General features: G+C 39.1%; 1 protein-coding gene, 2 long non-coding RNA genes and 1 pseudogene across 3 annotated transcripts; 1 reads left to right on the forward strand and 3 right to left on the reverse strand.

Annotated features, from left to right (window-relative positions):
- The first annotated feature begins 14,173 nt into the window (after positions 1 to 14,173).
- LOC137387893 (uncharacterized) lies at positions 14,174 to 18,242 on the forward strand (annotated as a pseudogene).
- Positions 18,243 to 22,891: 4,649 nt separating this feature from the next.
- Positions 22,892 to 25,382, reverse strand: LOC137388595 (uncharacterized). Its single transcript, XR_010977967.1, has 3 exons — positions 25,102 to 25,382; positions 24,473 to 24,581; positions 22,892 to 23,719 (listed from the first exon to the last, which is right to left on the reverse strand). It is a non-coding gene; the product is annotated as an uncharacterized lncRNA (long non-coding RNA).
- A 15,241-nt stretch (positions 25,383 to 40,623) lies between these two features.
- Positions 40,624 to 41,356, reverse strand: LOC137388856 (uncharacterized). Its single transcript, XR_010978039.1, has 3 exons — positions 41,247 to 41,356; positions 40,930 to 41,004; positions 40,624 to 40,802 (listed from the first exon to the last, which is right to left on the reverse strand). It is a non-coding gene; the product is annotated as an uncharacterized lncRNA (long non-coding RNA).
- A 13,254-nt stretch (positions 41,357 to 54,610) lies between these two features.
- On the reverse strand, positions 54,611 to 56,066 carry LOC137387894 (uncharacterized). The gene is made up of 3 exons (XM_068074405.1): positions 55,946 to 56,066; positions 55,310 to 55,597; positions 54,611 to 54,981 (listed from the first exon to the last, which is right to left on the reverse strand). The coding sequence occupies exons 1-3, from the start codon at positions 56,064 to 56,066 to the stop codon at positions 54,611 to 54,613; spliced, it is 780 nt and encodes a 259-aa protein (XP_067930506.1).
- Between the last annotated feature and the right edge of the window lie 16,023 nt (positions 56,067 to 72,089).

A 72,089-nucleotide genomic window follows, 5' to 3' on the forward strand; every position in this document is an offset into this window, starting at 1 on the left:
ACCTTCAAAAAGTTAAACAGATTCAAATGAACTTTTAAGCAATGGAATTTTTATAGAGCCTGCATCCCCTCAAAAGATTCGCTGTTCTTATGACTATTTTACAAATGAAGCCTCCGTGAAATGGAGTGTTCTAGAAGATGCGTATCAAGAGCAATTCAGAGTTATCCTTCAAACAAAGGATGAAAATGATGAGCTGACTACAATACGATCCAACGACTATCAATTTCAACTAAACAGGCACCAGTATTCCATGTATGTGAATTGGAAAATAGATCCACCACTGATTATAGGAAAGACATATTACTGGTCCATAACCTCTGGAGTACACAATTTTCGGAGAAGTTCCCAACCTAGCGTTCTCTCTTGTACCCTGAGTAAGTATAAGTTTGCTTATTTGTTTGAACTTTGAACTGCTGCACTTGAGATTTTTTGTGTGCAGCCGACACTCATTGCTGATATTTTTTTTCCTCTTGAACTTCTTGCTACCGTTGAGTGCCTCTGAATTAGGTAAACTTACAACTAATTAAGTTATAAGTCAATAAAACATTAGCGCTCTTAAAAATCATTTCTTCCAGTGAAACGTGTGCAAGTACCGCTCACCTTTGTCTACTTTCAACAAAAAGGCATTGACTTAGAGATCTCTTAACGCCCAACATGCTGGTTAGTTAATTGGTGCTAATCTAGTAAACGAGGTCATAAATACAGGTCAATTTATGTTGAAGGATTACTAAAATAGTAAAATAATGACTTGCTCTGTATAGTTTAGCAAATTGTGAATTTTGAAATACTTTCATAAAAATTTAACTAGCAGACAACGTTTGTTCAATATATTTGCTAAAGAAGTCAATTATTGCAGTTTTCTGTACAACAATACTTAAAAACTGCTAAAACCTCAGAAAAAAATATATCAATTTTTCATATAGATTCATAACTTGATGCTGATTTTTAAAACATATTGTGGACCCAGGCCTGCATTTCTTGGTTGCAAGTTGGAGTTCCTAACGTTAGGCGACTAGTTATAAAAACCTGGGGGTTTGGAGAACTAGTGTAAGCCTGCACCCTAGGCCAATACCGATCAACAATTATTTTTGTAGCTGTCTTTTTTATTCATAAGGTCATTTGAAAAAGTTGTTAGTTTTCCTCAAATATTGATATTTGTCTCCTTAGTGGACTACACAGTTAGACACCCTAGCAGGTTAGTGAGACTAAATAAAGTATTTTTGTTAGACAGACTAGTAATTTGTCCCTTCTGGTATCAACGAGAAGTTGTACTGTGGTGACATCATTTTCCCTCAGTTGAAGGTGTTTTATCATCTTCACAACTTTCTTAGTTTCCCAAAAGGCTTCTCTAATGTCAGGTGATTCTTTTATCTGGTGTCTCCTCTGCAACTATGTGTAGATAGTGTTAAGGTCCCCAGCCTCCTGCTGAGCTGCTACTAATATCTGCTGTGCTTCAATGGTTCTGATATCTGTTGAGTCCATTTGGTGATCTCCATTGCATGCATCACCCAGTTTCCTCAGTAGTTACTCTACTAGCTCTTTGTTTCACATATGTACACTTTCTGAAAATTAATCTATTTATGGGTTCAAGTCTTTGCTGTCTATTACCTCGGCCTTTTCGGCAGTAATCTTTTTATTCTCTTCATCATTAGTTCTAAATCCTCAACTACTATGCTTCTTTTTTAGCGTTTCTATAAATCTGTTGAGGTTCCGTGTCGACTCTGAATGGGTCTTACTATAAGAAGGGCCTGCATGTTCTGTACTCTTCTTTCTAATAGTGTTCATGATTCCTTTATCAGCATTCAACATTTCTATTCAGTCAACAAGTGCATACCTTCTGATCACTATTTCTCCTGTTAGTTTTAATTTTGTTGCTGCAGGATTCATCATTCCTAATGCCAATTATTTCTCTTTGTGTTCATGTAGCATTGCTGCTACCTTGAACTCTTGTCTTCTCTTTTTTATTTTTAGTAAATCTTCCTTGTGAATAGGTTCTACTATTAACTCTGCTTAGAGGATCGAATATAAATATACGTATCTATAACATAAAAAAAATTGAAATTATTGCCATTAGAAATAAACAACACTTTCCTTTAAAAGCTAGAATCATACATGTTGTGTATCTAGATTAAAAATAAACATTTTGTGCAAAAACTGTTTTTTACTACATGCGCAACATCGGGTAGATGGTTAAGGGTGTACATTTGCTGAGTTAAACATTCTTTACTGGAGATGAAGAAGCATTGGTGAGGCAAAGCTCACCTTGCCATATGTAATAAGGTAGAAGCATTCTATATAAGTTAACAGTCATAAAGTATACCTTGATTTGTTAATGCTTTTTAATTCATGGCATTGGATACAAATATCTGTTAACTTGCCACCTGTCCATAGTTTAATTACAAAGGCTGGCTTCAAAATAGAAGAATTTTACAACTTACTTTATCGATGTGCCGATCAAGGAATGGAGTTGCCAGTTTACTTACAAACCTGTTTGTAAATTGAGCAAAAAATAAATGGTCCAAATTTGTACTTTACTCTGGAGGGAAGGTTAAAATGAACCTCAAGGCATAGGTTTTTATCGTAAAACCAAAATTGCCTGTGTGAGACCTAGAATTCGTTGATGAATACAATTTCGCTGCTTTGTTGGCAGAGTTGTCCAATCATTGACATTCCGAGTACACTCGAATATTTGCATGATGGTTGTTTAGACTGATATGTCAGCATAAGGGACATATCTGAATTAAGGTATTTTGTGCCAATCAGTTATTAATACAATTAGACTAAATATATACTGTCTTTTTGTTTTAGCTCTGCTGAGTTGTTAATGCATTGGTTTATTTTTTTGCATTTTCAGAGGGACCTCAAGCAAAAGAACTTGAGTTTACCTCAATTGATGGCGTCAATACCAACAAGTTGATTATTCTGTTCACTTTGCCAGATGGTTATACTCCAGTATCTGGTCGGTTAAAACTTTGTCCATGGAACCTTGTGTTTTCTCAATGTACAAATTGGATTGATGTAGTAGATATTATTAAAGGTCCACCATTCAGAATTACAGAAATCCTCTCACCCCCATTGATGGAAGGAGATTACAGCCTTGCACTACGTCTGTCATACGACTCCGTAACTAATAGTCGGGATGCATTTCTGAATGTGACCATAAGTAAGTTGATTTTTTTTTATTAATGAATACAATTGAAACATGGGTGCTTTTTAAATTTGCATTTAAAATTTTTTTAATTTGGCCATAGGTAAGTTTATTTTATTCAATAACTGATCAAGAATGGTTGAGACAATAGTATATTTCAAATTTACCTAACATATGATTTTAGAAGTTTGATTATGTTAAAACATTAACAAAAACATTAGCAGGCCTTTGAAGGGATAAATTTGAAAATGAAAACTAAAAGCATTTTCATTTAAAGCTATATACTATAACTTAAGTAGTTTTGCTGCTATTGTCTTTGAAATCGTCAAACTTAATTTTGAAAAGCGCCATTAGCTGGGAGAAAAAATGAAACATCATACAAAACCTCATGCAATGCAAAAAGTTAAATATTGTATGCACGAGTGAAGAACTCAAAATATATTGATAAGCCCAACATAATAATGCTTTTATGCAATACTCCCACTCAACTTAATGCCTAACAAAACAAAGAGCAAGCAAAAAATCAAGAATTAGAAAAATGGATTCATAGATCTAGTCTGTATTGTTCAGATTGCGCCAGCATATTTCTATAAAAAAAAAATAAATTGCTCTCCGCACAGGAGTTTTTATGAGAATGAATTTAATGTTCTTTCCAGTAACATTTTTAAGAGTGTCATCTTTCTTGATTGCCTTTTGCGCATAGTGGAAGATTTTATCTACTTGTTTTGTACTTTTAGTAGACAAGCTTTTATTAGTTTTTTAGGCAACTTTTAGTAGTTGCTTGTAATTGTGAAGGCAGATTGTTGTTGTGAATGAGAGTGGCAGTCAATAATGGAGATCCAGTATTAGAGCAAGGTAACTGATATAACCATGCACACTCCACTATACCATAGGAAAGAATTATGTACTTAGAGTCAGCAGTTGATAAGGCTACGATCATTTAACTTTCCCACCAGCGAGCATGAACACAGTACTAAATTTGTTGAGCTGGCAGCTACCATTGCCTGGGAGGTCTGGCTCTAAATTTGTTGGGTGTAATATCATCAGGCGGTGTCCCATCTACTTTTTTTGTGCACATGCCTGGCAAGCTGAATCATTGTTGGTACTTGAAGTGCTTGAGTAAATGGGTCGCAACTGAATCTCAGATTATTTCTGAGCCTTGTTTAGCTACCCGGTTACTTATTGCCCAAAGGAAAGCCCAAACTACTCTCGATAGGAAAAAAATACTACCGATAAAATTGCCTGAATCTTCATTACCTACACATACATTCTCCACCCCTCTATATACCAGCAACTGATCCATATGCCACTTGCAATTGACAAGATCACCCAGAATATTTACATGCACATGAGAAGTCACTGATAAGCAATCTGCCACTACCCGATCACACAATGTGGTGTGCTGGCATCTTTGTGAACCTAAACAAGTAAACAGTCTTCAGCTAAATATGCGCAGTGACTTGAGTTATTGCGCATATTATCTTGAGTTTTTTGTTCATAGTCTCTTCCAATCCTAGTCTCACAAAGTCAAATCTTCTTTGCATGTACTGATTAATTATGAGATCAGATGAAATTAACCCAGTGACATTATGCGAGCTGTTCCTGTACACTAGTAAGAACTGCTGGAAAACCAGGGATAATGAAAAATATTTTGCTTCCATGCCTGCTTGAATGTTTGTTCAAACCTTTCTACCTCTTTGTTAAATGGTTGGCGATACCCCGAGTGCGACATTAGTTTTATGTCATTAGTTTTATGGAAACAAGTGAACTCCTGGCTCCAGAGGCAACCTATTACTAGCAATGGTTTTGTGATGAAGACCTTTCTACCAAAAACTCTTCTCATGGTCTGACCTGTTTACCATGATGTGGAAAAGTGGTTCATGGAACCCACTACGGGTCATTGGGTATGAATGTTTATCATGATTAAGTATGAGTCACCTTTAACTAAGTGAAATCTGCCAGCAGCATGTTCTATGGCTTGCTTGGTCGGGTTCAATCATTGAGGAATAGTTTGGTTGATAATTCTTGTTATTTTGGTTGCTATTATAAGAGTTCACTCTTTCTTTATGACCTCACCGATCCCTAGCCACCATTCAATGATGTCATTTTCATCTTGCAATTAAATACCACTTTACCATCACTTTAGATAATGTGACGTCCTTACCAGTCTGCAGGTCAATCTTAAGACTAATGGCAGGAAGAGAATTTATTGTCTTTATATTGCTTTTATGAGCATTTTTAGTATATTTTACTATAATCTCTAACTTCTCACCTGTCTCAATCAGCAAAGCAAAAATGAATTTCACATTGACCATATTGTTGGCCAAATTAGCCACTTATTTTTACATTGTGGCTACTGCTATGTCTGAAGGCCTTGATAAAATGACAATATATAACGCAAAAGCTATTTAGTCAGATTTCAAATAAAACTCATCATACAAGTAGATGTGAAATATCTTTATTCCACAAATAATAGCAAAAGAATGTTGATACAACTAAGAATAGTTCCTTGCTGCTCTGCCTAAAAAAAAGATTAAGAAATTCTTACTTGCTGAGACCTCCCTGCCTCATATAATATGACAGCCCTCAGCCCTCCCAATGATGGGTTCACCACCAAGTAGATAAGCACAATGTTTGCCAGCAGACTAAGCTTGATCTTCTGGCAAGCTTCAGCCCACTCAAATGTACAGTACCATCATTTCCCTTTCAGCAACAATTCATTCAACAGTACAGAAAATGCAGAAACCTTCCTTACAAACTTAACATAAAAGCTATACGATCCTCAAACAAACCATAGTTCACCTTGGTATCTACGAAATAATATCTTCCATGTAGCTTCGACCGTGCTGGATTCTGTTTTGTTTCCATTAATAGCCTCTAAAAATTCAAATTGTCGATATTGGAATCGAAAAACTTGCTTTTGAGTTTCAGCAGCATGAAACCATACTTGGTTAAGTTGACCAGCATTTTTTCAGATTTCCGGCCCCTTATTTATTTTGTCAGTAACTACAGCTTCCTCAAAGTTACAGTCATACTAAAAACGCTCTATTCATCGTGCTTTGGACTTTTGCAGGCACTGCGAAAAACCGCAAAGGTGCACATCTTCCTACGGGTATTGATTGCCACAAACAGATCGAATCCTCTTACAACGCTATTTGCTGGTATGCGGACAACAGAGCAAATTTACAGAAGGTCTTTCCATCATTAGGTTATCTCAGTAGTGTGGTATAGTTTTCTATCAGTGGCATGGTGTCTTCAAGAATAGTCAAGTATTAATTCATTGTCATGGAGCAGTCTTTGCAGAAACAAATTTCAATATTGTTTTTTAGCAAGAACTATGGGATCAGCCAAAACCACCGTTGGCCATATTTTTCAGCATGTTTTCAGCCACTACGTACGTGATCCAATTCCGACACAATCAGTCCCTTGTTGACCTAGAGGCTATATTTCACTTCTAGCCACACTTTGTTTTTTAATTTTCCGAGAACTCTATTAAGCAGTGAGGAGTTTTTCCAATAAAGTATTTTTATTTTTCTCTAAGCCTCAAGACATGAAAGAAATGCCATGTTTTGTTTTATCTTGGAGAGAAACTCAGTACCGAATGCTGCTAGCACTAAACACTGGCACAACACTTTCTCACTGCTGTGATTGAGTTTCTGGCAACTGTATTGAAGCTATGTATGTATGTTGCTGCTAACCACTGTTTATGATCCAAACGCTTTGAATTTCTTTTTATAGCGGATACAGAGTCCCCTGTATCACCAGTCACCACCCATAATGACATCAATTATGAAGTGAGGCACGCTTTTGATCTTGAACACTTTATTCACAATTGTTACTGGTCTAGTAGAACCTTTATATTTTGCTTCTGTAGTATTTTTGCTCCTAAGATTTCTTTCGTCATTATGAAGTTTTATCTCTTTTAATTTCTAGAACTTAGTCCTTTTATACTAGCACTGAATGTTTTGGCACGGTTGAGTCCCGGTTGAGCATTAAGCGTAAAATGACCCAGACTACCCAAAACCCACTCATTAACTTCTTTATCTAGGCTTAGGGTTTTAAGACTATTCAGGCATACCATCCTCCAAAATCATTTTGCAAATGCCTCTTGTCACATCTTATACATGCCGCCTGACATTTTCTGCAACTTGTGCTTTGTTGAAATCTGTAGAAAAATCAAAAGTTTTTTGCTAACAACTTTCGATTTTTCTCGCATCACGCAAAAAAAATCTCGTAAAATTTTTAAAAATCACATGTTTCAGCCAGCTTATGAAATGAATTTCAAAATTGGGCCAATGTTTCAGAAAAAATTTGATGATGACTGTAAAATACATTGCTTAGCTATAATAATAAAAGCAAGTGATTGATGATTGTTGACAAGTAATTTTAACTGATCTAATTGTTTTGATTTCATTTTTTCTGGATGTCATAACAATTCGATAAAAGTATAAAACTTATTGTCATGCAAGTGCCAAGTATTATTGGTACTTTGCAAACAAACATTATGCTTATTAGCTAAAGCTTTATACAAGCTAAGATTATATAGTACTGTCTCATTATAGCTATTAATAATGCTTGTAGCTTTTTACAAAGCTTTTCTATGACCAAACATATAAATACTTGGGTTTTCTGTTATCAAATCAGTTGTCTCTGGAGAGTGCAATAAACCACATTTCTCTAATTTAATACTCTATTTGATTGCTTCTGTGCAGAAACATAACAGAAGCTAATTGGCAACAAGGATTTCTCTTTTGAACAGTTACAAAGAGTTTTGTTCAGATTTGCATTGCAAAATTGCACCACTACAATGGCAGAAGTAGCAGACCTGATCAAGCTAATGCAGAAGCAGCAGGAGGACCAGAGACAGCAGCAAGAGGAATACAGACGTCAGCAAGAAGAGCATAGACAACAGCAGCATGAGGAGTTCAAGCAGCAACAAGAGGAATACAGACGTCAGCAAGATGAAAGAATGGAGGAGAATAAGAAACTGATGGAGCTACTACTACAAAACCTACAACGGAAACAAGAAACAGCTGCAACCGCTGTTCCAGCCTTCCCAGGTTTTGACCCAACAGCAGAGCTACTAACAGATTACATAGACAGATTCAACACCTTCATTGCAGCAAATTCTATTCATCAAGACAAGATTGCTGGCACTTTTCTCACCAACCAACAGCCTACACTCTACAAGCAGCTTAGTAATATGGCAGCTCAGCTTTCAACACCCAAGCAGATCAACGACCTCAACATGGATGAAATACTGGAATTTCTCAAAGACCAGTATGACCCTAAGCGCTTCACTGTTAGAGAGCGTTACAAGTATTGGAGTGACATGCAGAGGAAACCTGGAGAAACTATTCAAGAGTTAGCTGCCAGAATTCGTCAAGATGCAACTACATGTGCCTTCATAGACATTACAGATCCATTAGATGAGGCTCTCAGAACAAGATTTATATGCTCTGTAAACAATGAAGCAGTTCTCAAATCTCTCTTCAAGGTCAAGGACAATGAACTCAACTTCAACAAAGCTATACAGGTAGCACAGGAAACAGAAGAAGCAGCTAAAGTTGCCAAAGAGACAGTTTATGGAAACTCGTCTAAAGTCAACAAGGTTGCTCAACAGAAATCAAGATACAAACCACTCCAGAAAAACAACTCTACACCTGACAAGCAGAAGGAAGGAAAGCTATGCTACAGATGTGACCGAACTAACCATACAGCGGATGACTGCAGATTCAAAGCAGCCACCTGCAACTTTTGTTCTAAACAAGGTCACATAGAAAGAGCATGCAAGAAAAAGAAATCATCTGCAGCAGGAAAACGAGTAAAGATGATAGAATGCACATCAACCAAGATGGTGAAACTTGCTGAAAACATCAAACTGGAGGGAGACAACTTCACACTTGAACTGGACACTGGAGCTTGTGACAACTTCATCTGTAAATCAATATGGGAGAAGCTAGGAAAGCCAAACCTAAAACCTACTACAGTTAACTACAAATCAGCCTCAGGACATCTCATAGAGACGCTTGGCAGATGTGAGCTAACTGCCCAATTGGATGCACAGAAAGAAGTCAGACTACCATTTGTGATTAGTGCTGTACAAGATCTCAACCTACTAGGAAGAACTGCTATACAGCAACTAGGCATCTCTATTGATGACAAGCTACAACAGAACCTTGTATCAACAATCACAGAGAACCAGCCAGATGGGAGGTTACAAATCAAGAGTAAGGAGATGTGCAAAGAATTTCCAGAAATATTCAAAGACGAGCTAGGATGTCTCAAGAACTTTGAACTAGAGATAAACTTCAAACCTTCAACAAAGCCAGTCTTCTGCCGACCCAGACCAGTTCCTATTGCCTTGACAGAAGAGCTCAACCAAGCATACGAAGCAGGGGTAGCTAAAGGCATATGGGAACCAACTCAATTCAACCAGTATGGAACACCAGTTGTACCTGTACGCAAATCTACAACAGGTCAAGCTGCAGGGAAGATCAGAGTATGTGGAGACTACTCCAAGACTATCAATAATCAGCTAGAAACACATAGGAAACCTATCCCGCTACCAGAAGATCTAATCAGAAAACTAGGTGGAGGCTATTGCTACACAAAGATTGATTTAGCAGATGCCTACAATCAAATATTGTTGGCACCAGAAAGTCAACGACGACTAGCACTATCAACACACCGAGGAGTACTACTACAGAAGAGGTTGCCCTTTGGCATAAGCTCAGCACCAGGGTATTTTCAAGAAATCATGGAGCAACTGACACAAGACCTCCCAGGAGTAGCAGTATACCTAGATGATATACTAGTGAGTGGAGCCAATGCAGAGAGCCATCTACAAAACTTACGTCGACTTCTTCAAAGATTAGAAGAAAGAGGGCTCAGATGTAGAAAAGACAAGTGCTGTTTTGCTCAACCGACAGTAGAGTATCTGGGACACAAACTCACTTCAAAGGGAATCACTAAAGGAAAGAAGGCAGATGCAGTACAACAGATGCCAGTCCCAACAGACTTAACTCAGCTAAGATCTTTCTTAGGAGCTACACAATTCTACAGCAAGTTCATACCCAATCTGTCACAACTCACAGGACCATTGCATAAACTGACACGCAAAGGAGAGACCTGGAAGTGGGGCACTGAACAAGAAAAGAGCTTCAACAAACTGAAAGATATGCTATCAACTGATAGTGTCTTAGCACACTTCAACGCAGATCTTGACATTGGAATCTCATGTGATGCTTCAGAAACTGGACTGGGAGCTGTACTATTTCATCGTTATCCTGATGGAAGTGAGAGACCAATAGCCAATGTTTCAAAAACACTGACCAGCACACAGAGGAAATATGGACAAATACAAAAAGAAGCTCTCTCAATCATGGTTGCTCTAAAGAAGTATCACCAGTACCTGTATGGTCGACGGTTTATCTTGGTAACTGACCACAGACCTCTTCTCACACTTCTAGGACCTACCAAAGGAGTTCCAGCTCTAGCAGCCAACAGACTAGCAAGATGGGCACTGGTACTAAATCAGTATGACTACACCATAGAATACAGATCTACCCAGCATCATCAAAATGCAGATGTCCTCTCAAGACTGCCAGTTGGACCTGATAAAGAGTTTGATGCAAGAGAAGATGAGGATGATGTTGATACTGTATGCACTATTCACACTATTGGACAACAGCTCAACTCTACAGACTACAATGTTCTAGCAAAGGAGACAAAGAAAGACCCAACACTAGCCACAGTAATGCGCTACACAGCAGAAGGATGGCCTGGTAACAAAGAGATGAAGGAGACTCAGCTGTCACTCTTCCACAAGATCTCTGATTCACTTTCTATCACTGAAGGTTGTCTTCTATATGGCAACAGAGTAGTCATTCCTGTCAAGTTACAACAGGAAGTATTAAAGATCCTTCACCTTGGACACTTTGGAATGGAAAGAATGAAGAAGCTAGCTCGAACTGCTGTCTATTGGCCTCGCATTGACTCTGATATAGAGGAGACAAGCCGACAGTGCACTGCCTGTGCGGAACACCAGAAGCTTCCACAGAAGTATCCTATACATCCCTGGATGCTACCTGAGAAGCCATGGAGTCGTCTTCACGTAGATCATGCAGTAAACTTCATGGGCAGCCAATGGCTAGTGATGATAGATGCCTACTCAAAGTATCCATGCATACACAGGACTTCATCTACTTCTACCAGAGCTACCACAGACATCTTAGAGGAGATATTCGCACACTTTGGATACCCTCACGCCATAGTCACTGACAATGCTACCAGCTTCACCTCAGGAGAGTTTCAGCAGTGGTGTCAAGAGAGAAGCATTGTTCACCTCACTGGAGCACCCTACCATCCAGCTACAAATGGCGCAGCTGAAAGACTAGTACAATCCTTCAAACAAGCCATGAAGAAATCGTCACTCCCACCTAAATCTGCACTACAACAGTTCCTGATGCACTATAGAAGGACACCACTTCCTACAGGATACTCTCCCAGTCAGCTGCTGAATGGAAGACAGATGAGATGCAAGATTGACACCCTATTGCCATCACCCGCACACATAGCACAGTTTCATCAATCCTCAACTCTCGTCTACCAGAGAAGTCAACCGATCTGCAGAAAAGACAGTTAGCAAGATACACAGCTACAATCTTGGAGCACCATGCTATGCCTTGTATCATGGACCTAGACGCAACAGACAACCTAGATGGGTTCCAGCCATTGTTACTAAGATATATGGAACTCGTAGTCTCAATGTCAAAGTGGTACCAAAGGGACCTACTTGGAGAAGACATGTTGAACAACTCAGACCAAGATACTCAACAGAAGAAGATCAAGACCCTGGAGATAAACCTGATATAACAGAGGAGACAAAACTGCAACTACCAGCCCCTACAACTGTAACAGAGCAACCTCCGTCAAGAAGAAGACCACGCAACCCTCGTCTACCTGATGGAGATGAGTATAGCAGAGACAAACCCCGAAGGTCTAAGAGAACCAGAAAGAACCTTTAGCTTAGTGAGGAGGTGTCATGCAAGTGCCAAGTATTATTGGTACTTTGCAAACAAACATTATGCTTATTAGCTAAAGCTTTATACAAGCTAAGATTATATAGCACTGTCTCATTATAGCTATTAATAATGCTTGTAGCTTTTTACAAAGCTTTTCTATGACCAAACATATAAATACTTGGGTTTTCTGTTATCAAATCAGTTGTCTCTGGAGAGTGCAATAAACCACATTTCTCTAATTTAATACTCTATTTGATTGCTTCTGTGCAGAAACATAACACTTATCAAACTTTTTATCAAACTTGGGTAAAAAAGTTGCCTATTGCTTCATGATTGTCATTTACTTTATTGCTGTTTGCGACAAAAAAATGATCCAACTTTGGCATTACTCTTCTCACGGATGTGTTGTTTAATCAGCATTCTGGTCCAAACTCCCAACCTCACATCCTGACAAATCCCCGCAAAGCCCCCATCCTTTCTTATTTCTGATTGGTTAAGGTAATGCTCTTTATCAGCTACTTTCACCACTTACATGAAGCAAACAACTACCTGAGCTAATGTTTTATTTCAATCCGTAATCCGTAAACCAATCAATCAAAACACATTAGGCAATAAACACATTCATGCAGAGAATAGGATACCTCTAGATACCTAAATCTAACAGTTTGTCTGTATGTACGTGTATAGTTCGGTATGTCCAGTTATAGCTACTAAAATCTTGGAAATAAAATCTCCTTTCGGGCTGGATTTGAACTCATGAAAATTGCAACTGCAAGTTTGTTAGACAATTGTTTAACGACGAGTTCACCAAGGTTCTTACAATTCATAGCTCTTACAATACATCACATACAAGTACATCCTTTTTCCCGATTTCACACGATGAATGACGTAGTAGTTGAAACTCTATGAACTCTATTAATTACGATCCTTCTTTGTGCTCATCGAACTAGGGCTATTTTGTTTTCTGCAAAATCCATATCAACAATAGTTTCTTTCAAAATTAAATTTTGGCGACTGTATCTTAGTTCAATGTCATCTGCTATGGTAAAAACAAGTTGCCAATAAATAAGTGGTATAATTTTGGTTAAAAGGTTACAAAAATGCCAACTAAAACTTTTTTCAAGTAAGTTTTTAGTAAGGTAAATTCATATAAGTTAGTTTCAGCTTTTATGTTACACATCTGTATTGAAGATAAAAACTCTCTACATACTACATTGTAATGTCAAATTTTCTTGCAGATCGTAACCACAAGATACACTTAAGTTATTGTATTTAACTATAGCTACTAAGGTTAACTTATTGTTTTGTTACTACTTTTTAATGATGAAGATTTTGATGATTTTATCAGGCAGGATTGCATCAGATAACTACTATGGATTTCTATACTACTCTGTCACAGATTCTGAGTACTGTATATAGTATACATGTAGTATTGTAAACAAAGTAATAGCATGACAATAGTTATTGCGCAATACGCTGATGAATCATACAGTAGTAGTTCAGTGGATTATGATTAGCCCTCTATATATGTAGATGTACATGTTTTGATGAGTCATGATCATAAATTTAGAATATTGTTCTACTACTAGATTTTTCCTGAATGGGTTTTCTGAAATTTTCTAGAATAATTGTAAGAAGGTAAAAATAGTCTGACTGCAGCTAATACATGGCAGTTCATAACAATTCAGGTTACATTGTACATGTCTACAAGTCAGCAATAAAGGATTATTTTATACTCTCACAGCAATCCTCGGCATATTATTATATAGACACTATATTACTTATACATAGTTAGCCGCAATATTACACCCAGACGTCTTAACTCTTAGTCTTGTGCAGACATCAGGATACAATCACAACACCAGATATCTCGAACCTGTCACATTGCATCACCACTTTGTGACAAACTTGAGGGCTGCTCCGGGAATATCTACTGTTGATCAGGATTATATCAGTTTAACTCACGCAAGACATAAAGAGTACCAAAAGACAGTCAGTAATGGCGGAGACTAGTATGAGCAGTATGCGGAGGGCAATGGGTATGGGTGGGAAGCTCGGATTAAAGGATGCTGAGCTAGCCAAATTCATTGAAGAGAACGAACCAAAGTTCGCAGCGGAGATTGAACGCGAGGAGAGACAAATGGAACGAGAAGCCAAAAAAGAGGCTGAAGCTGAGGACAGACAACTCAAAATGCAAATGAAGCAAATGGAGATAGACAGCCAGAAACAAGCAAGAGAGTTGGAGATGCAAAGAGAGATAGAAGAAAAGAGGTTAGCGCATGAGCTCGAGATGAAAAAACTGGAAGTGAAGAATATTAGGATAGACGACTCCAAAAATGAGAGTACAGGACTGGAGCAGGTTAGCAACATGCCTAGACCAAAACTACTGGTATTTGATGAGAAAACAGACGACATGGATAGTTACCTGCAGCGATTTGAATGGATAGCTGAAAGCTATCAGTGGGATAAAGCTGAATGGTCATTCCATTTGAGCCAATATCTCAAAGGTAAGGCTACAGAGACTTACACTAGAATGGCAGCAGAGAATAGGAAGGACTACAATCAGGTGAAGGAAGCTCTGTTGAAACGCTGCAATCTCACGGAGGAAAGCTACAGAAAGCGATTCAGAGAGAGTAAAGCCGAGCACGACGAAACACCACAACAATTTCTAGTTCGACTCAATACCTACATTGACAAGTGAGTGGAGCTATCGAACTGCAAAAACCTGAAAGAACTCAACTTGCGAGAACAGTTCATAGCGGCATGTCCTACGGATCTTGCTGTACATCTAAAGGAGATGAAATTTGACAGCTGTGACAAGTTGGCTGAAGCTGCCGACCGATACCTGACAGCTCATAGTCATAAGATGTCATTCATAAGGAAGACAACTCCAAATGAGACAACCATCACCTGCCACAGTTGTAACGAAAAGGGGGATATTGCAAAACAGTGTAATAAGAAGCCTCAGAAATACTACTCACGCTGCAAGTGATTAACCATAACACAGCTGACTGTCGGAGACTCAGAACACTTATGCACAAGGCGGGTGTGGCTGAAGGGGAGACAAATCCAGAAGGACAAAATACGGATGAAATTAAGCTAAGTGGGAAGCGTTACGTACAAGTAGCATGTTGTAACAGTAAAGTTGGTAAAATGGAGAATGGAGTAAACCTGGTTGGAGGTTATGTAAATGGTAAGCAGGTGGAGATGATTAGAGATACTGGATGCACCACAGCGGTGGTCAAGAAATCGCTGGTAAAGACTGATCAGTGCGCAGGAGAGGAAAGACTGAAAAACGGAAAAACTGCTAGAAAACTGCCATTTGCTAAAATCAGCATCGACACACCATTCTATCGGAGAGATGTAACGGCGATGGTTATGGAGACGTCCATTCACGATCTAATGCTTGGAAATATTCCAGGCGCTCGATCCCCATGTGATCCACTACCGGAACAGGGTCAGGAGTGTTCCGTGGTTACACGCGCACAAGCCATCAAGAAAAAACAAGGAGAAAAACCACTATCAGTTGTCAGCAATGAAGATATCGAAGTAAACAGAGAAGACCGCATCAAGTCGCAGAGAGAAGACGACTCTCTAAAGAGGCTGTATAACGCTATAGAAGCAATAACAAAAGGCGAACAACAAACAAGGTTCATGGTAAAGAAGGACATCCTTTATCGTGAATATTATCACCCAGAGTACAACAGCGGACAGTCGATAAAACAAGTAGTTGTACCAAAAACTCTACATGTCACTGTGATGAGACATGCCCACAATTCTATATTGAGTGAACATCTGGGAATCCGTAAAACTACTGATCGAATCTTAACCAACTTCTTCTGGCCAGGTCTACATGATGAGGTTACGAGATTCTGTTGATCCTGCAACATCTGTCAACGCACTGTAAAGAAAGGTTCAGTACAAAAGGTTCCCCTACAGCGGACTCCACTGATTGAGACTCCATTCAAGAGCTGCGCTGTCGACTTTATCGGACTGATTAATCCTCCGAGTGAAAAAGGGCATAGATATATACTAACTCTGGTGGACTATGCTACTCGATACCCTGAGGCTGTTCCACTAAAAGAGATAAGCTCAGAAGCAGTGGCTGAAGCTCTAATCGCCATTTACAGTCGGGCTGGAATGCCTGAAGAAGTAATCAGTGATCAAGGGACACAATTCATATCTGAGTACATGGAAGAGTTCGCCAGACTGCTCGGCATGAAGCAGATGCCGACAACTCCTTACCATGCTATGGCTAGTGGACTGGTGGAGCGATTCAATGGCACACTGAAGTCAATGCTGAAAAAGTTATGCCACCAGGAGCCAAGGCAGTAGTACAGATACATAAACTCAGCACTATTTGCCTACAGAGAGGCCCCACAAGAATCTACTAGATTCTCATCATTCGAGCTGTTGTACCGAAGGACAGTACGAGGGCCGATGGATATTCTATGACAGTTATGGACACAGGATGATGCCGATGGAGAGAACAAGAGTAGCTACCAACACGTGTTTAATCTGCGTGCTAAGCTGGAAGATACGATAGAGTTGGCCCAGAAAGCGCTAGAAGGAAATAAGCAAAGGTACAAGCTTTACTTCGACAAGAAGGCAAAGAATAGGGAATTTCAAGTAAGTGACAAAGTTCTCATCCTGCTCCCTACTAACCACAACAAGTTACTAATGCGCTAGCAGGGACCATGCAACATAGAAAAGGTCGGGATGAACGCATACCGAGTTCAGGTCAAAGGTAAAAGCCGAACCTACCACGCTAACATGCTGAAAAAATACTACATGAGAGATAGTGAAAAGAAAATAACTGAGGTAGCTGGTCTCGGAGAAGTAGAAGAAGAGGAAGGCACACTGGTGGAGTTGTATTCGGGAAAGTCAGTCGGAACTGTGAAAGATCTGAAGGTGGGAGAAAATATATCTAAGGAGCAGAGAGAGCAGATTACCGGCATCGTCAAGGACTACACAGATATATTCACAGACAGACCGGGAAACTGCAATCTCATCAAACATCCGATTACTCTAACCAGTAACAAGCCTATCAAATCTAAACCCTACACATTACCTTACGCGGTGAGGGAATCACTTAGAGAAGATATAACTGATATGTTGAACACAGGGATCATCAGAGAATCAAACTCTCCATATGCATCACCAGTCGTACTCGTGAAAAAGCCTGATGGATCCAATCGACTATGTGCTGACTACCAGAACTTAAACAAAATAACAGTGTTCGATCCAGAGCCAATGACAACAGCAAGCGATCTCTTTTAAAAGATGAGCGGTGATCACTACTTCTCAAAGGTAGATCTAACTAAGGGCTACTGGCAAATTCCTGTAGAGAAGAGTGACATACCAAAGACTGCATTTGTCACTCCAGATGGACAACACGAGTTCATCAGGATGCCGTTTAGAATGGTCAACACTGGAGCAACATTTGTACCCCATTTGTACGTGGCATGAAGAAGCTATTACAGGATTTACCAGGAGTAAACAACTACATCGATGACCTCATCATACACACTGCCAAATGGGAGGATCACATGGACGCACTGAGAGAACTATTCACCCGTTTGGCCAAGGCACAGCTCACAATCAAACCAACGAAATGCTACCTCGATGGAACATCTATAGAGTTCACAATAGAGTTCTATAGAGGTCACAAGATTGATCAGGGAGAACTGAAACTGATGGAAGACAACGTGGAGAAAATCACTGAAGCTCCAAGGCTTCGGACCAAGACTCAAGTATGGTCGTTTCTAAGATTGACTGGCTATTACCGAGAGTTCGTCCCAAATTACGCGGCGATAGCAAGTCCTATGTCGGACTTGACTAAAAAAGGACAACCTAATAAAGTTATCTGGACAGATGCACAAGAGAAGGCATACTGGAAACTAAGAGCGACCATAACCGAGAAACCAGTTCTGAAACTACCAGACATGACGAAGCAGTTCACCCTAAGGACTGACGAGTCGGACACTGGACTCGGAGTGTACTACTACAGGAACATGATGGAAAGCTATTTTCTGTCAGCTATGCTAGCAAAAACTACTGGACTGTGAAAGGAACTACTCAACAATAGGGAAAGAGTGCCTGGCAATTGTATGGGCTGTAAAGAAATATCTACCATATCTCTACGGCGTGGAGTTCATACTATAAACAGATCACCAACCACTAACCTACATCAATCAAGCAAAGTATGAGAACAGCAGAGTGATGAGATGGGCACTATACCTACAGGATTATCGCATGACGGTGGAATCGATCAAAGGGAAAGACAACGCCGGAGCGGACTACATGAGCAGACTAGACTCAGAATGTTAATGCTGGAAATTTGACTATAAATTTCCTCTTGAATGGGGAGTTGTCACAGATTCTGAGTACTGTATATAGTATACATGTAGTATTGTAAACAAAGTAATAGCATGACAATAGTTATTGCGCAATACGCTGATGAATCATACAGTAGTAGTTCAGTGGATTATGATTAGCCCTCTATATATGTAGATGTACATGTTTTGATGAGTCATGATCATAAATTTAGAATATTGTTCTACTACTAGATTTTTCCTGAATGGGTTTTCTGAAATTTTCTAGAATAATTGTAAGAAGGTAAAAATAGTCTGACTGCAGCTAATACATGGCAGTTCATAACAATTCAGGTTACATTGTACATGTCTACAAGTCAGCAATAAAGGATTATTTTATACTCTCACAGCAATCCTCGGCATATTATTATATAGACACTATATTACTTATACATAGTTAGCCGCAATATTACACCTGGACGTCTTAACTCTTAGTCTTGTGCAGACATCAGGATACAATCACAACACCAGATATCTCGAACCTGTCACATTGCATCCCCACTTTGTGACATACTCTATATGTCTATTCGATATTTTCGCTTTATGATGCCAACACTGAAACCAACTGAAATCATATAATCGTAAACTAAATAATTTTTCATTGTAATCGTAGCAAAACAGACAATATTTAGCCATTACTTGCTAATGATTTAATATTCAAACACCATTACAGCTTTATTTTCCCTCCCGATTAATTCCAGCAATACACTTTTTTCACAATATAAAATTTAAAATTTCGAGCTGTTTGGAAAGGTTTCAAACCTTTACAGTGGTATTCTTTTTTCTCCTAATTCACTTGACCTGCACAAAAGAAAACACTTTTTTCATGATATGGCGTTTAAAAGTTAGAATGGTAAATGTTGTTTTTGTTGTAAATTACAACAATACAACATTTGCCTAGTAACCATTATATTGATGCAGGAAGGGTAAGAATCATTTTCCTTGACATCAATGTACTATATTCGTAAGTAACTGTGAGCAACTTAAGCAGCTGTGGTTCAGGGATCACAACATTTCTGTGAGAGCCTTTATTTTTTCTATTTAATGGAAACTAAACAAGTACAGTAGAGATCACTGTAAGTACAGTGGAGATCACTGTAAGTACAGTAGAGATCACTGTAAGTACAATAGAGATCACTGCAACATACACTTCCTATTACATAATTTCCACTGAACGTAAAAACTGATGTTCAGTTTTGCATTGTAATACATAATAAATTCTATATAGCATATAGCAATAATTCAGTGCTAGCTTCTAAATTTTATTTCAAAAACGAGAGCACCATATTTATTCTCAAGAATATTGTTTTTTCTTTGTATACAAATATGAGAGAAACAGCATGTAAGGATATTTGGGGTATCTAATAACTGTTTCACTTTACTTTAAAGAATAGAGAAAACATAATATTATTATGCTTTATTAGTTATCTTGAGGTGTTGACTGATGTTCTAAAAAATAATCAAGGAGATTGACCCACTAGAAGCTGAGATATAGACAGCCAAACACAGGTCTACCTAATAAAGAATCAGAGGAAAACCCTTCGAAAATCCCGAAAACTGTGACGTTTAAATCAACTTAATGGTCATGTGCCGGAGTTGCGCACCCTTACCGCCGTTATGTATAATGATTGTTTTGGCTACGAGATGTGAAACGCTTCTCGCGATAGTAAATAATTTACATACTAGCTCTGGTTTCTCAGGAAAATCATCCAAACATTGTGTGGTAAAGGCATTTGCCCACAACCCCTCGCCATGATTTTTCAAAGCAGAAGAGCAGATTTTGACTATTGTGCTTCAAATTTTAACTCAATCTCCACGGATATGCTCCGAAGATCATATGTTCAACGAACGGCGCGTGTATAGTCTATATGCGATATCCGCGAGTTGCAGTTTGTTTAAAATAAGAAATAGGAATGGGACTTTTGTTCCTTCATCATTTTTCTACTGTGTATCTACTGCAGCATTCTTCTACTGTGTATCTACTGCAGCATTCAGTTGATTTTCATGATTATCGTCACTATTAACAGACTGGAAGTTCACTACAGCTATAATTTTAAAAAGACTAACTTGACCGTGCTGCTCTTGCTATAAGAAAAGAAAACCATAACTTTTGCTTTGATTTTTCTATTGATCTATTATCTTATCTATGATTATTTTTTATGATCCCACGACCAAACGAGCGGAGCGAAGTGTGGGAGTTTGTATGATAAATGCATGTGCACACAACTTACGAAAATTATTCATCAACAATGAGACGAACCCTCGTCAAGAAATTTCATCAACAAATTTAAGCATAGTTATGTAAAGTCGTTAAAGTATAATAACGATACAAAACACATTTAAACCTATTTAAATATGTTACCAAGTCTTTTTAAACCGTCGGTATTATCTTAAAACTTACCCATCTGATCGGATTATACACAAAGAGACAGATTAATTTCAACGAAAATCGCCACAAAACACTTGAAAAGCTTGGTTTAATAAAAGTTAAGACCGAAAATTGAAACGCCGAGCGACAGATAATAGAACGATGAAGTCTTGCGCATTTCACGAAAAAATAACGTGCACTTTTCACCAGTCTATAGCATTGTCGAATTGCCGAAGGTTTTGGCAATTAACATAGGAGTACAGAAATTGTTTCAGTTTTGCCGATTTCAATTTTTTCATTTTCATTTGCCAACGCATTGAATACTTTCTCATTCTAACTGATGTCCAACGCAGTATAAGTAAAGCAAATGACGATGATATTTTTTAACGTTTCTTATGAAATTATTACAATAATTAATTATAAGTTTGGATGACTACAGAACAATGACTACGTAGTACAGACTTTCTAAAAGTCTAACGCAGTGTAAGTAAAGGCATGACGATGATATTTTTTCTAACGGTTCTAATAAGATTATTGCAATAATTAATTATAAGTTTGGATTACTACATAAATATCGCAACTTCGTGATATTGTTAGCTATGCCGTTTTGAAATGTAAACAAAATTGTGCATTGGTTTTCTATTATTACTATATAAATAATATTGGTTATTCTAATAATATCAGTGCATTTTACTTCTAATATTGGCCAATATTCCTTTTTTTTGCAGGAGGAGAGATATAAACATATAATCTTTTCCTTTCATTATTGCTATTTGTTGTATATAATAACACCCAGTACATTACAGCTACCATTGCAGTTATCCTATTTGACTGCTAATATTGCATTTCTCAACCATCAGTACCCTTTCTTTTTTCCAATATCACTTTGGTCGTGGGCTGTATGACAGTGGAATTTCTAGTTTATATCATATTCATAATGCATATTATACAAAATAATAATATAACTGCGTATAGAATAAATGATGTAACTAATATAATTTGTAGAAAATTCCAAATGATAACCGAGATTGATGATTGATTTAATTGATTCCATTTATTAGCTGTAGTTAAAAAATCTGAACAACGCTAAAGATGAGTCTGAATAGGGAAGCTAAGTATAGTCTAGGAGCAGAGTAACTCAATTGTGAGTTGTTATTATTTTTCTCAACTTATGCAATATGATGCGTGCAAAAGATTCTTCAGTATTTATATATTGCCTGTTTGAACGTTGCACTCTGTAACCTCGTTGCTTATATACTTTCATGTTTAAATTACATCTCATCAAATGGCGGAGGCGTAATAAACAAGTCGATCATTGTTGCCATTGTGACAAGGAATTTCACAGACTGCGATTGGATGATTGGAACAAAACGTCATAATCCGCCAGAATGCTTAGTAATAGCGGCCAAACTAGTAGCATGAGTTGCGTACACTGCGTGCCTGAGCTACTAATCTCAAGTGATTTAGTAGTTTTATCACCTCAACAGATAAAAACGATAACTGAACGCGCTGACCATTATAGGTTCAACCATTTGGAACCATTTACAACTATTGCTAGGTAAGCAGAACTAATTAATTTCATGATCAAACCGAAGACATGGTTCGTTCACCGCGATAGCCATTAATTCATTGTCATTGAATATTAAGAACGATGTCCATATGAATATGATGATTCAATTACTATTGACTGACAATAAATTCAAAGCAACTAACAGATCATATCACAGACCAGATTTTACATGTGATGTGGTTAAATATTCCATTGTATCTTGCTGTTTTGTTCGTTTGAATTTGATGATCATGATGATCTATCAATCAAGGCCAATCTACATGATTTGAGCTGAAGACCTAACATTTTTGTTTGGGGCCACAGAACATTTTTGTCTCAACAAGTGGAAGATGAGTTTTATGGTGGCTTAATATTTCTAGCATATTTGTGACCTAGTCATTATTAATCCAGTCTCCTACTAATTATGCCACCTGATCCCACAAATCATGGCTGGAGTAAAGACGATTAAGAATTCTGTGCAGTGGTTTCCTGATGGACACAGAGCGATTCCCAGGCAGTTTGTCCATTGAACTAGTTGCTCATGCAAAAAAGAGTAGATGTGAAAGCCGATGATAATGCAAAACTGCATCTTTAGTTTGCACAAGTCTATGTGTCTGCGTAGACTGCAGCAATGAAATGAACGACGAGGTTGAAGATGGTAATCATATGGACAGTGATGATGAGCTTTAAGATTTTATTTAATGGTTTTATTGAATACTTTGCAAAATGCTTTCTAGAATCGATTGAGAGTTTTCGATGTATCATGATAAACAGACTGTGTACCTTGGTAAGCATGCTATATAATATAATTATCATACAATGTATCAAAATACACATACAAAGTCCTATGATATTAATTAATCATCCATAAATTAAGTTGTCATCGAACATACTGCACCAATATTGTTTTAGCACACTACTCGTACAATAAATCTAAAACTAAGCAAGAGATTTCATACATGTCAGTTAAATAAAAAAGAAATAACATGTACCGACGAAAAGCACTAAGAGAAGCATAATAAATACTTTATGCTTGTCACGTGTTGCTCAGCAATATAATAATTTCATTTAAAATATTAAACATTAAATTCGTTAGTCTGCGTCACAACCAGTGTACCCAATGAGGTATACAGTATAGCCTGTCAATCAGTAGTTGTACAGGTCCCATTGTAAAGAGTATGAAGAGGTTCCTGTCAGACCAGTGGATAAGATGATGACGAGAAATGTCTGTCATATTGAGTCCTTGGCGGCTGACTACAAAGTAAAAAATCACATCCATTACATACAATGAGTTCAAAATACAAAATTATCATAAAGACATATAAGAGCTTACATTTATGGTGCAATATTTATCCATCATAACCTATCAGAAAAAGACGATCTATCAAAGCATGTAGGTATAAATTTAAAACTTAAAAATAGGAAGAGGTACAGGACTGATCTTGATGTGTAGGCAATGTGCATAGCCCTACATGAAAGGAATAGATGTACACCCTTCAGCTCTTGCCACAACAATATTTAGTTAACTCATACATCGCATACTTCTGTAAGGTAATAAAATTTTGATATGTGAGCACTATAATAATAAAATATAACTCAATAGATTAAAATACAATGAAATATGTATTAATATATAGTGTCACACAACATAATGCGACACATAAATCCTATAAAACAATTTACTGCAACGCAGTTCAATACAACATAATACAGTTATTGTAATATAATACACCAGAATATAATGTAATAATACAGTATAAGATCTGCATGACACTATATAAAATTTTAAAACTAACCAAAATATCAGTTACATAATAATCATACAGCTGCATGAAGGTCATCAAAAGGCAACATCAGTTTGTAATGTGGCTGCAGGATGAACTCCAGTGTGATCTTATTCAACATTTCAGTATTTAAACTTTGATAGTTTTCAGTGAGAAAGTTGGTAGGGACAGGCAGTCGAGAAGCTACGACGCTGTGTCTCACACAACAAGTCATTAAACTTACTGGTTGTTCAGGATGTGCCCTCTTCAAGTTTCTTCTATGGGTGAACTTAATGTAACAATTTTGATGCGCTTGAAGCACATCACCTCTGTCCATCAAATCTCTGAGTGCTCTATAAAACATTTCAGTTGTAGAGCCCACCTTTTTTTGGCTATGCCAAATACAAACTAGGGTCAGGGCTGGAGATGTGGCGAGTTATGGTTGGTGTCAATAATATAATATCAAATCTGATTCATATAATAATCCACTGGGATCTAGTAGGCAGATCACACGACAAGAAAGTAGTAAAAAATTAATAGCTTATTATTGAGTTGAATCTGAGCGTTTCCTCATGTTAGGTTTTCAGCTCAAATCATGTAAGGTAGATTGGCCTTGATTGACAGATCATCATGATCCTCAAATTCAAACGAATAAAACAACAAGATACAATGGAATATTTAACCACACCACATGTAAAATATGGTCCGTGATGACATTTGTTAGTTGCTTAGAATTTATTGTCAGTCAATAGTGATTTAATCATCATATTAATATGCACATCGTTCTTGATATTCAATAACAATGAATTAATGGCTATCGCGGTGAACGAACGAGGTCTTTGTTTGATCATGAAATTAATTAGTTCTGCTTACCTAGCAATAGTTGAAAATGGTTCCAAATCGTTGAACTTATAGGGGTCAACACGTTCGGTTACCGTTTTTTATCTGTTGAGATGATAGAATTACTAAATCACTTGAGGTTAGAAGCTTGGGCACACAATGTACGCAGCACATTGTACTATTTTGAGCCGCCATTTCTAAGGAATCTGGCGGGTTATGACGTTTTGTTCCAATCATCCAATCGCAGTCTGTGAGATTCCTTGTCACAATGGCAACAATGATCGACTTGTTTATTACGCCTCCGCCATTTGATGAGATCTAATTTAAACATGAAAGTATATAAGCAACGAGGTTACAGAGTGCAACGTTCAAACAGGCAATATATAAATACTGAAGAATCTTTTGCACGCATCATATTGCATAAGTTGAGAAAAATAATAGAAATTATTTTTATGACAGATAGGGTTGTCCTGCTCTCTGACTAGTAGGAGAACAACAAAACTGAGCTGAACTAGCAAGATAGCGAAATGTTGCGAAATAATAGATGCGTGTAATTATTTTATGCTAAAACTAATCTACACGTCAGAGGAACTGGTTCGGAATTCTAGGAGCGATGATTGTTAGGTCCAATTTGATTGTTCTATACTTCTAGGGATTAAACCAATTAAAACGCCGTGATTGTTATAGGAGAGCGCATTAGTTGGCTTAGTTGACCAATGGCACACAAGTCCATTTCATACGTCATATATTGATGATTACTAAAACACTTATTTTTTTTGGTAGACCTGTGTTTGGCTGGCTATATCTCAGCTTCTGGTTGGTCAATCTTCTTGATTCTTTTTTTAGAACATCAGTCAACACCTCAAGATGAATAATAAAGCATAATGATATTATGTTTTCTCTATTCTTTAAACATATGCTGTTTTTTTCTTTTGTCCGTTGCAGAACAAACTACGTAAAATATATAAACAAACAAGCAAAAGTTAATTTAAATTGATGGCAAAGATGTGCAAGCTTCTTAACCTAATTTAAAACTACAGTAATCATTGGTACAAAATAACCCAGTAAGCGTTACAAGTAAAAAGGGAAAAATTATAAATAAAAAAACTAACACAGTTAATGTGCAGTCATTAATTTTGAGGCAAAGAGTTTTTTTTTCCCTGTTTGAAGATCCAATGAAGTGAGTTTAGCAAAATATTGAAACTTATAAAGCCGTTTAGATAAATTTTATGATTCAAGTCATAAAACCCCTTTATTATTATTATTGTTTTTATAAGTTAAAAGAATTACCAAAACAGTCTCTTACCAAAACAAAAAATTAAGCAATTTAAAACTTTAAAAATGCGTTTCAGTTTCAGGTGAACAAAATGCTTTTTAAGCCTGTGGTACAGGCCCTGCAGATACAAGCCTGTGGTAGTTGCAGGACAGATAAAAACAACCCCCCATTACATTAGTATTGTGCTATGCAATTATATAACTATTATATTCATATATTAATGCGTATTGATCAACACTGTTAGCGTTTGTGACTGTGTATGTCTTTGGAAACGAGTAAGCCAATCAATGTAACACGTGATTAATTTATACTACATGTAGCTTCTTTTGCGTTATTACAGAGCCTCAAGCTAGTACTACAACACACTCGTATATAAAAACCACTAGCGAGAAAAATGTTAACATCGTAGGTAAGTATTAACATTATTTTTGGCTTCAAGCGTAAGAGTTTTTTCTATCGACACACAATAATACAATGTTGAAAACACGGTAAATCTATTTTGAATCATAAATATTCATTGGTGAAATATTTTTAATACGTTAGATCTTGCAGTTACTAAAACCCATGTGACAACACCACAACAGCAAAGTCTAACACATGAAAAGGTCTTTAATCCATTTATAATATTGTTTGCCATAATTTATGCTTCATACAGAAAACATATCCTATTCAGCATTTTCTATTATGAAAAAGTTATTTGAAAAGAAATTTTTTTGAAACCAAAGTTGACACAAATTAAAAATACAGAAATTTTATTCAGTTCCGTGTATAAATTATTTGTCCAGTTTAACAGTGTCAACTTTAAATCAAGATTTAGTCCACGAGAAAAAGTAAACAAGAAAAACAAAATGTTGAAAAGTCAAGAAATATTCATAAATGACTGAAATGATGACTCCTTAAGGTGCTGCTTTTTCTTGTTGACCTATATCATTAACACTGTCACTTGAGCACATAATTAGAACCATTTTCTCTTTTAATCAAAACGTTATTATAAGTATTCATCCTCCGATAGTCATATAATTTAGCTGGATTATGTGGTCCACAGGATTTCTGACAAGTAAAGCCTGACCTTTTGGTTTTAACTTTGTTAAATAGAACATAAAAGAAATGAAAAGCATGTATCTAAAGTGTCAAAACTGAAAGCATTTTATTTTGATCACAGCATTGATATATATCGCTGGGACGGCTACTGCTGCATTTTTGATTGTCTTTGGAGGAGCTCTCACCGCTTACTTCCACTGTCGTTCTCGTGAGGTCAAAGTAAAGATGCGGTGGGTATTTGTAAATTTTTTAATGTTGAAAAATAAATCACTCAGTCAGCTATTGCTATCATTTTTCACCAAAACTCACCCAAACAGAAAATGTTTTAACCATTGTTATTTTGCTATGTCCTTTAAATTTTTATGTGATTTTAATATTTGTTGCAATTAGAAACTTTGTGACCTTGTTAAAAAGTAAAAACAATTTTAAAATGATGTGCAAATAAATTCTGTATAAATAACCAAACATTTTAATGAAGGAAATTTCCTTGATATTGTGATTATAAACGGATATAGCAGTGTATTGATTTTGTGCAAATTCTAGGCAATGTCTGAGTACCCTACCTGACTTTATTTTTAGTGACTATAGTGGAGAATTTAGAGCGAATCCCCCATCCACTGCATTTCCTATGAACAAACGTTACTGACCATGATCGGACACATTTAAATGTCATGTTTTTTTCTGACTCAGTATTTTTTGTGAGAAAATTTTTTTAAATCATAGCGAGAAGAAATAATGTGTAGTAGTTTTTTTCAACTGTTGCTATTCATGTTTTGTCATGAGAAAAATAAAACTTGAAAATGAGAAAAGCGACCTGCTTGTTTTCACTTACATGTCTTCTTCAACTTGGTCTTTTGCAAGCTTTCTGCACCCTTTTCAAAATTGCGTAACTTTTCGACTAAATTTTGACACCGCAAACAATTAAGTCACTTGACACACACGCACGCACGCACATGCGCACACACATAAACTAACGACAAAATGACACAAATGATACTAACAACATTGATCACACAATGACAAAATGACACACCCACGCATGCACACCCATAACGAATGACACGCAACTCACAACTTCAACGTCTTATAGTGACACCGGCTACAGAGCTAAAAAAACACATACACTAAAGCTGTCTAAAACAGAAAAAAGAAAGACTAACACTAGTGACATATGACACAGGAAACAAGTGAATAACAAGCACAGACTGGTGCTATGACATTTAGAACAGGTGAAAAAAGCATAAACCGATGCCTTAAGACGCAGGAAGCAAATCACTCAGATTCATATAACAATGCCTTATGACACAAGAAGTAAGTCAGTCAGCTAACATATAACAATGCTGTATGACACATAGCCCCAATGAGTGAAAGGCTTACACTGATTCCTTCTAGCACAGTAATTGAATGGGCGAGAGAAGTAAACTAATGCCTTATGACAACGTAGGCAAGAGAGTTAAGCCACACATCAACTGAACATTTTTATCACCAAAAGAGTTGGTGTTACTGGTTGTCGCTAGTATTCAGCGCTATTTTAAACATAGCTTTTAAATAGACTTCTTTTTAGCATTGAGTCCTAATTACACAGTACATTATAAAGACTAAATTATGGTAGTGAAGATCATATGATTCTGAAAGGAATAGTATAGTGCTTATAATTTTCAACAAGCGACCTTATTACAGTACGGCTGCGTATCATCACAGCATTGCTGCATGCAGGTTGTTCATGTTTTTATGAGACTTTTTAGAAAGAACAATTTTGGTTCTCAATTTTGGCCAACAATCTGGTGTGTTAAGTTTAAAGTCTCAATGAACGTTTCCTTACTTTAGGCCTACTTGAAATGTACTGACAAATCAGCTGAACACTTTCATGACTTTCCAGACAATCTCATTGGTCAGGATATCCAATAAGAGTCAGAGGAGTGTGTAGTTTCACAATCTCATGAATAACATGTTCAGTTTCAATTCGCTAACTTTAACATATTTTATATTATAGATCAGTCAGTGGGTTCTTGTGTAAAGCAAATTATCCACTACAGAACTCAGTGAAATATAATAATACATTATAGACTATTTTTTTCCAACTTGTATCAAATGATTTGAGAAACTTGTGGACTACTTGTGAGGACTTATTTGATTTACGGTATCTTTACAAACAAACTACAATAAATTTGATACCCGAAGATTTAAACCCAACATATTAGCGCACAGGATATAAAGATTACAAGTGATTACAAATGTGATTACAAGCACTTAAAAGCTCAAAAACAAACAGTTAATCGCTGCCATCAAGAAACCGCCGTAGATTGGAATCAGTTTGTTTCTCTGCATGGCGTAGTCAATCCGTTTGGTTATTGTTTTGACACGCGATTTTCTCGCGTGAATTGAAAGGTCAATAAAAGGCTCAATATAAAACTTCTCGTAGCACTAGTTTATGACAAACACTTCGGGTTTTGTAGTGAATGGCTCACCTTGTTAATATTATCAGTATTTGTTCTCTCTAGTTAGCTCTCCCTGCTTGCTCCGTGTCCGCTCGTGTATCAAAGAATGAATCCCTTCGTCCTCGCGCCGGGATATTACGTCACGTCCTTGACCTAGAACGTCTTGTGTCCTTGACCCAGGACCACCACATCCTCTTTTCTTTCTCTTTTTTTTTTTTACAGTAACAGGTAACAGTGCTTGAAGGAATCTTGCTGTGCTGTGTTCTGAATTTAAAACTAAAACTTTTGGAGAGATATGGTGATTAGGGAAAGGTGATTCTCTGCCTTAGATCCGAATGTTTTTCCTTTTCCTCATCCCTTCTTCTCCCCAATCTTTCTTTGATGCTGTTTGGAATCCTTGTTTGTCTATTTTCTGATGGAATCACTTTTTCTCTGAATCTTTCTTCCTTCTTTCTCTTGCTGGTATCCTCTCTGTTCTCTGTTGCCCCTCTTTTCAATCCTATTCCAATCTTCCTCTCGGTCTCTTTAGCTGCATATTCTAATCTTTTGGTTTGTATTTGTGTTTCTAACAAGTCTTCAACCATCTCCCTATATTCCTCAATCTTTCTCTCGGCTTCTGCTCTCAGATTTGTAATCTCCACTTCTAACTCACGCTCTAAATCTCTTGATGACTTCTCGCCTAGTCTTTCCTTTCTAATCCTCCACCATTTGTCCAACCTGTGCCGCACCGCTTCCACTCCTAAACTACTCAGATGGACTCCATCCTCAGACAACATCTCAGTTCTTGTTATAACATCCCCTTTATGTAGATGTTGTACTGACAAGTGGGGTCCAGGCGTCCCACTCCCATTCTCGGCGTTGATGTCTGCTATCAGCCTATTGAGGCGCTGAACTATACGCTTTTCCTGCTGTAAGGCATGGGATGGTGCATAGAAGGTGGCCATCACCCAGTTCTTTTTCCCTTTGAAATTCCTGATCTGTCTCTCCAGGTCAGGGATCCTCTCCTTGCACATCTCCCACTCATTCTTCCGCCAGAGGTCGGGTATCCCGAATATAAACACCGTCTCTACCCTTTCTTCTGCCAACTCGAGCAGCTCTCCCAGCTTAGCTCCACCCCTTGAAGAAATCTTGATGTCCTCTCCTTCAAACTTTCCCAACTGCCTAGCTATGCTGTTTCCAATTATTTGCAACTGCATCTGCAAAATAGATACAGAATGTTAGCCAGATATGATGGGAATTAGTAATATACACAATCAGGGTGCAGGTGTCTCCTAGACACAGCTCTTCTACTAGGAGCTCTTCTTTGCTCGGCCTCGATGGGTCTAAAGTGTTCCTCCTCCGGGTTCTCAAACTCCTGGTCACTCGAAGAGTCTGTTTCACTTGAAGTATCTGTTCCATCTTCGCTTTCCCGTTCTTCCTTTGTACCTAGGGGCATCCCCCGTTCAGAGTCTTCTGTCTCACTACAACTGTCTATCAACTGGTCTGGATTCAGCTTTTTAAGATGGCTCCGATTTCGTCTAACTGTATGTCCCTGTACTCTGATGTCAAATGAGTACGGCTCCTCTCTCTTTTTCAAGATAATCCCTCTCTTGCCTTCGTCCCCCTTCTTGCACTTCACCCACACTATGTCTCCCTCTTGGAGGTTGTCTGGCTGTTTAGCCGTTCTCCTTCTATCGGCATTTCTCTTCTGGCGCCGTTTCAAAGAGACATCTTTCTCCTCAAAATGCTCACAGTCTACTGCATCGTTTGGGGAACTTGTGGGAATATTAGTGCGAATCTTCCTCGCCATCAGAAGTTCTGCGGGACTAACTCCACTTTCAAGTGGTGTCGCTCGGTAGATCATGAGGGCCAAATTCTTGTCCGATTCCTTCTTCCACATCCCTTTCACCGTCTGCACGCACCTCTCTGCTAAACCATTGCTCTCTGGATAATGTGGACTGCTAGTCTGGTGTTTGATTCGATATTCTCGTACGTACTCCGCGAAGAAATCCCCCGAAAAACATGGCCCATTGTCTGTCCGCAACCGCATCGGAACCCCAAATCTCCCGAAAATAGACTTCAGCTTCTTCACTACCGCCTCTGCGGTTTTGTTCGCCAGTTCTGCTACTTCAATCCACCGAGAGTAATAGTCAACAGCGATGACATAGTCACGGCCTTTAAACTCAAATAGGTCTGACCCAACGCATTCCCATGGTTTCCTGGGCAATTCTGACGTCTGCAGAGGATAATGCTTCCGTCTTCTCTCCTTGATGCACACATTGCATTCGTTTACATAATCCTCGATATCTTGACGCATGTTAGGCCACCACATATTGGTAACAGCCCTCCGTTTACATTTCTCTATCCCTTGATGACCCCTGTGTATCCTCTCCAGCATGTCTTTCACCAACCCCTGTGGGATGACTACTTTATCTTCTCTCATCACGATACTCTCTTTGGTAGTGAGCTTTTCTCTCTGTGTATAGAACTTCCTCAGGTCACCCGCGTACGACTTGCCTCTCCCTGGCCACCCCAATTCGACTTCTTTTATCACTCTTTGATATGTCTCATCTTCGTCCCCTTGACGCCTTATCTCTTGTAGAACTCCATCATCATATTCCTCATTGGCTGCTATGACCTGTCTGATATGCCCTTCCACCCTGGATTCCTTGGCTCTCTCTTTGTTAGTCACTTCCTCCGCAGGTCTGGATAATGCATCCGCAAGAAACATTTGTGTCCCCGGTGTGTGGAAAATAGTGAAGCTGTATCTCATTAGCCTCAACTTGAACCTCTGACATCTCAAGGACATGCCAGACAAGTCACTCTCACCCAATAGCTTCACCAGTGGTTTGTGATCCGTCTCCACCTCAAAGTGAGTGCCTACCAGGAAGAAGTCGAACCTCTCGCACGCCCAAGTTATCGCAAGAGCTTCCTTCTCTAGCTGGGCATACTTGGTTTCAGCAATAGTTAGTTTGCGTGACACAAACGCCACCGGTTGCCAGCCCCCCGTCTCAGTTTTTTGAAGTAGTGCAGCACCCAGCGCGTAGCAGCTCGAGTCAGCAGTTAGTCGGTGTTTGGCTCTTACATCGTACTTGGCTAGCACTGGTGCATTCGAGATCTCTCGTTTTAACGCCTCGAAGCTTCTCTGATGGCTCTCTTCCCATGACCATGGTGAATTTTTCTTGCCTAGCTCTCTCAGTGGCTTTTCTAGTTCGGCCAACCTGTGGCTGAATTTGTGAAGGAAATTCACCATACCCAAAAAGCTCTTCAGCTCTTTCTGATTTGTCGGTGCTCTCATCTCTCTGATTGCACGGACCTTGTTTGGGTCTGGAGAAATCCCCTCTCCGCTGATTTTGTGGCCCAGGAAGATAAGCTCTTTTACCCTAAATTGACATTTTTTCTTGTTTAGAGTCATACCCGATGACTTTATCCTCTGCAGTACCCTGAGGAGTCTTTCATCGTGTTCTTTGACGTCTCTCCCGTGTACCAGAATGTCGTCCATCATACAGATGGTACCTTCGAGCCCCTCTAGGATTCGCGACATCTGCCTCTGGAAGAATTCCGGCGCTGCCGATATCCCAAAAGGCATTTTTCTGAACTGAAACCGTCCGAAAGGTGTAATGAATGTAGTATATTGGCGAGACTCTTCTGCCAATTCTATCTGCCAGAACCCGCTGTTTGCGTCCATTTTAGAGAAAATCTTGCTTCCCTCCAGATTGGCTAACAACTCTTCCACCCTCGGCAAAGGATAATTCTCTCGTAGAACGCTCTTATTGAGAACTGTCAAGTCTACGCATATCCTCGCATCACCAGAGGCTTTTGGCGCAACTACCATGCCAGCACACCACTCTCGATGCTCTTCAACTCTCTCTATAACACCTAACTCAACCATACGCATTAGCTCTTTCTCGGCTGCATCTCGTAATCCGATTGGCAACCTCCTCGGGACTTGCAGAGCAAAAGGTTGCACATTTTCCCTCAACTTGATGGTATATTTCTCTGGCAACTGCCCCAAGGCACCATATAACTCCTGATATTCTTCTTCAGCTTGAACTTGACGTACCACTTTCGGCACTATGTGGATAATGCCTAGGCTCTCTATTTCTGGCATACCCAACAGGTTCTGAGGCGCTTCTGGAATAATAAAGAGATTTGCTTGTACGGCCTTACCATCCCTGTCGAGCTGGGACGTTATCATTCCCTCCTGGTTGAGCAGTCTTCCACCGGCATCCAATAGCCTCTTCGTGGTTTTCATGGGGCACGGTCTTTTGAGACGCTCCCAAGTTTCTTGATTAATGACCGTCAGGTCTGCCCCAGTATCAATCCTAAATGGAACTGCCGTCCCATCCACCCTGATTTCTATGTTGTACTTAGCGCGAATGTTACGAGTTGTATTCAACCCATATAGTCATAATGACTCATCACTTGAAGAATCCACCATCAACCCTTGAAGTGTTGTCCTCACCTGCTCTAAAACTTCTCTCTGTTCCTCGGCGCGGACTGTGGCTGTCTGTCTTTCATAACCCTGGCTTCTTCCCCGACCTCTTCCTCTCGTGTGCCCTCTCCAGCCTCTCTCTCCTCCTCTCCTCTGGATGTGTTCTCTACAATCATACTGATTGTGACCCTGTTTCCCACACGAACGACACACAATAGGATTGGTGCAATCCTTACTCAAGTGTCCCCTCTGCCTACAGTTGAAACACTCTACTAGTGGACACGTGGAAAGCTCGTGCCGATTGCTGTGGCATTGTGTGCAACGTCGTGCCGGGGGTTGGAAATAGGCCGCCACCTCTAGATCGTCTTTGTCCGTCTTCTTGAGTTCTTCTAATGTTCGGCCTGCTGATTCGAACTTGGCACAGGTGGTTGTCAGCTTGGCCATGTCAATCTCTGGTTGTTGTAACAACTCCGTCTTGAGTTTCTCCTCTGACAAGCCATTAATAATAACATGGATGGCCATGTCCTCCCGGAGTTCCCCCAACTGACATGAGTGTGAATGCTTGATGACTCTCTGGGTGAATTCTGAGAGCTCCTCTCCTCTTTCTTGTTTCATGTTTAAGAACCTATGTCTGAGGATCGTCTTATTCTCTCTCCCTGCAAAATGTTGCTCGAATTTCTCTACTATGCTATCGAACTGAATATCATCCACCGCTATGTTGAATGTTTCAAATATTGTCATTCCCTCTTCACCAAGACAATTCAGGAACACCGCCCCTTTTATCTTGCTTGTTGCTTTCTTCTTAGCCTCTTCCCCTGTCTCTGTGACTTTATCCCCAAAATCGACTGGAATTGATGCGATTTCAAATCGTTTAAGGAACCTTTTCCAACTTTCCGTCTCATTATTTATCTCAATTTTCAGAGGTGGGATTCTAACCTTACTTGCCATTTTCTGTTGACTATCCTTGTTACCGTCTCGATGGATCTGACTTGAAGAATGGCTCAATCGGCTGAACGCTAGATCTAAATGCTGGACTACTTGATGTACAACAATTGAAGTTACAAATATCACGCAAAGGCCTGACTCTCACCAAGTTTTATTAGTATTTATTCAATTAGATATCAGTTAGATGTACACAACGTATTGATGGACTTTTCTCATGTGTTGTTTTACATTTATTTTGTCACGATAAAACAAATAACCCAATTTACATTCATTCACACTCAGCAAAATTGAAGAATCTATCCAGGCTATCTTATCAACTCTCTTGTTGATGATATCCAGATTCCTTGAATTCCCAGAATAAATAAATGTGTTTCACCCGTGGTACCATGTAGTGAATGGCTCACCTTGTTAGTATTATCAGTATTTGTTCTCTCTAGTTAGCTCTCCCTGCTTGCTCCGTGTCCGCTCGTGTATCAAAGAATGAATCCCTTCGTCCTCGCGCCGGGATATTACGTCACGTCCTTGACCTAGAACGTCTTGTGTCCTTGACCCAGGACCACCACAGGTTTTACCGAAGACCCCTTACCAAATATAGATGCTTGCTAGTTTACAGTTTTGTTTCAGCTTGGCCATTCTGTCCGACAATTTCAAGTACATGTACATGTTCGACTGGCGACCATAAAAAATGTCAAATTTTCAAGAGTTAAGACCCTGGCATTTCGAGCCTGACGCTCCATCTGATGAAGCACCTCAACAGAACCAGATTTCTCAGCGAGTAGGCACCGCCACAAGCCAGTTCTTATGCACCAAGCTAGCTAGAAGTAATAGTTTTAGTTAATGAGTGATAAAACGAATATTATTATATATATCTAGATATAACTATATATGTAGTTATATCTATAGATATATATATGTATATATATACATATATTTATACATATCTATATATATATATATATATATACATGTATATATATATATGTATATATATGTATATACAGTCATACTTCAACTTACAAGCTTAATGCGTTCCGAGACTGAGCTCGTATGTCAATTTACTCGTATGTTGGTGCAATTTATTTATATATAGAACAATTAAATATATATCTATTGGTTTCCATACTCTGTAAAATGCAAATAAAACACTCAAAACAATATATTGTAACAGAAAGAACATGTTGGTTATTGTCCTAACTTGCCACTTGATAGGTAGCAACGGCCTTTTCAAATAGCGTCGTTTCAGTTACGCTGTCACCGGCCAATTGTTTATCTTGTATCCAATGCCTGAGCAGTCTCTCCATCAACGGTCGTGAAGATCGCTGCGCCTTTTAGAGACTATGATGTTAGTCATTTTGCGAACTAAATAAATGCCCTGAATATAATCCTTCTGTTTGATATTTGTGGATGTATTTCTGTCATATTGCTGAGCTAGCTCAATCATGCATACACATTTCGCATATTTTTCAATAATTTTCCGTTTAATATCAATTGTTATCATTTGCTTTTCTTCGCAGTATTTTTCATTTTACCGGCAAGCTTTTGCTCTACGCTAGTGCTGGGACGATATTACGATATTTCGGTATATCGTCGATATCATTGAACTTAAAACCCCTGGAATGGCAATAGGTCATTCGCGAGTACGGAAATCCGGTCGACGCCATTATCAGTTAATGTTCAAGTTAATTTCATTGTGTTCGATGTGAGAAAGAAATCTAATTTCAGATTTAACAGCTATGGAAGGTCACGAATACACCGCTCAATCAAAGGAACAGACTACTGAGATTGCTACTAATAATTTATGTACGAGAGATAAGGGTGTAGGTGCACAGTGCTATTGCTATTCCATGAACTGCAAAAACCGCAAGAATGGACTTTTAAAGGAAAAGGCATGACATTTCACAAGTGAGTCACTTCTACTACTAGTTCTGTTACTATTGCTCAAGTCTACGACTACTAATAGTTGTGCTACTACTAGTTAGTACTGCCACTAGTTAGTTCTACTACACTAGTCACTGGGTGAGTGAGAGTCGATCAGTGTCACTACTGAGTGTACGAGTTTGACTGTATTTTGTCGGTGATTAGATAAATTTATACGCTAGTGAGTGAAATGCTCTTCCTTCAGAACGAAGGTTTTTTATTATTTAAATTTTGAATTTTTTTTATATTAATATTTTGGAACTACAAACCATTAGGTTATTTCTAAATATTTATATTTGAAGGAAGTGTTTGTCGTGCTTATAATATTATTTATTGTTGTACCTGGATCTAGCTAGCAGTAAGGAGATAAGAGTAAGAATACTATTGTTATTACTACTGTTGCTAACTAACTACTACAGTTTCATTTTAATTTTTAGATTTCCAAACAAAGCAACTGAGAACTCTCGTTATTTACAATGGTATCGCAACCGCAGAAGGGTGAATAAGCCTGATCCTTGAGCACTTATCTGCAACGAACATTTCAATGATCCATGTTTTAACAGCAGGTTAAAACGTTCGACTGAAGCCATTTAAAGGTAATATTTTTCAATGTTGAATGATACTTTTCAATGATTAAATTTAAAACCATATTGTCAAGCACAGTGCTGCAAGGTTGCTCAACTTAAAGTAGCTATTATCTAAAAAAAATTTAGAAACCTCAAACAGCACCCAAAACAGTGACAGCTGCCACAGCAAGTGCCTATGAATATGTCTGCAGCTTAGCAGTTGTGTGATCTGTTCTCTGTGATTCTTCATCTTTGTTTCTGGGATTTAATGTCCAACGCATAAATTATGCTGTCCTTTTTATGAAATGTTAACTGTGTAAATGTTTTTTTTATTTCCTAGTTGTTGTAATAAAACTACATAATACTCCTGCAAATCATAAATTCCAAATTGATAGCAATAACTTGCAATTTAGAACACAAAACATCTTTTTGGAACAAAAAAAATCGATTTGAATAAAAAAACCAAATAAAACAATAGAAATCGATTTTTTTGATTTAAAAAAGATCGTCGATTTTTAACAACCCTGCCTACAACACAACAGGGTAAGACATGGTGAATCTTTTCATATCAAATAACGGTAATGTGAATTTTGTTGCAAGTCAACCATTAAGCTTTATGCCTAAGATGGGTGTGAATGACTTCCAGTGAAAATTGCTACATTTTCATTTTACATAGCGATATGGTAGCATTTTGAGCTGTTTTATTTTCATTTATTTTATAACTTGTATGGTTGTTTATTAAGGGTACTATGTTTATGTGAATAAGACATTCATTTTTGTTGATTTTATGTAATTGTTATAATTGATGCTTTTGTTTAGGGGGTTGGAATAATAATCCTACTGTTACTCAGTTTAAGTCTACCTTCGCAGACTTATCATCAAATGTGGTGCAGAACCAGATGCTAGTAAGACAGGTAATGTTACTGCTCAAAACGAGATTCTCATCATACAGGCTACTCCAGAAGTTGATCAGTTTGTGGAACTCAATGATTTCAGATGTCAAATTTCTGTTATAGGTAACAGTATAGTCTATATAGCTGGCTACATTGTGCAAAAGCTAACTAAAGTGCTGTCGTGACATTGGCCGTCAGTTGCTGGTTACCACTAAGTCAAATATCCAGTGCCGACATCTCTATACTCTACTCAAGCTACAAAACAATGGAGGATTGGTGCGTCCATCAGACGATGTCATCAGGATCCTGCTAGTTGCAGATCAATACTTTCGTATTCATACAAAGCCAGATCCACTCCATTGTGTGGTGTATTTTATCAGTAGTGTAAGGTCTAGTGATGTGTTATGCTTTGGGAAACACCTTACGGATACGGCAGATGGCATATCCAACCACTGCGTCATTGATGAAAAACTTTATTCAGTCGTTTTATGATCTCCGACAGCATCATTATGCTAAAATCCTGCACTCAAACTGCAAGGTGCATCTTTGTGGCATAAGTAGTATGTAGAGAGCAGATCTACACAAAGAAGTGATGGATCCAGCGGGGGGATAGAAAAAGGGGGTTGCGAATTAAATTGGCTAGGGGTGTAGATTGAATTGCGTGGAGTTGAATGAGATGTTGGGGTTTGGGGGGAAATTGTGGTGTAGAGTAGGGGGTTGAATTCGAGGGGGTATGGATCCGCTCCCGGCGTAATCGGCGGATTATCTGTGGATGAGTCATCCGATTAGTGGGGGATGAGTCATCCGATTAAACGTGGATTATCGCGGGATTAGTCGGTGGAATCGTTGCGGATTAGTCGGCCGAATCGTCACGGATTATCGGTGGATTAGTGGGGGGTGAATATCTGGGACATCGAGGGCTGGTTGGTTTTCCGGAGTGGATCTCGCGGATTATCGAGGAGAGCGAGAGATTACCAGATGAGTGAGGGGGTTAATATCTGGGACACCGAGGGGTTGATTTTCCAGAGATTGTTATATATTTGAAACATTGAATATATATGAGAAAGTGTTTATGTACAAAGTTATTTTTGGAAGATTTGATGTTTTTGTAATGTTGAAACTCTTGAATGGTTAAGAATTTTAAGGAAATTATTTTCGGTTTTTTTTTGTATATATGTAAGATTGAAATTTGTTGGAGAAATTAATATGTTGAATGAAAGATCAGTTTTATTACAAAATTATTCACTTTAAAAGATATATTTATATGTATTATTCATTATTTCCATCATCATTTTGTTTCAATAAAAATAAAATAGTTTATGTTTAACTTGAAATATATGAAAATGTTCAAGTAGATAGGTCGCAATAAAGATAATATAGTATAAATGAAACATTGAATATATATATAAGAAAATGTTCATGTACAATCTTTAAAACGAAGTTTGTATCGAGATGTTTATCAATCACTCATCGTCATCGGAAATATCTATGATAGCAGAATCCTTTTTGCATTGTGCCAAACTCTCGTAAAATCTGCTTGCTTCTTTATGTCCCATGACTACTACATCGTAGTATTCGCGAGTATTGTGAGATGTTACTAGTCCCTTGTATATAATGATACCCGGATAATTTTCCTTCAACGAAAGGGCATATCTCGAAGGCATCGTTATATGTATTATTCATTATTTCCATCATCATTTTGTTTCAATAAAAATAAAATAGTTTATGTTTAACTTGAAATATATGAAAATGTTCAAGTAGATAGGTCGCAATAAAGATAATATAGTATAAATGAAACATTGAATATATATATAAGAAAATGTTCATGTACAATCTTTAAAACGAAGTTTGTATCGAGATGTTTATCAATCACTCATCGTCATCGGAAATATCTATGATAGCAGAATCCTTTTTGCATTGTGCCGAACTCTCGTAAAATCTGCTTGCTTCTTCATGTCCCATGACTACTACATCGTAGTATTCGCGAGTATTGTGAGATGTTACTAGTCCCTTGTATTTAATGATACCCGGATAATTTTCCTTCAACGAAAGGGCATATCTCGAAGGCATCGTTAAAGTTCCTTGAACTTCCTCTCCATCAACTTTGGTTGAAAATGCTACAGTTGGTACCACATTCACCTTGCCTTCAGCATCTTTGTATTCACTTGTTCCAACATTGTGATAGTAGAAAATAGATGGTGCTTTGAACTCCTTGAGATGACGAGTCTCGAAAAGTTGTATTTTCTGAAAGAATATCCCAATAGGACATACAGACAGACTATGACAAAATAGGACTTATAGTAAAACTAAAACATTCAGACAAATTAGTTCATTCAGTTGAACTAAGGAAATAAATACATGTAATACTTACTGAAGAAGCAAATTCTTCCATCCTTTTCTGACTATGTTTAGGGATATATCCATTTTGCTGGTGAGATATGGGAATCTACAATAGCATTGATTACAGTCAGACTACAATATACATTCAAACCATCTCATTCAATTAACTCAGAAGAACCAAATTCATCTGTTTTAATCTGAGTAGGGATATAACATACACTTTGCTAAGATATTGGAGTTTGCAATTACAATGAATACAATCAGCCTAGAACACATAGTTACTACTCAGAAGAGAAGATACATTGTAACATTCCTACATAACATCTAGATTGAATTTGTAGTACTTACTGTAAACCGTAATCTTTCGTTGAGATCTTGATAGAACTTTTCACGTAAGAGAAATCGACAAGCTTTTCGATTCCGGTCGCTTATTTCCATTCCATGAGAGCAGTAACCCCATCGCTTCACACATTTATCTGCACATTGTAATCGTTCTTGAAATATCCTTTTTCTGTTGTCTCTGGTACTCATTGTGAAGTTATGAACTGAATTGAAAAGGCATATTCGATCGAAGGTTTTATAACAAGTAGAAGTGTTGACGTGGTTCATTAATTTTGTGACCTAATGATATATATAAACAGATTTCGCGAAATTCAATTTCGCGAAATTCACTTTCGCGAAATTCAATTTCGCGAAAGTTGACTATATAATATATATAATGTGTAATTTTTGCGAAATTCACTTTCGCGAAATTCAATTTCGCGAAATTCAATTTCGCGAAATTCAATTTCGCGAAAGTTGACTATATAATATATAATTTCGCGAAAGATGACTATATAATATATATAATGTGTAATTTCGCGAAATTGAATTTCGCGAAAGTTGACTATATAATATATATAATGTGTAATTTCGCGAAATCCAATTTCGCGAAATTCACTTTCGCGAAATTCAATTTCGCGAAAGTTGACTATATAATATATATATAATGTGTAATTTCGCGAAATTGAATTTCGCGAAACTCACTTTCGCGAAATTCAATTTCGCGAAAGTTGACTATATAATATATATAATGTGTAATTTCGCGAAATTAAATTTCGCGAAAGTTGACTATATAATATATATAATGTGTAATTTCGCGAAATCCAATTTCGCGAAATTCACTTTCGCGAAATTCAATTTCGCGAAAGTTGACTATATAATATATATAATGTGTAATTTCGCGAAATTGAATTTCGCGAAGGTTGACTATATAATATATATAATGTGTAATTTCGCGAAATTGAATTTCGCGAAGGTTGACTATATAATATATATAATGTGTAATTTCGTGAAATCCAATTTCGCGAAATTCACTTTCGCGAAATTCAATTTCGCGAAAGTTGACTACATAATATATATATATAATGTGTAATTTCGCGAAATTGAATTTCGCGAAACTCACTTTCGCGAAATTCAATTTCGCGAAAGTTGACTATATAATATATATAATGTGTAATTTCGCGAAATCCAATTTCGCGAAAGTTGACTATATAATATATATAATGAGTAATTTCGCGAAATTGAATTTCGCGAAATTCACTTTCGCGAAAGTTGACTATATAATATATATATAATGTGTAATTTCGCGAAATTCACTTTCGCGAAATTCAATTTCGCGAAAATCTGTTTACTTTTTTCGCTTCATTGATTCTGTTGGATACGCCACTATTCTTCAATACCCTGTATAAGAAGCTTGCTCAGTGTAATTTTCCTTTTCATCACTTAGTCCTGCTCCTGATGCCTACTTATATACAGATTGAGATTTTGGGGCAATCGAGCGTTGATACCATAAGGCTTGTATGCTTCAGCTAGAATTCTGTTAGCCGGCTACTCGCGATTAAGTTCGTTGAGTGTCGCTGTGTTCAGGCTGTCGTGTGGACAAGCGCCTTGGCATTCGACCTGACTGTTTTCCTAGGCTTGCCTATGGAATTCTCCTGTTTGGTTTGGCTTAACCATTCCATAACAGTCTCTTGCCCAGTAAATAGAGGAATGAGCAAAAAAAAGAAGACCCAATGGACAGATGGAGGAATTGTACTAAGGTAGGTATAGGTAAGTATTCGATTTGAAGAGAATATAAAGAAAATGAATATATGTATTGTTTTGAATAAATGTAGTATGTATCATTTATTCTCTCAAAGATTGATGAATGATAACAGGGTTCTCTTTACCAAAAGTATTTTGTCATGATTTTATCGAAAGATTGTGTGTTATATATCACTTCACAGTCTTTTCCATATTTTGAAGATATCAGTTAGAATGTGATGCGAGTAGATTCTGGTGTTATTTGGATTAGTTGGGGGAATATTTGAATGAGTGAATTTTTTTTGTAATCATTCGAAATATTCAATTCGATTGTCGTTCAGCTTTTGTCATTGGTTACATCATATAGATAGCAACTGAGAAGTTTTTCAAGTTTTGGATTCCATTTTAAGATTCATCTCTTCTTGATGAACAGGAAAATTACATAAACCCAATGAGATAGATAGGGTAGAGGCGATACGTACATTCTCTGTTATTAACTAATGACGACTCGAGCAGTCCACCGTATTGTTGTAGTCAAAACGTAAACAAAAGCACGTGCTCTACCATTGTTGATGTATAGGATGCAGCTAATGATTGGATCAGCAAGCGTACGCACCTACTTCTGTTTACGTAATGGCTTTGCCTTTACAACCATAACTGAACTCTCGTCCTACCTCAAGTCACGTGATGTCGCCTATAGTCTGTCTATCTTATTGCGCAAACCTACCTTCATTTTATGAATGGTGAATCATAATCTGTAACTTCGACTTATAACCGAATAGACCATTTGCAAAATCTCGAACACGACTTCAAGATATACTTATTTCAGAATTTTATCAATTGGATTTGTTATCAGCTCTGACTCATTTAGTCTCCCAAGTAGTTCAGTGTCGGTGCATGGAACTAGCAAGTCTACTAGTTTAATCTAATTAAAAGATCTATGGGTGCTTTACTACTTCATGGAATAATTCTCAATGTACTGATTACTCATGATGATCTCTCACAGTGAATGGAACTAGCAAGTCTACTAGTTTAATCTAACTAAAGGATCTATGGGTGCTTTACCACTTCATGGAATAATTCTCAATATACTGATTACTCATGATGAACTCTCACAGTGCATGGAACTAGCAAGTCTACTAGTTAAATCTAATTAAAGGATCCATTGGTGCTTTACCACTTCATGGAATAATTCTCAATATACTGATTACTCATGATGATCTCTCAAAGTGCATGGAACTAGCAAGTCTACTAGTTTAATCTAATTAAAGGATCTATGGGTGCTTTACCACTTCATGGAATAACTCTCAATATACTGATTACTCATGATGATCTCTCACAGTGCATGGAACTAGCAAGGCTACTAGTTTAATCTAATTAAAGGATCTATGGGTCCTTACCACTTCATGGAATAATTCTCAATATACTGATTACTCATGATGATCTCTCACAGTGCATGGTGCTAGCAAGTCTACTAGTTTAATTTAATTAAAGGATCTATGGGTACTTTAGTACTTCATGGAATAATTCTCAATATACTGATTACTCATGATGATCTCTCACAGTGCATGGAACTAGCAAGTCTAGTAGTTTAATCTAATTAAAGGATCCATGGGTGCTTTACCACTTCATGGAATAATTCTCAATATACTGATTACTCATGATGATCCCTCACAGTGCATGGAACTAGCAAGTCTGCTAGTTTAATCTAATTAAAGGATCCATGGGTGCTTTACCACTTCATGGAATAATTCTCAATATACTGATTACTCATGATGATCTCTCACAGTGCATGGAACTAGCAAGTCTACTAGTTTAATCTAATAAAAGGATCTATGGGTGCTTTACTACTTTATGGAATAATTCTCAATATACTGATTACTCATGATGATCTTTCGCAATGCATGGAACTAGCAAGGCTACTAGTTTAATCTAATTAAAGGATCTATGGGTCCTTACCACTTCATGGAATAATTCTCAATATACTGATTACTCATGATGATCTCTCACAGTGCATGGTGCTAGCAAGTCTACTAGTTTAATTTAATTAAAGGATCCATGGGTGCTTTACCACTTCATGGAATAATTCTCAATATACTGATTACTCATGATGATCTTTCACAGCGCTTGAAACTAGCAAGTCTACTAGTTTAATCTAATTAAAGGATCCATGGGTGCTTTACCACTTCATGGAATAATTCTCAATATACTGATTACTCATGATGATCTCTCACAGTGCATGGAACTAGCAAGTGTACTAGTTTAATCTAATTAAAGGATCTATGGGTGCTTTACCATTTCATGGAATAATTCTCAATATTCTGATTACTCATGATGATCTTTCACAGCGCTTGAAACTAGCAAGTCTACTAGTTTAATCTAATTAAAGGATCTATGGGTGCTTTACCATTTCATGGAATAATTCTCAATATACTGATTACTCTTGATGATCTCTCACGGTGCATGGAACTAGCAAGTCTACCAGTTTAATCTAATTAAAGGATCCATGGGTGCATTACCACTTCATGGAATAATTCTCATTATACTGATTACTCATGATGATCTCTCACGGTGCATGGAACTAGCAAGTCTACTAGTTTAATCTAATTAAAGGATCTATGGGTGCTTTACCACTTCATGGAATAATTCTCAATATACTGATTACTCATGACGATCTCTCACAGTGCATGGAACTAGCAAGTCTACTAGTTTAATCTAATTAAAGGATCTATGGGTGCTTTACCAATTCATGGAATAATTCTCAATATACTGATTACTCATGATGATCTCTCACAGTGCATGGAACTAGCAAGTCTACTAGTTTAATCTAATTAAAGGATCCATGGGTGCTTTACCACTTCATGGAACAATTCTCAATATACTGATTACTCATGACGATCTCTCACAGTGCATGGAACTAGCAAGTCTACTAGATTAATCCAATTAAAGGATCTATGGGTGCTTTACCACTTCATGGAATAGTTCTCAATATACTGATTACTTATGATGATCTCTCACGGTGCATGGAACTAGCAAGTCTACTAGTTTAATCTAATTAAAGGATCTATGGGTGCTTTACCACTTCATGGAATAATTCTCAATATACTGATTACTCATGATGATCTCTCACGGTGCATGGAACTAGCAAGTCTACCAGTTTAATCTAATTAAAGGATCCATGGGTGCATTACCACTTCATGGAATAATTCTCAATATACTGATTACTCATGATGATCTCTCACGGTGCATGGAACTAGCAAGTCTACTAATTTAATCTAATTAAAGGATCCATGGGTGCTTTACCACTTCATGGAACAATTCTCAATATACTGATTACTCATGACGATCTCTCACAGTGCATGGAACTAGCAAGTCTACTAGTTTAATCTAATTAAAGGATCCATGGGTGCTTTACCACTTCATGGAATAATTCTCAATATACTGATTACTCATGATGATCTCTCACAGTGCATGGAACTAGCAAGTCTACTAGTTTAATCTAATAAAAGGATCTATGGGTGCTTTACTACTTTATGGAATAATTCTCAATATACTGATTACTCATGATGATCTTTCGCAATGCATGGAACTAGCAAGTCTACTAGTTTAATCTAATTAAAGGATCTATGGGTGCTTTACCACTTCATGGAATAACTCTCAATATACTGATTACTCATGATGATCTCTCACAGTGCATGGAACTAGCAAGTCTACTAGTTTAATCTAATTAAAGGATCTATGGGTCCTTACCACTTCATGGAATAATTCTCAATATACTGATTACTCATGATGATCCCTCACGGTGCATGGAACTAGCAAGTCTACTAGTTAAATCTATTTAAAGGATCCATGGGTGCTTTACCACTTCATGGAATAATTCTCAATATACTGATTACTCATGATGATCCCTCACAGTGCATGGAACTAGCAAGTCTACTAGTTTAATCTATTTAAAAGATCCATGGGTGCTTTACCACTTCATGGAATAATTCTCAATATACTGATTACTCATGATGATCTCTCAAAGTGCATGGAACTAGCAAGTCTACTAGTTTAATCTAATTAAAGGATCTATGGGTGCTTTACCACTTCATGGAATAACTCTCAATATACTGATTACTCATGATGATCTCTCACAGTGCATGGAACTAGCAAGGCTACTAGTTTAATCTAATTAAAGGATCTATGGGTCCTTACCACTTCATGGAATAATTCTCAATATACTGATTACTCATGATGATCTCTCACAGTGCATGGTGCTAGCAAGTCTACTAGTTTAATTTAATTAAAGGATCCATGGGTGCTTTACCACTTCATGGAATAATTCTCAATATACTGATTACTCATGATGATCTCTCACAGTGCATGGAACTAGCAAGTCTACTAGTTTATTCTAATTAAAGGATCCATGGGTGCTTTACCACTTCATGGAATAATTCTCAATATACTGATTACTCATGATGATCTCTCACAGTGCATGGAACTAGCAAGTGTACTAACTTAATCTAATTAAAGGATCTATGGGTGCTTTACCATTTCATGGAATAATTCTCAATATACTGATTACTCATGATGATCTCTCACAGTGCATAGAACTAGCAAGTGTACTAGTTTAATCTAATTAAAGGATCTATGGGTGCTTTACCATTTCATGGAATAATTCTCAATATTCTGATTACTCATGATGATCTTTCACAGCGCTTGAAACTAGCAAGTCTACTAGTTTAATCTAATTAAAGGATCTATGGGTCCTTTACCACTTCATGGAATAATTCTCAATATACTGATTACTCATGATGATCTCTCACGGTGCATGGAACTAGCAAGTCTACTAGTTTAATCTAATTAAAGGATCTATGGGTGCTTTACCACTTCATGGAATAATTCTCAATATACTGATTACTCATGACGATCTCTCACAGTGCATGGAACTAGCAAGTCTACTAGTTTAATCTAATTAAAGGATCCATGGGTGCTTTACCAATTCATGGAATAATTCTCAATATACTGATTACTCATGTTGATCTCTCACAGTGCATGGAACTAGCAAGTCTACTAGTTTAATTCAATTAAAGGATCCATGGGTGCTTTACCACTTCATGGAATAATTCTCAATATACTGATTACTCTTGATGATCTCTCACAGTGCATGGAACTAGCAAGTCTACTAGTTTAATCCAATTAAAGGATCTATGGTGTTTTACCACTTCATGGAATAATTCTCAATATAATGATTACTCATGATGTTCTCTCACAGTGCATGGAACTAGCAAGTCTACTAGTTTAATCTAATTAAAGGATCTATGGGTGCTTTACCACTTCATGGAATAGTTCTCAATATACTGATTACTCATGATGATCTCTCACGGTGCATGGAACTAGCAAGTCTACTAGTTAAATCTAATTAATGAATCCATGGGTTCTTTACCATTTCATGGAATAGTTCTCAATATACTGATTACTCATGATGATCTCTCACAGTGCATGGAACTAGCAAGTCTACTAGTTTAATCCAATTAAAGGATCTATGGGTGCTTTACCACTTCATGGAATAGTTCTCAATATACTGATTACTTATGATGATCTATCACGGTGCATGGAACTAGCAAGTCTACTAGTTTAATCTAATTAAAGGATCCATGGGTGCTTTACAACTTCCTGGAATAACTCTCAATATACTGATTACTCATGATGATCTCTCACAGTGCATGGAACTAGCAAGTGTACTAGTTTAATCTAATGAAAGGATCCATGGGTGCTTTACCACTTCTTGGAATAATTCTTAATATACTGATTACTCATGATGATCTTTCACAGTGCATGGAACTAGCAAGTCTACTAGTTTAATCTAATTAAAGGATCTATGGGTGCTTTACCACTTCATGGAATAATTATCAATATACTGATTACTCATGATGATCCCTCACAGTGCATGGAACTAGCAAGTCTACTAGTTTAATCTAATTAAAGGAACTATGGGTCCTTACCACTTCATGGAATAATTCTCAATATACTGATTACTCATGATGATCTCTCACAGTGCATGGTACTAGCAAGTCTACTAGTTAATCTAATTAAAGGAACTATGGGTGCTTTACCACTTCATGGAATAATTCTCAATATACTGATTACTCATGATGATCCCTCACAGTGCATGGAACTAGCAAGTCTACTAGTTTAATCTAATTAAAGGAACTATGGGTCCTTACCACTTCATGGAATAATTCTCAATATACTGATTACTCATGATGATCCCTCACAGTGCATGGAACTAGCAAGTCTACTAGTTTAATCTAATTAAAGGATCCATGGGTGCTTTACCGCTTCATGGAATAATTCTCAATATACTGATTACTCATGATGATCTCTCACAGTGCATGGAACTAGCAAGTGTACTAGTTAATCTAATTAAAGGAACTATGGGTGCTTTACCACTTCATGGAATAATTCTCAATATACTGATTACTCATGATGATCTCTCACAGTGCATGGAACTAGCAAGTGTACTAGTTTAATCTAATTAAAGGATCTATGGGTGCTTTACCATTTCATGGAATAATTCTCAATATACTGATTACTCATGATGATCTTTCACGGCGCTTGAAACTAGCAAGTCTACTAGTTTAATCTAATTAAAGGATCTATGGGTGCTTTACCACTTCATGGAATAATTCTCAATATACTGATTACTCATGATGATCTCTCACGGTGCATGGAACTAGCAAGTCTACCAGTTTAATCTAATTAAAGGATCCATGGGTGCATTACCACTTCATGGAATAATTCTCAATATACCGATTACTCATGATGATCTCTCACGGTGCATGGAACTAGCGAGTCTACTAGTTTAATCTAATTAAAAGATCCATGGGTGCTTTACCACTTCATGGAATAAATCTTAATATACTGATTACTCATGATGATCTCTCACGGTGCATGGAACTAGCAAGTCTACTAGTTTAATCTAATTAAAGGATCTATGGGTGCTTTACCACTTCATGGAATAGTTCTCAATATACTGATTACTCATGATGATCTCTCACGAGAGTTCGGCACAATGCAAAAAGTATCCTGCTATCATAGCTATTTCCGATGACGATGAGTGATCGATGAACAACTCGATACAAACTTTGTTTTAAAGATTGTACATGAACATTTTCTTATATATATATTCAATGTTTCATTTATACTATATTATCTTTATTGTGACCTATCTACTTGAACATTTTCATATATTTCAAGTTAAACATAAACTATTTTATTTTTATTGAAACGAAATTATGATGGAAATAATGAATAATACATATAAATATATCTTTTAAAGTGAATAATTTTGTAATAAAACTGATCTTTCATTCAACGTATTAATTTCTCCAACAAATTTCAATCTTACATATATACAAAAAAAACCCGAAAATAAAATCCTTAAAATTCTTAACCATTCAAGAGCTTCAACATTACAAAAACATCAAATCTTCAAAAAAATAACTTTGTACATAAACACTTTCTCATATATATTCAATGTTTCAAATATATAACAATCTCCAGAAAATCAACCCCTCGATGTCCCAGATATTAACCCCCTCACTCATCCGGTAATCTCTCGCTCTCCTCGATAATCCGCGAGATCCACTGTCCAACATCAGCGTTCATTCAACCGAAACGACATAACACCGTTCACCCCACCGGTCGCCAACCCAACCCCAACCATTCGACGATCGATCGCTCAACTCGTCGACACCCGAACCCCAAACCCATCGCATCGAAACCCGAAACCATCGCCCTCTTCACGTCATCCTTCCCACAATTCCTCTCGACCAGCACCGCATCCTTCCCACAATTCCTCTCAAACTTCATAACCTTAGCTCCCAACACTCACACACCTACCCCCCCAAACTTTCCATCAGACAACACCATTCTCCGAGGTTCTCGGGCTAAAATGTACCCAAAATCTCACTTTAAGTGCAAACGTGTGTAGATCTGCTCTCTACATACTACTGGCATACAATACTAAAGTAGTACTTTTTAAAGGCCAGTAACAATATAATCACTGTTATGTAATATTCATCTGCAGCTGTTGTTGTGCTGTAATTCCTAATCTAATTTAGTTCTAAGAAACTAATGCACCTTGGCTCAATATCCACTTCTATACAAATCTCCTTTTACACAGTTTCTGTAACGTGTATGTATAAGTTTAATCATCTGATTACACTAATTCCTGCATTTCCTTGTTTGCATTATTTTGATTATTCTCTATTACAACGGTTTTTAATTTCCGTTTAGTTGTTGCAGTAGTTCATTCCATCTTTTACAGATACTGTATTATACATATCATACATTCATAAGCTATTATCACTTAAATCTTGAAAACAGTTTCTGTTTTTGCAGCATACCTATGTGTTGTTTTTATCGAAATACTTCATGTGCTAAGTTTTTCCATATGCATTTATGCATATGTAATATAAATTTTAATATAATGGAACAGTTGTTATTTGCCTGAATATATCATTTGCTGGGTTTATGCATTTGTTATACAACAGTTTGTATGAGTAACATATGTGGTCCACGAAAATCTATTATACATCTACTTATCATTTGATATATCCTACTCCATATGTTATAAATAGGTTTTCTTCTATCAGGGCACTCTAAACGTTGTGTAGGAGTAGCTTTCATGAACACCCAGCTGGAAAATAACTATTCAACATGTACATTTCTGTCATTTTTCACCGTTTGTTTACAAACGGAACTAGCATTCGATTAGCTCTCTAATATGGCGCATACGTTTACGTATTATTATCAACGTAAAAGTCACGTGATTGCCATTCCAGGGGTTTTAAGTTCAATGGTCGATATCACTTTCTGATACCGACCGTACCGAGTGCTTTCTGCCCATATCGAAATATCGGATACCGTCGATATTGGACGATATTGTTGATCTATCGGTTTTTTGACGTCATCGCATTGTTTGCAAACGCGCGCGTTCACGAAAAAGCCGCCATCTTTGTAGAAAACTATCGTCATTCTCTTGATTAATAGTATGTTAGTGAGTGATGTTTAATTTTGCTGATAACAAAAAGCCTCTATTTTCAGGCATATTAACAAATAAAATGAAACCTGTGAAAGTATCCTGAATGCAAGATAGTAGTGAACAATTCATGTTTAGTTTGAGATTATTGGTAAAAAAATTAAAATAAAATTTACATGAGATGATGACTTCAAATAAGTAATGCAGGATAACTTTTACAAAAATAAATTGATTGATACTATATACAAGAGTTCAGGTTTGAAGAATAGGTCTTCTATGAGTATTGATTGTGGTGAGATTAATTGTTATTAATAACTTGATGACTATAATATGGCCTGTATCATCTGACTGTGTAAGTATCGTTGATGTTTACATGAATAATAGTATTTTTGATGTTGTTTTGATACTACAATAAAAAATTTGCAAACAAAAGCATAACAAACATAATTAATTGCAGAAGCTTCGTGTTTTTAACGATAGAAGTTCTCCATAAAGATGGCGGACAACGATAGAAAGACGTCACGAAAAACGAAGGATATTCTACTCTACCTATTTGATACCCGATTCTTCAGTGAATTATACCGGTATATAGATTCATTAGGGAGTTGTTCTTTCATGGTAGTTTTTCTGGCAGGTAAGACAACTCCGAATAACATAACCGATATTTCGATATATCGGTTGACTACGTTATCATATCGTACCGAAACTAATTTTTGATATCGTCCCAGCACTAGTCTACGCACAGTAGGCCTACTTTTAATTCACATAATTCTGCACTGAAAGTCGCGCACAAAAACACGGTACAAAAGTATAACATGTGCAGTTGAAAAATACAGATTTGATGCTGTTGTCATAAAACACCTCCGGCATACTTGGCAACTGACTCACATGCTCGTATCTCAAATATGGCTCGTATGTTAGTGCTAAAACTTGCTTAAAAGCTGGCTCGTATCTCAAGTTTCTCGTACGTTGGAGCACTCGTAAGTTGAAGTATTACTGTATATGTATATATATATATATATATATTTATATATGTCTATATATATATATATATATTTATATATGTCTATATATGTAAAGAGTATAGAGTAGTAAATGACCAGTTAACTTACTAGAATCAATTGTGCGGTGTTTCTAGTTAGTACATGTATTCATAAGTGGTAACATTATTCCTTTTACTTTAGTGTAGTAAGTAGATGACGCTATAACACAAATAGAGATACAGTGTACCTATGTTCTCATACCTTCCCCAGCAGCATAGCATGTCAGCTCTAACCATAAGTTGTTTGCCCAAATCTTTCAACCCCTGATGCTCAGAATTTTCCAGGTGACCAGGTTGCAATTCTGTTGTTATTCAATGCATCGTGACGATCAGTGATTAAAGGAGATTCGGATTAAAGCAGATTCTCGTTCAGTAAATCAGTTAATTCTCCCACAATCCACAACGATTTTATAGTGTTAGTACTTTCGCTCTTCAAGTTTTGCCAAAATGATTTACTAAAACACGACCTTCCATCCAGAAAAGTCAATTTTGCTTACGTTAATGCCTAACTTATCAGAGTCTAACTGCGAATAGCGAATTATCTGACATCAAAAAAATTTGAAATCACAAACGCATAGTTGGTTAACTATAACATTTATTACGACATAAATTAAAAACTCGAACTAATGATTTTTCAAAGGAGGGACCGCTTATTTATTGCTTGTGGACCCTTTTCCTATACGCCGTTTTATGCATCACAAATTCACCGCCCGCTTAAAACAGAGTGTTTCAGTTGTTTTGTCGATTTTAACCATGAAAAATACTGGCAGTCAGATCACCTCAAACATCAAAAACAATCGCAAATGATAAGATAATACCTATACAATGCACCCTCAGGGTACGATTACCCTGATATACAATTTTTTCCCCTTATGAAGTTGATCATGGTGAGGTCTTCACCTCATCATACGAATTTTATTTCACCATACAAATTTAAAAAATTTTTGCCCCAGTTCAAAGTTGGCAATGGTAATTAATATAAAATAATAATCAATATTGGTAATCAATATAAAAAAGACGCCGAATTGTGGTTTGCCGAAAACAATTTCACATTTGGAAAAGACACGATGACTGATTTCAAATCAGTGATTTCTTTCAGTTCAGCACTCCACGTGGGAGATTTTGAGAAAAGTACATAAGCGAAAGCAAATACTCATTTTTAGCGGTATACTCATATTTACTATGAACTTCTACTAAGCATTTATGTATATATTTCTAAGTGTTGGTGTGCGCGTCCAGCTATTGTTATTAAAATCTTGGAAATAAAATTTCATTTTACGTATCCACACCCAATCCTAAACTCATGTGATTGATACGCTGACTTGATAGCGGCTTAGTCAGAATATCGGCCAACATATTTTCCGTGAGGCAGTAAACCGTTGCAACAGATTTGTCACATATGGCTTCCCTTACATAGTGGAATTTTATGTCCATGTGCTTTATACGCTTACTGCTCTTGGAGTTGTTAGCAATTGCAGCAGCAGAGACATTGTCAATGTTTATAGTAGTTGGCTGGGAGATATTTTGCTCAAATCCCCTTGCCACCAACCTACCTTTGAATCTTTCTACCATACCATTTTAATCATGCTTCGCCATGAAAACCCATTTACTATCGATAGCGCGACGCCTTTCAGGTAGCTCTACAAGCTCCCATGTGTCATTATCGATCAAGGACTGATATTCACATTTTGCAGCGGCTAGCCAATCCTTAGAATGAGGGCTTGCGATGGCCTCAGAATAACTTCTCGGCTCAACTAAACCACAAGCATGCATTGCCACATGATGGGTACTGGTACACATGTACTCATCTATGCCATATCTGACAGGCGGGTTATGGGGATGCGTAGAATAGCGAGGTTTGACTATCTCATCAGTCTTAGCTTTGTCAGTACCAACAGGGGATGATAAATCTACTGTGGGTGTTATTGACTGATTTTTACTTTCTTCTGCTACAGGTAATCCTAACCTACTTTCATCAACAATAGCATCCCGTCGAACAACAACTTGATTTTGCCTAGGATCATACAGTCTAAATCCTTTATGCCTTTATACTGTAACCTACAAACACCACAACTTGCGCTTTGTCATCAAGTTTACTCCTAAGTTGATCAGGAATGTGGCAATAGGCAGCACATATAAATACTTTGAGATGCCCAATGTCTGGTTTTTGGTTAAACCACAACTCATAGGGCGTTGTTTTGATAGGTTTTGAGGGAAGTCTATTTCTAGTGTACACAGCTGTAGCAACAGCCTCTGCCCAAAAACACTTTGGCAAACCTGCAGCCGCTATCATTGCCCTTGCGGATTCACAGATGGTACGATTAAAGCGCTCTGTCACACCATTCTGCTCAGGTGTGTAACGAACCGTTAGCTGGTGGTGTATGCCTTTAGACAAAAAATAATTTTTAAAGTCCCTTCCAACATATTCACCTCCCCCATCACTGCGCACTGCACCTATAGCCATCCCTAGCTGATTGGTTACCAAGGCTTCAAACTGTTTGAACTTTTCAAGGACTTCTGCCTTCTCTCGAATAAAATATACATAAGCATATCTAGTATAGTCATCTATGAAAGAGACAAAATACACACTGTTACCTATTGATCTGGTTCTCATTGGACCACAAACATCGATATGTACTAGTTCCTAAGGTCGACTGGACCTTATATCAGCATGTTTAGAAAAAGTTTTCCTAGCCATCTTTCCATTGATACATGGTTCACACATGTCAACATGCACATTAGACAAATCTGCTCCATTTACTAAGCTATTAGTACATGCAAACCTAATACTCTGAACATTGGCATGGCCTAGTCGCTGATGCCATAAATCGCATGCTACAGAAGCTTGATGTAGTCTGCTAGTGTCCAAATAATACAGTTTGTCGATCATTGTACCAGTGGCACGAAGCTTACCGTGTTTATCCTTTAGCCAGCACTTAGAGTGCCCAAACTGGATGATAACATTCTTTGTAGTAGCAGATCTTACAGAGAATAGATTGACCTTCACTTCAGGTACATAGAGCACATCATGCATAGTGTTAGGTTTGTACTTGTTACGACTCACCAAAGTTGTGACTGCAACCTTACCTATACCAACTGCATCTAATGTGTGCCCATCCCCAAGACTGACTTTGTGTGGAGTCTCAAACTGTGAATAATCCTTGAATAGTGTTCGATCATGTGTCATATGACTTGTGGCCCCTAAGTCAATCAGCCACTTGTTTACCTTGTTGCTTGTGTTGTTGTGTGCTCCAGCTATAAATGCTGAGCTATCTCAATCTACATTATCGGCTGCTTGTTTGGCATCGTGATAACTAGATTCTCGATGTCTAAGTTTAGGACAGTCCTTTTTGAGATGAGAAGGACTGTTACATAGGTAGCAGGATTTAGGCATGGTTCTATGTAGATTGTATCTGCTCCTCTGATTGTAACGACCAGCAGCAAATGGAGCATCAGGATTGGCATTTTCCCTATTGCTGCTTGATGCCCCAGCAGAAGCCAGGGTGCTCTGCTCCCTGCGTTGCTCTTCATTTATTAGTGCTTGTTGCACATAACTCAATGAGAGATCATCTCCCCTTGCTTCCAGAGCAGTGGCCATCATTGAATAGCTTTCTGGAAGGCTGCCTAATAGGGTTACAATTTGATCCTCCTCTGTAATTGCTGCATTGATGGCAGCTAGCTGGTCAGTGAGCTCTTTTATGGACTTGATATGTTGCCCAACTGATGATCCCTCACGCATGATAGTACGAAATTACTTCTTCTTTAGGAATAGCTTATTTGTTAGAGTGTTTCGCTGGAAATGTTTTTGTAAGATGCCCAATGTCTCCTTCGGTGTGTTGCTGGATGTAATTAAATAAAGTATGTCATCACTCACCGAGAGTACTATACAGTAGTTGACATCGCTTGATTCTTCTTTGGGCTCAGAAGCCTGGATCGTCTACCCTAAAGACGCTAACTCATTCATCTCAGTAAAAGTTCTGTGAGTGCATTGGGTTATTATTCTAACACTGATACATTTGCATCTATTTTATGCTCAAAATAATCAATTCAATGTGCAACACAATTTGGTAGTAACTCCTTTACTGTGTATCAACGTGTTCCTTTCCAACGACACAACATGTGACCATGACCTCACTGTTTTATGTATTCGAGTTGAAGTGACATCATCAGAACCCATTTCATATCGTTCGCCATGTTCTCTTCCCTATAGATCTCAACATTCATGAAAATATAATGTCTGTAGCGTGTGGTTGCTATGATATTCCAAAACGTCAACAAATAATACTGTTTAAAATTCAATACATCAACTTTAAAGACAAATTTCTCAATTTGTGGTGTCGACCATATTGACCAACACCTTCTTCGATAAAGACTTGTATCTCAGGTTAAGTTGCTTCGATTTCAATTCCGAAAACAGTTTTGAAAAGCTGAGAAATTTCTCTATTACATTGGGCTGAAAAACAATTTTGTGATCTGACCTCATTTGCATTGAAAATGACACAACCTGTCACATATAAAGAGATTTGGACTCATACTAATACTGAAGGTAGATAGCTCATTTAGAACAAAATAAGCTACAACAATTGCACAGCTATGCTGATGAATGAATCCACAAGCTTAAAAAGTATATGGTATTATGGCGGTTGCCCATAATAAAGACTTGTATTATAACACTATCATTGCGCTATAATTCCCAATATACATGTATATATATATATATATACATATATACATGTATGTACATGTATATATATATATACATATATATATATCGCTATATATATATAAGTTATGGCTATATATATATAAGTTATGGCTATATATATATATATATATATATATAGCCATAACTTCAAAATCAGACAGGCATATACACTTTCACAATACTTCACTGAATATAGGATGTGAAACAAATAAACTTAGATACGTCGATAAAGCCGTGTTAGCTTTCAAGAAACTAAATTTGCCTCGTAAATTTGATCTTGTAGTACAGGAATACACAATATTGCACCCAAATGTCGCAGAATTCCATGAAAAATCTGTTGCATGCATATTACAAGTGTGTACGCAAAGTATTATTTGGTATAACAGTTATAGCAATGCGTATATTTTAGCTGACGATTACTGATAACAATATGTTGAAAAGAAACTTAACTAACAGATAAAAACTTACTATTTATATTATAATTAGCAACATTTTGTCCAATATTATTACATTCGACTAAACAACTTCCTTTTTGAACAAATTTCGACCACAATTACACTTTTCGACGAAAGGCTTCAATTTCGACAAATGGAATTTCGGCAAATTTTGACAGTATTTCGACCAATAAAATTTCGGCGACATCAACATAAACAGTTGTTTCAGTATGTACCTGATCCATTCGGAAGTCAGGGCGCTTGTGGTAATTTCTTTCGACAACCCACGGTAAATTTATGCTCAATCGCAATTTCACGCCCGAGTGATGCTCAAATCGGTTTAAAAAATATTGAAGATGGACTCGCCACGACAATGCAAACCTAGATCGTTGCAGACGAGACCTAGTTCAAACGGAAGCTAAATAACCGATACGAATCTTGTGATTTCCAAACTTTTGTAGCATTTTTTGGTGCACTATTCGTATATTTTTATAAGCTTTCCTGCAAAATTTGGCAAAAAAGAAAGCAAATTTGACTGGCGTCAAATAGACAGAAATTAACTGATCAAACATGTTTATTGTCAAGTTTAATTACCGTTATCATTTATTTATAAAAGCGATCAGCGTAAAAGAGTAAGTACTTTACAACTACAGTACATTCGTCCGTAACTAATTCATTTTCATACAACATATGCTGGCTGCAATAAAGTAGTACACAATAAAACTAACGTAGGTCAGGATGTCAACGATAGTTTGTTAAAAACTTACGTGTAGCCTACCGTAGAACTTGTGTCTAAGCCTATTATGTTTTGGTACGCATTTAAAGTGTACACGAAGTGCAGATGGTTACGATTGCATTTATTGACAGAAGAAAAAGATAACAGTAATGGCGCTTAAACCTCGCACATATAGTGATGTATATCACGTAACTTACGTTAAGAGAATAGTGTGGCAGATTTGTTACTCCTCGTATTATACAGCTCATTTCAAGTGCATGCTTACTTACATTATTAGTCAACCCCGCGTCATTAACCCATATATGGTCATTATTACCATATATAGTCATTATGCCCTTATATGGGCGAGCTGCAACCTATATAAAGGAAGGCATAGCCGCAGTGGGGGCAGTTGTTTTGTAGTCTAGTCAATACAATTATACACACACACACACTCTCTCTTCATTTCTCGCTTGAGCGGTCAGCAAGAATTAATGCAGGATAGTTGACCAGTATAGGCATCATCGGTCAGCTGGTTGACTACGGGGGTCAGCAGCTAAAGGTGCCCTGACTGGGTCGACCTAATTAGTAGCAGAGAGGTCGACCTAAGCTAATCAGACGACGGACCTTAGGGTTGACGTGGTCTTCTATAATCACATACCGTTATAGGCACGGCAAGCTAATGTAAGCCGACCTGTCGGGTCGCCATTAGGTACACTGGTAGACCAAGACAAAAACCAGTACACTGGTGGCAGCGGTGGGATCGTCTGACCATGCCTGGAAGGCGGTCAACTAGGAGAGAGGCAGCTGAGGCTGACCTCCATCAAGCTGATCAGTATGGGCGGATGGCCGACGCCATAACTGAGGCTTTACGGCAATCTCGACCAGAGAGGGACTTCAAGCCCCCTAAGTTTGATGGCAGTGATGATGTTGAACTGTGCATCAGTCAGTTTCAGGAAGTAGCTGAAGCTAATCAATGGTCTGCAGGGTCAGCACGTCTGCACCTCAGAGAGGTGCTGAAGGACGGTGCTAAAAGCTGTGGCAGGGGAGAAACTACAGATGCCATCTTTGCAGCCTTGAGAACTAAATTTGGTCTGACAGTTAGAGAGGCCAGGAGTCGATTAAACCTCAAGAAGGAAGTCAAGGTTAGCTTGCAAGATCATGCTGCGGAAATAGAAAGACTAGCCAATATAGCTTATGCTGATCTGCCTGAGCACCATCGTGCAAATATGGCATTAGATGCTTTCTCCATGACATTGGGCAACACCTATCTACAGAGGCATCTGTTAGCGGTGGGAGCACAGACTTTGGGAGAGGCAGTGCAGGCTGGAAATGACTTTCTGCAAATTCAGCCATTTAATCCTCGGTTGATCCAAAGGTCAACCATCATGGCTATAGAAGGGGAGGAAGAGGATGACCCCAAGGCAGCCCAGGTCGACCTCCCACAAGCTACAAAATCGGCTACGTTGGAAGATGTCCTTGTAGCCCTAAAGGAGCTGACCACCTTGACGACAAGACTGGCGGTCAATGGTAGCCGACCCAGAAGCCAAGGTCGGACTACTCCAAAGCCGCAGCAAATCAGAAGGGCGACCAGCTGTTGGGAATGTGGAATAGTCGGACATGTCAGACGACAGTGTCCTCAGATGGCAGCTACCCAGCCAGCAAGAAACCAGCATCAGAGAAACGGACATCATCCACAGCAGTAGGGGGACATACTGACTGTGGACCCTCAAACCAGAGAAAGCCACCTTGGCAAACCCCACGTCGAACAGGTCGACCTCAGACCCCCCATGGGTCGACCTCAGACCCCCCATGGGTCGACCTCAGACCCCCCATGGGTCGACCTCAGTCCTACTACAAAACTCCTTTGACTCACTAACTGAGCAGCAAACAGAGGAAATCCAAACCCCAAACCCAGTGGTTACAGAAAAGCTCCAGACAAGGAGACGGCGTAAGAGGTGGCAGCACACCGGTCGGACGACTCAGCAGGTCGGTCCTGAGAGAGTGGCTGCGGACACCCTTTGGAAACCGTACAGTAGTAGCTATTTCTTACCTGGGAAGATTATGGGCCGACCTGCTCATTTCCTGGTAGACAGTGGATGCACCTCCAACCTACTCAGCCGTCATGTCTTTGACCGGCTTCCCGCGGGGTTGAAGGCTCAGTTGGTAGAGAGAACAGACTATGGCACGATGGCTGACGGGTCTCGCCTAAACTTTCATGGCATGTTGACCGTACCCATCCGAGTCAGAAGTGTACAAGTGACTGTATCACTTCTTGTATGCCCCCTAAAAGAAGATGCCATCATCGGGATGCCATTCTTGACAGACCAATGCTGTGAGATGAATTTCCAAGAATCCACATTGGTAGTGAATGGTCAGAAGCTGATCTGCACAGATCGGGACGGACGACCCTTGGTGAGCAAGGTGCAGGTTGTCCGTACCATGACACTTCAACCTCGGTCGGAGATGGTGGTTACATGCCGCCTCACGACCCACACCTACCAACCCTTAGGAATGGTAGAGGGATCAGGAGATCGGTACATGGTGGCTGCCAGCCTCCACCTACCTGATGAGAAGGGAAGAGTGGCCCTGCGTTGTTTGAACCCGACAGATTCCCCTGTACAGGTAGCGTCGGGAACTGTGATTGGCAGCTACACAGGAGTCGATGAAACTGAAATCGGCCAGCCCTGGACAGAAGGGGGGCCAAAGGGAGCGAGACCAAGCCAGGATACCCGGCCTGACCCAAAGGTGGCTCCTCACGTGAAAGAGCTGTATAGCCAAGCTATAGTGCACTGTAGGAGTGACTACGACAGACAACAGGTAGTTAGGCTCCTTGATCAGTATGCCGATGTTTTCAGTAAAGGGGATGGAGATGTGGGTCGGACTACCTTGGTCCAACATGAGATACCCACGATAACGGATGCTCAACCCATTCGGCAGACCCCATACAGGGTTGGCCCTGAGAAGGAAGCGGAAATAGATCGGCAGGTCTCTGAGCTGGCCAAACAGGGAATGATAGAGCAGGCATATGGAGCTTGGAGCTCTCCTGTGGTCCTGGTCAGGAAAAAGGATGGAACCTGGAGACTGTGCATTGACTATCGGAAGTTGAATGCGGTCACTAAACAGGACGCATATCCACTTCCTCGAATCGATGACAGTCTGGATGCTCTGTCAGGCAGCAAGTTGTTCAGCACTCTCGATTTGATGAGCGGCTATTGGCAGCTACCCCTGTCGCCGGGAGCGCAGGAGAAATCAGCCTTCATCACGAGAAGTGGGCTTTGGAGATGGAAAGTGCTGCCTTTCGGGCTGACGTCGGCCCCTGCCACGTTCCAGAGGCTTATGGAGCGAGTGCTGCAAGGGCTCCACTGGAAGACGCTCTTGCTGTATCTGGACGACATCATAGTCATGTCAGCCGACCTCCAGAGTCACCTGTCTAGGCTGTCAAAAGTACTAGACAGGCTTCGACAAGCCGGCTTGAAACTAAAACCATCTAAATGTACCCTCATGCAGACAAAAGTAAAGTACCTCGGACATGTGGTGAGTTCGACTGGGGTAGCCACGGATCCAGAAAAAGTGGAAGCGATCCACAGGTGGTCGGAGCCAACCGATGTGACTCAGCTGAGGGCTTTTCTCGGCACTACCGGTTACTACCACCGATACGTGCCCGACTACGCTTCGGTTGCCAAGCCCTTGACACTACTCACGACAGAAGGGTCCACCTGGAAGTGGGGTCATCCTGAACAAGAAGCTTTCAGTCACCTCAAGTGGCTCTTGACGCATGCCCCTGTACTAGGCTACCCAGATCCGACCTTAGAGTACACCCTTGACACAGATGCCAGCAACGTCGGAACTGGGGCCGTATTGTCCCAGGTCCAACATGGACAGGAGCGAGTTATCGCCTATCACAGCAAGACGCTCTCCCCTGCGGAGAGGAACTACTGTGTCACGAGGCGAGAACTCCTGGCGGTGGTGTTAGCCGTGAAACATTTCCGGCCCTATTTGTACGGTCGAGAGTTTGTCATCAGGACCGACCATGCTTCCCTAGTCTGGCTGCACCGGAGAAAGGAACCTTCCTGTCAGATAGCCCGGTGGTTGGAAAGCTTGTCGGAACACAGATACAAGATTGTGCACCGAAAGGGAGAGAAGCATGGAAATGCTGATGGCCTGAGTAGGCAACAGTGTGAAGACTGCAAGCAATGTGCCTCAATAGATAGACGAGATGGTGGGCCTCCCCGCTCGGAGATCTGTAAGGAATTACAGGAGGGGACGATTCCCTCAAGTCGAGTTTCCATGGGAAATCTGGATGAGATTGAGTGGCCACTTCTGCTCCAGCAACCCCAGAGATGGAGGAACCAAGCAGTGGGCGTTCCGGCAGATGTGGAGATCGACCAGGTCGGACCCAACAGCGGGCCTCGGAGGGACAAGGAGGCCGGCCCCAGGCCAATCCAGGAGGGCGACCCTAGTGTAAACAAGAAGGTCGACCAAGGCTTAGGTCAGCCCCCCCCCTATTATAGAAAAACGGCCCTCTGCACAGACGAAAGCTGGCGAAATTGTTGCGCTACAAAAGAGAGCAGAGACGGCAATCGGGAAAATTTACCAGGCAGTGTTGACTGGTAGACCCATAGATGCCCAAGTTTTACAACTAGGCGACCCAGAGTTGAAGAGGCTAGCCAACATGTTTTCACAGCTACGGATCAATCCCGACGGGGTCTTGACAGCGACAATCCCAGGAAATGGTAGAAGCAAAGCAGTCACCGTCTGCCCTTTACCTGTGCGGCAAGACCTAATCTGGGAGACACATAGACAGGCTCACAGTGGCGTAGATTGGACACTAAAAAGGGTCCAGTTGGACTGGTATTGGCCAGGAATGACCAGTGACGTACGTCGGACGGTGATGTCATGTGAAGTATGCCAACAGGCCAAACATGGCACTGGTGTAACAACCTCCAATAGACAGAGGCTCTACGCTGGTCGACCGTGGCAGAGATTGGCTGTAGACCTGGTCGGCCCCCTACCCTTAACCACCCGAGGAAACATCTGGGCTCTTGTGATGACCGACCACTTCACTAGGTGGTCGGACGCTATCGCAATCCCAGATGCCACCGCGCCTACCGTGGCCAGTACGCTGGAGGAAAGGGTTTTCAGTTATTTCGGATTGCCAGAAATAATCCATACTGATCAAGGGGCCCAGTTCGAATCCGACCTATTCCAGGAGCTGTGTCGACTTTGGGGAGTCGAGAAGTCAAGGACGACTCCATACCGGCCTGAAGGTAACGGTATAGTCGAACGGAATAACAGGATACTCGGAGACTCCCTGCGAGCCCTCCTTACTGGAAGAGGACAGGAGGAGTGGGATCTCGTGTTACCACATTTAATGAGAACACTGAGGGGGATTCCCCATTCAGCCACCAAAGAAACTCCAAATTACATGATGCTCGGTCGGGAGTTGCGCCTCCCTGACCAACTCCAACATGGGAGTTCAGTGGAATCTTTTCAGAGTACGAATGAGTACGCTATTGCAATCCAAGATCGGCTCTTACAAGCCCATGAGCTTCTCAGGCACAGGCAGTTAGAAATCGTGGCGGAAGACACTACTGAACTACCACTGTTCAAGGCTGGCGACCTGGTCTGGATGACCCGCAGACGTCGACGGAAGGGGGAGAACTCCAAGTTGTCGGCCAAGAGAGTTGGGCCTTACCGGGTAATCCAAAGCTTTCCAAATCATACGTACACAATTGAACGCCGGGGACAGCGTTCTGTGCAGTCTGAACACCGGTTGAGAACTTACAAACCCTGCAGCAATTATCATGGAAAAGCCCCAGTCTTGCTTGAGCCTAGTAGAAGGCCTAACATGCGTGGAGTAAGGAAAGACAATGGAAAAACTCAGGCAGAGCCGGTCTTAGAAGCTGAAAATGCAAAAAAGGCAAATAGGAAGGACAACTCCGAATGTGGCGATGGGACAACTCCTAAGGAAGCTTTTGACAACCCAGAGAGCCAGCCTTCCAGTGGACAATGCCGAGATACAGAAAACTGCACTCCAGCAAGCGCGGAGGCAAGAGAGCCAGCTGTCCACCAACAGCCAGACAATGTTAGCAGGCCTCAGAGGAGTAGGAATTTGCCTCCGCACCTGCGGGAGTATGAGTTGAACAGTATCCAATTAAACAATTCGGGAGCGATTACGTCATCGGCAGCGGCTAGTTTAAAATGTGCTGCCATGCCCCAATCATTCAGTCAACACCAGCCTCAGATTTCCGTTCGGACTGTGAGTGTACGTCCAGAGAGGTTGGAAATCTCGATGCCAAGGAAGTCAATGTCAGCCGCTGACCGGTTGAGGTTAGAGGCTCAGCAATTGCGTAGGACGGCCGCATACTTAGAAAAGCTGGCCGACCAGCAAGAGGCCAGCCCGTAACTATGACAGTAACAAGCGGTTTAGACTCATTTCCTTCTCTATTTTATCACCTCATTACTATTCTTTTTTATTTTTAGTATTATTTTTATATATGTCTATATAGACGGATAGCCGTCTATAGGGGCGGCGTATGTGGCAGATTTGTTACTCCTCGTATTATACAGCTCATTTCAAGTGCATGCTTACTTACATTATTAGTCAACCCCGCGTCATTAACCCATATATGGTCATTATTACCATATATAGTCATTATGCCCTTATATGGGCGAGCTGCAACCTATATAAAGGAAGGCATAGCCGCAGTGGGGGCAGTTGTTTTGTAGTCTAGTCAATACAATTATACACACACACACTCTCTCTTCATTTCTCGCTTGAGCGGTCAGCAAGAATTAATGCAGGATAGTTGACCAGTATAGGCATCATCGGTCAGCTGGTTGACTACGGGGGTCAGCAGCTAAAGGTGCCCTGACTGGGTCGACCTAATTAGTAGCAGAGAGGTCGACCTAAGCTAATCAGACGACGGACCTTAGGGTTGACGTGGTCTTCTATAATCACATACCGTTATAGGCACGGCAAGCTAATGTAAGCCGACCTGTCGGGTCGCCATTAGGTACACTGGTAGACCAAGACAAAAACCAGTACAATAGCATAGTTGTTAAGCATAAAGAGCAGCATAACTCTATGGACACAACATCTCTCCAAGACTTTAGATAGTAAAATACATTACAAAACAAAAGGTGATCAGTTAGTCGAGTACAGACAATAAAACAAGACAACTACTTAATAGCATAGTCTAAAGTTAATGTTAACAAAATACATAAAATGCACCAAGTGAAAGAAAATATAAAAACAAGACAATTACCCTGGGTGTGTGAGTGTCTAGTACATTTGAAAATCGTCAAACTTTGAAGGTCGTTTATGAGCCCGAGAACTACACCTACGACTGGAACGGCCATCCTCTATAACAACGCTAGACTTAGATTGCTCATTTGGCACCTGTGTGACGCTTTCATTTACTTGTGGGTTATTGTCAAAAGAACTGGAAGATGCAAGCTGCTTTGCAAAAGATGCGTTTCTCCGAACCAAAGAACCATCCGACCAAGCACAAACCATATCGGAACCTTGAAGCCCCACAACTGTATGCTCTTCTCGTCTATAGTTAGTGTCTAACATCCCCTTGCTTTCCTGTCTCATAACCACCTTATCTCCTACTCCAAGCTCAGTCTCTCTAGTGCCCCTATCGGCATAGGTTTTCATTTTCTCCTTGTATTGACCATCACAATTCCTAGCCTCACTGTCTATACCACGAACTACATCGCTGTACATAGGTAACTTTGTTCTCATCTCTCTTCCAAACATCAAAGAAAAAGGTGTCATTCCTGTTGCTGAATGAGGTGTCGACTTGTAAGCCATAGAAAATTCCTGTACAGCTCTTTCAAGATCTCTGCCCTCTTCCTTCGCAACTTTGAGAACCTTCAAAAGAGTCCGGTTCATACGTTCAACTTCCCCATTGGCTTGGGGCCACAAAGGTGTGGTCGATACCCATCGCACTCCACATTGCTTCAAGTATCCGTGAAATTCGCCCGACACAAATTGTGGACCATTATCTGAGCGAAGCAACTCCGGGTACCCATACAGTGAAAAGACATTCTCTAAAAAAAGGAGAACTTTCGCCGCCTATATTCTCCGCGGTATTCTTTAAAAAAGAACATTCAAAGATTCTACTAAAATAATCGACTAAAACCATAACAGAACGACCATCCGGCAAAGGACCCGGTAAATCAATGGCACAAAACTTCCAGGGACCATTGGGCATTTGGGTGGGAGTGATTGGTACAGGAGGACCATCATTACTAACCAACTGACAAGAAACGCACTGTCTGCAGAACGATTCAGCCTCCTTGTCAACACCGGACCACCAGACTTTCAGGCGCAATCGCCGTTTTGTCTTCACAATCCCTTGGTGCCCTTCATGAGCCAAAGAAAGAACTCTGTGTCGCAATGACACTGGAACAAAAATACGGTCGCCGCGGAGAATCACGCCTTCACAACTACTCAGCTCATTGCGAACAGCCTTTATCGCAGAAGAAAACTGCTGCCAATTACCAGTTTGAAGTGCTGAATTAAAAGTCTTAGACTCCTCACAAGTCAAAGCCGCCTCACACATCTCCTTCCAAGACAGAGCACAAGGCATAGCAGTCTCTACAACTGCCCTGATGTATGAATCATCAGTGACAGGCCCAGAGACATCCCTTGATACACTCAAACGAGACATGGCATCAGCAATATTCTCGGAGCCTCGCCGGTAAACAAGATTGAAATCAAATGCCTGAAGCCTAAGACTCCATCTTTCCAATCAGGGGGTTGGCCTGGAACTTGGGTTATTAAAAATTGCAACTAAAGGTTTATGGTCAGTCACCAACTGGAAACTGTTCCCTAACAAGTACATTTTAAAATGCTCACAAGCCCAAATCAAGGCAAGCGCCTCGCGCTCAATCTGAGAATAACGTGACTCAACATCTGTCAATCGTCGATGCCCATATGCCACAACGCTAGAAACTCCCTGTTGAAATTGGCATAACACTCCACCGAGACCAGTAGGACTTGCATCTGCGACCACAGTGGTGGGTGCATTCCTGTCATAGTATGCCAAGGTTTCACACGAAGTCATCAAATCTTTGATCGCTACAAAAGAATCCTGGTGTACCTGCAACCATTCAAAATGAACACAGCTCTTGGTCAGTGACCACAAAGGTGAAGCAACAACAGCAAGATTGGGAACATATCGACCAACAAATTGCACAAGTCCCAAAAAACCTTTTAATTCAGCTACATTTTGGTGAGGTCTAGCTGACAAAAGGGAATTAATCCTACCAGGGTCAGGTGAGACACCATCACTCGAAATAACATGACCTAAAAACTTGATCGAGGAAACACCAAATGCACATTTAGCAGGGTTCAAAGTAAGACCACACTCGGACAAGCGACTCATTACTTTTAACAATCTATCTTTGTGCTCAGCACTAGTTTGACCAAAAACGACAATATCATCAGCTAAATTTAAAACTCCCTCAAGCCCATTCAAAACTGTCTGAATAGTGTACTGAAAAATCTCAGGAGCAGCAGATACTCCCATTCCTAACCGCTTCATTCTAAACAGACCGATGTGTGTTACAAAAGTAGTAATATTCCGAAATGCAGGATGCAATTCACACTGGAAAAAACCCTGTTTCAAATCCAACTTGGAAAACACTTTAGACCCATTGAGCTCAACTACCATTTCCCGCATTGTTGGCACAGGATAGCGTTCCCTAACAATTGCCGTGTTGGCTCGTCTCATGTCAACACACAGACGAACCTCATTCCTTTCTTTAGGCACAACAACCAAAGGACTTACCCAAGTAGAACCTATACCATAAACCTGCTCAATAACATCCTCTTCAAGTAATTTTTGTAAAGCCTTTTCAACATTGGCCCGATAACTAAAAGGTAGACGTCTGACTGGCTGAGCAACTGGCTCACAGTCTGGATTAATGTGCAACTTAACCTGTACATTTTTCAATTTGCCCACACCAGAAAAACACACCGGGTACTTGTCTTTCACAACACTTTCCAAACTGGCTTCAGTACTCAAGCTACTAACGTTGGTCAAACAGAATAGTCCTAGACTACTAGCAGTGGCAGCACTCAACAAATTGCATGCAATACCATCAAAGACATAAAATGTAGCATTAACAGTCTTACTATCTACTGAGACATTTAAATTGAACTGCCCTAACATACGCAAGGGTGCACATTGTCCATAAGCAAATAATTTCTTGGTAGTTGGTTGTAATACAACACTATTGCGTAAAATGTCATAGGTCTGTCTATCAAGTACATTATCTACAGCACCCGAATCTACAAGAAATGTTACTGAAATACCCGCCATTGATGCAGTACAAGTAGGTGTACCCTTACCAAGCGTAAGCCCATGGCCTACCATAAACTCATGACTAAAATTGTCTACAGCTGAAGACGAACCAGTTATAGTCGTAATGCCATCAGGTGTAGCAGCGTTATCGTCAGCAATAGCGTTCACCATCGTAGATTTTTTGTTCTTCGCTTTACGACAGAACCTCGAGCCTGTAAAATGTCCCTCCTTGCATTGGTTACAAATTTTACTCCGTGCAGGACAGGAAGTGTCACTAGCTACATGGCCAGGCCTTGAACATCGGAAGCATGTAACGGTCTTTGAAGTCTTCTGTCCTTTTCTAGTGTTACTAGCCGAAAAAGTGTTACAGTTAGATATTGCACCTCCTTTATGAGCAACACGAGCGACGACATTAGGAGTAGTGGCAGCTATAGCTCGAGAATCCCCATCAAGTAACTGAACTGTACCAGCAACTTCCATAGCTCCAGCTAATGTCTTGATTCTAGTATCCTCAATGAGTTTTTTCGATATTCCTGAATGATCAACTCCAGAGATAAATTGTTCCAGCAAATTTTTATCTAGTCTATCTCCAAAGTTACAGTATCTAGCTCCCTTTCTGACTCGAATCTGGAAATCTGTAAATGACTCACCACTCTGACGTATAATTGAGCGAAACCGCGTACGCTCCAGCCTCGTGTTTCTAGGCTCACCAAAGTGTGATTGTAAGCTAAGCTTTAAATCGTCATAACCAACAGATTGTGGCACTGCCGGCGAAACCAAGTCTCTCAAAGTCTGATACTGACCAGCACTAAGTCCCATTAACAAGATAGGTACCTTCTTTGCATTCTCGGTACTAGACACAGCAAAGTAGCATTCCAATCTTTCTAAAAACGAGTCAACCTCGGTGCCGTCATCAAACGTGGGAATAGGTAATCCAGCCATCACAGTTAATAATAACGAGTTAAATAACCAGAAAACGAATCGAAGGTAAGCTATCCCATCCTTGTCGCCAATATTATGTTTTGGTACGCATTTAAAGTGTACACGAAGTGCAGATGGTTGCGATTGCATTTATTGACAGAAGAAACAGATAGCAGTAATGGCGCTTAAACCTCGCACATATAGTGATGTATATCACATAACTTTTGTTAAGAGAATAGCATAGTCGTTAAGCATAAAGAGCAGCATAACTCTATGGACACAACAAAGCCGACCATGAAAGCCAGCCCTGAATTCAAGAATTCGCGTTCAAGTCATGAGTGTGAAGGTGTGACCACATTAAAAGTGAAACTGTGGCGGCTGCGGCGTCAAACGAATGTCACCTCAAAACACACTTGGTGCGATATCATTTGCGTCCATCAGGGCGTTAGTGACGTAGTTATAGTTATATAGTGATGTTATTTGCATTAATTTAAAATTGAGTTAAAATATGTTGATTATTATGATTATTTTACTTACCAGCGAGCTTTAACCTTTTTGCGATTTCTCGCCAGTTATTCCTCTTTATATTTTCTCTTTTATAATTTTAGTGTTTTGGATTATAGAGACATGGCCTCTCTCTTACTAGCGCAACGAGTTGCTCTTCCATTTCTTATCAGGTTACTATTTTTAATTGATTAATCAATTTATCCCACGGCCAAACGAGCGGGAGCGAAGTTTGAGAGATACATGATACATGTAAATGCATGTGCACACAACTTACGAAAATTATTCATCAACAACGTCGCAAACCCTTGTCTCAAATCTCATCAACAAATTTAACCATCGTTTTGTAGAGTCGTTAAAGTGAAGAAAACTCGCAAAAGTGGGGTGGGGACAACTCTTATTTTTATTTCGTGCGCTGTAACCAACGCTGCCGTCAATACAACATGCTGAACCCAACAGGAAGGAGCTGAAACCAACTCACTTGTGCTCTGCTGAACCCAACAGAGTGCGCTGAACCCAACGCTGCCGACTGTACAACCTGCCGAAACCAACAGGAGGGAGCTGAACCCAACTCACTTGTGTTCTGCTGAAACCAACAGAGTGCGCTGAAGCCAACGCTACAACCTGCTGAACCCAACAGGAGGGAGCTGAAACCAACTCACCTGTGCTCTGCTGAACCCAACAGAGTGCGCTGAACCCAACGCTGCTGACCGTACAACCTGCTGAAACCAACAGGAAAGAGCTGAACCCAACTCACTTGTGTTCTACTGAAACCAACAGAGTGCGTTGAAACCAACGCTGCCAACGCTACAACCTGCCGAACCCAACAGGAGGGAGCTGAAACCAACTCACTTGTGCTCTGCTGAACCCAACAGAGTGCGCTGAACCCAACGCTGCCGACTGTACAACCTGCCGAAACCAACAGGAGGGAGCTGAACCCAACTCACTTGTGCTCTGCTGAAACCAACAGAGTGCGCTGAAACCAACGCTGCCAACGCTATAACCTGCTGAAACCAACAGGAGAGAACACAACTCTTTGTAAGGATAATAATTATTTAATTATCCAAATTGCTTGTAGTAACTTTGTGTGAGCTTGCTAGTGATGATGATAAGTGATATATTTCCAATAACAACAACTTTATTATGATAATATCAATCATGTGGCTATTTCAAGAGCCAAACACAAGCTGAACTGCCTAAAAATTAGTGGCAGTATTTATATTACATAAGCGATTGGCCTAGAGATTTACGGTTATTTTTCAAACCGACCAATCATATCGTCTTGCTGACTGCTGACTTTCAAAAAATATTCACACTCGTAACAATAAAAAATTATATTTAGACAACGAGTTATTGGAGCGTAACAATCTAAACACTAACAAAAAGCCCAAAAAATTCTACATACACTGGGTAGCGAACAGTAATTGTAAAAAAACAATAAGACACATTTCGATAA

The sequence above is a fragment of the Watersipora subatra genome, chromosome 2, assembly GCF_963576615.1.
Source record: "Watersipora subatra chromosome 2, tzWatSuba1.1, whole genome shotgun sequence".
In the NCBI taxonomy this organism is placed as follows: Eukaryota; Metazoa; Bryozoa; class Gymnolaemata; order Cheilostomatida; family Watersiporidae; genus Watersipora; species Watersipora subatra.

What these genes read in the sequence shown, in the direction of transcription:
- LOC137387894 (XM_068074405.1), bottom strand. Translation starts at nt 56,066, where the DNA reads ATGCATGATGTGCTCTATGTACCTGAAGTGAAGGTCAATCTATTCTCT. An exon ending in CTGGCTAAAGGATAAACACG is followed by an intron (nt 55,598 to 55,945) that starts GTAAGCTTCGTG and finishes TCTCTTTCATAG; the next exon opens with ATGACTATACTAGATATGCT. An exon ending in GGCAATGATAGCGGCTGCAG is followed by an intron (nt 54,982 to 55,309) that starts GTTTGCCAAAGT and finishes GATTACCTGTAG; the next exon opens with CAGAAGAAAGTAAAAATCAG.